The 72,089-nt window shown below is 35.0% G+C and overlaps 1 protein-coding gene across 2 annotated transcripts; it reads left to right on the top strand.

Moving 5' to 3' along the window:
* Positions 1-26,873: 26,873 nt before the first annotated feature.
* On the top strand, positions 26,874-68,995 carry RUBCNL (rubicon like autophagy enhancer). 2 transcript variants are annotated; one of them, XM_051987309.1, is made up of 16 exons: positions 26,874-27,455; positions 33,991-34,096; positions 36,175-36,295; positions 41,885-42,568; positions 48,067-48,149; positions 48,827-49,037; positions 52,322-52,423; positions 54,239-54,299; positions 54,895-55,027; positions 55,524-55,669; positions 57,264-57,328; positions 62,820-63,058; positions 64,423-64,484; positions 66,513-66,666; positions 67,784-67,874; positions 68,400-68,995. In XM_051987309.1, the coding sequence occupies exons 2-16, from the start codon at positions 34,028-34,030 to the stop codon at positions 68,510-68,512; spliced, it is 2,334 nt and encodes a 777-aa protein (XP_051843269.1). In that variant the 5' UTR covers positions 26,874-27,455; positions 33,991-34,027; the 3' UTR covers positions 68,513-68,995. The 2 variants fall into 2 exon arrangements, with proteins under 2 accessions (XP_051843269.1, XP_051843270.1); XM_051987310.1 differs by lacking the exons at positions 33,991-34,096; positions 36,175-36,295.
* The last annotated feature ends 3,094 nt before the right edge of the window (positions 68,996-72,089 follow it).

The following is a 72,089-nucleotide window of genomic DNA, read 5'->3' as shown; positions in this document are numbered from 1 at the left end:
CTCAAAAAAACAAACAAACAAAAATAAATAAACTTTTTAGAATTTCTGAACATAGAAAACAAAGTACCAATCAAAAGAATTCACAAATTGTGTCTAGAAAACCAAAACCAAAATAAGTAAAAAATGAAAAACCTTATTCTGCAAACTTTAAGACATATAGTGGTTCCAATGTCAAGCAATTTATGGAATCCCATAAACCAGGGAAAAGACCTTCACATATGAAAAAAAAAGTAACAAAAGATTATTATGTACCTACCAGAAACCACAGAAGAGAATGGAATATTATATTCTTGAAAGACAAAAGAGCTCAAAATTCAAATAAAATGACATTTTCCTAACCACCAATGAAAAGATGATGAACATTCAGTAAAAGAGAAGCATTTGAAACAATAGAAAGATATGAGCAGATTGTTTGCTTTCCAAACATCCTAGACAAAAAAAAAAACATAGAAAAGTAAACAAATACAATTATAAAGTAAAGCAGAAGTTGCTTTATTATTCCATATCTAGAAATTATTAAAGAGGGGGAAAAAGACAATTCTAACAATAACAAAAACAATAGTAACAACAGAGGACCACTGAAAGATTTTATTTTAAAAGTATAAATTTGAAAATTATACTTAAATAGAAGTGATAGGCCTGAAACCTCTTAGATTAAACCCTACAATATTTCCATGCTTCTCCCTACATATAAACCAATGTTTTATTGTGGAACTAACTGCAAAATGGAAGAGAACATAAACGGAGAGAAAGGAAGTAGATGTTTACCTTAAATTGATGGTAAACCATAAAGGGAAAATAATGCCTATAATCTCTCAAAGATGAGAAGGACTTCCAGAGAATAGGTGAAATAGCATAGGACAGAAACAGAAAGAAAGCAAAGGAAGAAATATTGGTTAAATAGTGGGAGTTTAAAACCATTGAGGAGCACTCACATGGAGGGAAACATATTTGTTACAATGGGAAATGGAGGTCTTAAAATGGGTACAATCTGCAGAGATTACCTCTAAAAGAGCACTGTTCCTCCATGTATAGATAGCATCCTGCCTCAGAAGAATGGAAATTAGAGCTTCCAGAATCAATAGATATCCAGATAGATGAGCAGGCATGAACTCAGAAAGATTTCATGACAAATGAGAAAAAAAATGATCAAGGCAATATCTGAATGATGTTAAACCAGGGAACAATACTCCTGTCCTCTCTGCAGGAATTGATACTTTCAGGAGTGAGAAACAGAAAGAGAGGGAAAGATTTTAATGCAGTAACATAGCAATTATTTAGGAAAGGTACTCAAAATAAGAACTTTAGAAATTTTAATACTATAAGGAATACAGAAACTAAAGAAGGCATAAACAAGAATATAAGGATCATGAATCAAAAAATAAAAGTTTAGAATAGATAAAATGGGAAAAGAAATGAAAGGAATGAGAGAAATTTTTTCAGAAAAATGTGCAAAAATGATTTAAAAAATACAAATTAAAGGAATTGAAAGGAAGGAGAGTTCTTAAGTGAGAGAAAAATGATAACTAGATAAAAAGAAGAAATAAGAATTGATAAATTAAGTTAAATTACCAAACTAGGAAGCTGACAAACAAAAGGAGGTGGTGTTATGCCACAGTTCTCGTTTAGTATCCTGACTCAATTTCCCTAATTGTTCTGCTTCAGTTTATAATTGTCTGTTCACACCTGTGAAACCACCCCTCCCTCTTGATCAGACTATTTGATAAGGATAAAAGAGCTTATGTTTTAGATATCAGAAAGCCTCTTCCCATCCCAAGCTATTGGAATGTCCGATACCATCTTATCAAGATGCCTTTCCCCATCTCTGGGGTTCCTCCCCCCATTAGGTCATCCCATCTCCTATGTCATTCCATCTCCAGAGGCTCATCCCACCCTGTTAGAGTCCTGTCCCCATTCTCAGAATCCAGACTCTGCCCCTGCCTCAGTCTACTCTGAATCTGAGCCATGTGTATATAGGTCATTGAGAATTCATTGTTTGCTAGATTCTTGGAGAGGATAGTCTCATTCAGCTCTGAACCATGGATCCATTTGGTCCCGGTAAATCTCTCCCTTTTAAATAAAATATTAAATATTCTCTAATCTTTATCTTGCCTTAGTTTCTGTGGCATTACAGTGGGGCTTGAGTATGAATAGAAGAGTATCTATGGAAATCTACTTTAAGACAATCTTAAAGTCTTAAAATAGATTAAACAATAATAAGTAAAAAGACAAAATATTGCCTTTAAAGAGAAAGTGGAATAATAGTAACGATAACAAAAAACAAAACCATAATACAGGAAGGGAAAGCACATTATTAGAAATAATTGGAGGAAAATATAAACCAAACTCATAATTTTCAATGTGAATGGATTAAACAATACAATAAAAAGAGTAACAGATTGGATAAGAAGGCAAAACCTCACAGAGATTTTATATAAGAAATATACCCCAAAATAAAGACATGCACAGAATAAAAATGACAGGCCACAACAAAATTTACTGTGCACTTCAGATGAATTTTCTCCCTGATGAAAATATTCCTTTTAATAGCTCTGGTCAAAAATTAATTTATTGTTTGTATCCACAACAGATTTTAGAATCTATCAAGAGTTGAATGACATGATTCAGCAATGTAACACTGTTGATAAAGTAGAAATTATAATAGCAAAAATTTTATGAATGATTTGTAGGAAATATAGATGGCTTACATGATGAGATGAAAATTCTAACTCATGGGTAGAAACCCATGCAAATTAATCTTGTTTTTTCCTTGAAAGTGACCAAGCTGTTTTGGGATTTAATATTTGGGATTTAAAAATTTGGGAATTAACTTGGTTCCAAGTGTAAGGTTCAAAGTATGCTACTCTTGATGTTACTTCCTGGTAGCTTCCAGTCATGTTGATATGGCTTCCTGGATATTCCTGTAGGAATATTAGAACTAGCTCAAATTAACCCTGTAGTAATAATTGCTAGATTTTAATTCTAAGCATTTACACTTTCAAATTCAGCAAGTGCTACAAATCAAGCTTTGAGTTACTGTTTTGCTGATTGTCTTGACTTAAGAAAGTGATGGGAAAATGTTCATAATGCATATTAAGTTTAAAATATCATCTATACATCTGGATTTTTTTTTCCCAGAAAGAATCACTTGCTAAACATTTACCAGCACACCACTCCTAAGAACATAACAAGGCATATCCCCATCAGGGAAGGAGACATTCCAACTTGGTGAAAACCTCAAAACCAGGTAAATCACATGTGTAACCTATATTAAAATATCCGCCTTTTCAATGAAAGGAGAAAAGAGAGAGGAATAAAATTTGAAACTCAAAATTTTAGAAAATGAATGTTAAAATTATTTTTACATATATTTGGAAAAAATAAAATACTTAATTTTTAAAAAGACCTACTTCCATATGGAGATGGGGGTGAGGGTATGGATTACCTATCAAAAATTACCTATCAATTCTACCAAAATATTAATTATCCTTGTTAAATACCCTTTCTGGGCTATGACTAATTATATTATTTATTTTTAAATTACTTAAATCAATTTAATTATTTAATTTATAATTATTATATATTTAATAATTTTATTACTTATTTACTTATTATTTACTAAATGTCAAATGAACTATGAGTATTTTATTTAATTCCAACATCAGAACTGACCTAAAATAATACTAGCTTGTGTCAGATTCTCTAACATAGGGGTAGGGAATTTTTTTTTTTTTCTGCCAACGGCCATTTGGATATTTAGCACATCATTCAAGGACTATACAAATTTATCAATTTATAGAACTCAAGCTTCCTAACAATGGAAGGTTGCTGTACCTAGCTTTCAACTCATCATCACCTGTAGTAGCTTTAGCACATGATTTCTCAGGCCGGATGTTCCTCACCCCTGCTCTAAAAGCATGATTATCAAAATTGTGGATGAAATGAAGTAGAAAGGATAGCTAGCTAATACATTGGATGATAGAATCAAGGTGCAAAAAAAATCAAAGTGCCAAGTCTTTTCCAGCTTTAAATGTCTGATCTTATGATCTTATGAAGATGAAATTATTTAAATACTTCAAAATTAATTCATTTTATTAGTGTACTACATAGATTGTAATTCTTCAGAATTGGTAGATAGTTTTTGAAATTTGCTATCCTCTCTCTCAAAGCTTCTTTGATTTCTTCAAAGACTCAAAATTCAAGTGACTAAAACAAATTAGGACTAAAAGATAGGTGCACAAGAGACCAAATAAAAGGCATTCAAAGGAATTCATTAAAAGTAGCAGTACCTTATCCAGAACAAGAAAAATGGTAGTTTCTAGTTTCTTTGTCTGATAAGAATTGGTTGCTTGTTGTCCTTCATTCTTGAAGACAACAAAATGACATTACTATATTAGAGTTACAGTGTTTCTGGCTGTGGTTGATCCGACCAACATGAGCTCAAACAGCTCTGCCACAGATCTGATACAAATAGTTCCTATAAACTTTTGGAGTGACTTCCCTAATTTTGCACATCTCACATTTCTTTTGGGCTAATTCAATTCTGCTTTGCTCATAGAGCATTTCACCTTCTTTAATAAGGGTGGTCCTATGTCAGTGTTTCCCATGTCATACAATCAGTTCTAAAGTTCTTGAGACCTTGTGTCCTTGTATCACCTTTTCTGACTACCTTGTGAGCTCTTGCCACGTGTGAGTTCTCCATACATTTTGGGATACAATGTGGCCAGCCCCATGGAGCTGTGCTCTCTGCCATAGAGTTGGAATGCTTGGCAGTTTAGTACAAAAAAGGATTTCAATAAAGGATGAACTTACCCTGCCAAGTAATCTTCAGAATTTTCCTAAGACAATTTAAATGGAAGCGATTCTGTTTCCTAGTATTAGTATACTGTCCAGGTTCCACTGGCATGCAACAATGAGGTAAGCACGTGGGTCCAAAAACCTTCAGTTTGGTAGTCAATCTAATAGTTCTCATCTCCCACACTTTCCTTCAGAGCCTCCCAAACACTGAGCTTGCTCTGGCAATGTGTGTGTCAATCTCATTATCAGTGTGGACATCCCAGGAAAGTATAATTGCCAAAGTAAGAGAACTTATCAAAACTTCTCAATTTGCTATTAGTGATGGTTCCAGAATACATCTCTTTAATCATAATCACATTTTAGGAAGTCACAGTGCCAAATTAAAGGGCTATCAGGTGGTGCAGTAGATAGAGCAGCAATTGGAAAAAATCATCTTCCTGAGTTCAAACCTGTGTGATCATGAGCAAGTCATTTAACCCTATTTACCTCAGTTCTTCAATTAGAAAATGCATTAGAGAAGGAAACAGAAAACCCCTCCAGTGTCTTTGGAAAGAAAACCCCAATGAGATCATTCTCTGTGATTGAACATGATTGAACAACAACAACAATGGGAAGACTTGAAACCAGGTTAAAGAAAGATTGATTGAAAGAACTGAGAATGTTTAACTGGGGAAAAGACTTTGGTGAGTGGGACAGGTTATACTTACTATCTAGAATTTGAAAGATTGTCCTATGTAAAAAGAACTGGGCTTGTTTTGTTTAGCCTCAAAGTGAAAAAGATAAAAACCAAAGAGTGAAAGTTTCAGAGGCAGATTTCAGTTCAGGATAAGAAAAAATATCCTAACAATTAAAATACTTCAAAAGTAGAGTGAACTGTCATTGAGAGCAATGAATACTCTGTTATTGGAGGTTTTTAAAATGCATATCAAGGATTGATGTATTATAAAATGTTTTTTGTGGTTGCCCAGTCATTTCAGTCATGTGTGACTTTTCATGACTCTATTTGGGGTTTCCTTGGCAAAGATATTTGAATGATTTGCCATTTGTCCCTCTAGCTCATCTTACAGATGAGGAAACTGAAGCAAATAGAAATTAGAGGATCATAAAGGACCTTAGAGGTCATCTAATCCAGTTGCTTCATTCTATAAATGAATAAACTGAGACTCAGAATGTCACTTGTCCAAGTTCACACATGTAGTCAGAGAAATAAAATCTGAACCAACTACCCTGAAACCAAAGTCAGAGACTTTTCCACTCCAGCATGTTAACAGTATTAAGAAAATAGTCAATGGTTGATCAAAGAGTTTATTATAATCATTTCTGTACTATAAAAGGGAAGACAAGCAGAATTTTAAATAATTCAATGGAGAACCACAAAGTTGACTAAAAGATTAAAACAATTAGATTTTTTCAAGATAAGAAGCCCTATTAATCACTTAGTTCTTTACATTTCAGATTGTAAGTACTCTGCAGGCCAGGACTTTTCTGTTGTGTTCAGTTTTAAATTTCCCCTTTTCCAGGCCAAGTAAAATTTATTATATTCAGCAACTTTTAGTAGTGATTTTGTTGAATTGAATGAAAAGCTTTCAAGCAAAGAAAAGAATTTCTTGCAGATAAGAGTGAGCAGCTGTTACTTGTCTTTACTTAAGTAATGCACAAGGAGAGGAGGAGAAAGTAGCTTTATTTTTCTGCCTTTTCTTTTGATATAAACAAGTTATTGCTGACCATAAAAGTTTTTAACTGTGGCCAAAAAAAGTTGTGAATCTTGCCTGATGAGGCATATATTGGGTGGTCTAAGGGTGACCTTGCCTGAGTTCAAGGGGATATAATTGATGACTTCTCAGAATCTCTTTGAATCATGTGAGTATATGATCATAAAATGCTTGTATTGCATCATTTGCCACCCAAACAAGGAAGTTCAATTTAGGACAACACTGGTGTTTCAATAAATCCTAAACGTGTTGAATACTTTCAAAGTATCCCAAATTAAAAACCATTGAAAAAGTAATGCTCTACAGAATAGCATTTCCCCCCTACCTTCATGTGTTGTGAATAGAGTGCCTTGCCTGGAGTTAGGAAGATCTGAGTTTAAATCCCAGTTCAGATATTGCCTGGCTATATGATCCTAGGCAAGTCACTTATCCCTGTTTGCCTCAGTTACCTCTATTGAAAAATGGGGATAATAACAACAGCATCTATCTTCCAGAGTTGCTATGAGGACTAAATGAGATGACTAAAGCAATTAGCATAGTGACTGAAACATATAAGTTCTATGTTAGCTATTATTATTTTTAATAATACAGTATTTCTATCCATTTATGATATCTCACATCTATATGACAACTATAAATGGAATATATATCTTTTTACATTCCATTAATAGTACTTATAGCATGTGAGTATATATGTACACAAATATACACACATACATATATGTGAGTGTTTCTTTTTGATACCTATGTAGCATAGTATAATGGAAAGATTGTTGGATTTGGAGTTGGAGAACTGGTTCTGTTACTATGGGCAAGTAGCTTAATGTCTCAGAGCTCAAGTATTATCATCTAAATGTTATCAATAGCTAAAATAATCCCTTTTCTGTTCTTGAAAGTGAGGTTGACTCAGTGGGCCATTGCTTCTAACCCTCCTTGTCATTAATGTTGAGGGAGTATAAGGAATCTTAGTGATTAAGGAATATTAAGTAAGTTTCAGCCATGTTTTTTATATAACTTTTTGCTGAGAACATGAGAACCTGCTTGTAGTTATCTAATGGAATTTCAGGAAAATGCATAAAAATAGGTATTTCATCCTTTCTTGTGCATTAATCAATTAATGAGTATTCTTTTTTTATAGCTTTTTATTTACAGAATATATGCATGGGTAATTTTTCAGCATTGACAATTGCAATTTTTTTTCCATTTTTTTGTTCCATTTTTTTCCCTTCTTCACCCTTCCCCCTCCCCCAGATGGCAGGTAGACCAATACATGTTAAATATGTTAAAGTATATGTTAAATACAATATATATATATATATTTGTTCATATAGTTATTTTACTGTACAAGAAGAATTGGACTTTGAAATAGTGTACAATTAACCTGTGAAAGAAATCAAAAATGCAGGGGGACAAAAATAGAGGGATTGGGAATTCTATGTAGTGGTTCACAGTCATCTCCCAGAGTTCTTTTGCTGGGAATAGCTGGTTCAATTCATTACTGCTCTATTGGAACTGATTTGGTTCACCTCGTTGTTGAAGAGGGCCACGTCCCTCAGAATTGATCATCATATAGTATTGTTGTGAAGTATATAATGATCTCCTGGTCCTGCTCATTTCACTCAGCATCAATTCATGTAAGTCTCTCCAGGCCCTTCTGAAATCATCCTACTGGTCATTTCTTACAGAACAATAATAATATTCATAACTGCAATTTATTCAGCCATTCTCCAGTTGATGGGCATCCACTCAGTTTCCAATTTCTGGCCACTACAAAGAGGGCTGCCACAAACATTCTTGCACATACAGGTCCCTTTCCCTTCTTTAAGATCTAATGAGTATCCCTTATTACAACTCTGTGTTTACCCCCAGAAACCTGGCCAGTTCCTTGAGTAAACACAGTCCTCCCAAAATAATGAATAAGTATTCTTCCTTGGTGAGCCTCTTATTATGAAGTATCCTGTACCTTGAAAGGTAGGGAGCTTCTTAGGTATAATTTTAGCTGTTATGTCTATGACTTGCTAGGTGTAAGATAGATAATGGACAGTTTGAAGACTTTGGTGATATATTCTATAGGTTCTACCATTTCCTTATGTAATTTAAGTTAATACAAGGAGTCCAAATTCCTTGAACATAATTCATTTGTAATCTATGTCTGCAATGACCTGATCATGAATTGTGGTCATAAGCTCCTCCATTGTGACCAATGAACACAATTGATTCAGTCATTTGTTCATTGCTTCTTTGTTGACATATTATACATTGAGTTCATGTTGATATAATTCATGGAAAGCCTTTTGTGTCTTAGCTATTTCATATATTCCATCTGGAGCACTTGAAACCATTTTTGGTTATATTCATCAAATCTAATGGAATGCCCTACTGCAACCCTTTCCTTGGAAAAGTGACATTGATGTATTCCAAAAGAAATTCTGTCTATTTAACCCAACTATGATGATGATGATCATTAGTATCAACAAGGCATCTATAAGTTCCAGAGATTTGGTCTAACTGAGCTACAAAGTCTTGGAGCCAAGACTCAACTTTCTTATCAGTTCAGTTGTTGATAAAATGATGATCATTATTGTTGCAGCTCAGACTTTTTCTAGTACAAGGAAGGAGTATGTGGCACATAGATGGAGAAAACTAAAATGACTGATAAATCCATGGATATATCTCCTGAATACCAAAGGAACATTACTAACCTTTCTGGCTATTCTTATCTAGATTACTCATGATTGGTTTATTCAAATGTGTCTTTGCTCCAATTGATCCAGCTTCTTTTGTTTACAAGAATGTGGAGCTCCAACTTTCTGAATTATTTGACTCTAGTCTGTGGTTAGTGGGGAAGGAATTGACCTCTCTTTGAGAAAAGAATACACTATTTGATAAAAATTAGGAAGTAGGAAAACTGGAAAATATTCTAGCAGAAATTGGGTCAATCAATATTTCACACTATTTACCAAGATAAGTTCAAAATGGGTATAAGGCATAGATATAAAGGGAGATATCATAAGGAAATGAAAAGAACATGGAATATATTATCTCAGACTTATAGATTGGTGAACAATTTATGAATTAATAAGAGATAGAGAGCATTGTGTGAAAAAAATGAATTTTTTAATTAAGTTAAAAGGTTTTTAGAAATAAATGTAGCCAATGTAGGCCAGAATAGAAGGAAAATAGAAAATTGGGGGTAGGTAAGGTGGCATTTATAGGCAGTTTTACAGATAAAAGTCTCATATTTCAAATAGAGAACTTTGTCAAATTTATAAGAATATGTGTCTTTCCCCCAATTGGTAAATAATCAAAAAGATATGAACATGCCAATTTTCAATGAAGAAATCAAAACTATATATAGTCTTGTATATTTATGAAAAAAAAAGTTCTAAATCATTATTGATTTAAAATGCAAATTAAGACAAATTATAGATATCTCATATTTATCAGATTGGTTAAAGTGACAGAAGGAGAAAATGAGAAGTGGAGGAGATATGGGAAAATTGGGACATTAATATACTGTAGATGGAGATGTGAACTGATCTAACCCTTTTGAATTGTAGTCTGGAATTATGAGCAAAGAGTTATAAAACTGTATGCCCCATAATCCAGAAATAGCTCTGTTAGTCTTTTCCTCAAGGTGATCAGGGAAAAGTGGAAAGAACCTATATAAAATATTTAAGCAACTTTCTGTGGTGGCAAAGAATTGGAAATTAAAGGGATATTCATCAATTGGGGAATAGCAAAATAAGTTTTTTTAAAAAGGAAAGACTTGAATGAAATGTTGAAAAGTAAAATGAGCAAAATCAAGAGAATACTGTATATAGTAACAGCACTATTTTAAAGGAGTAATTGTTGGCAACTGAGTGATTTTGAGTACTATAATATTCACATCAATTATAAAGGACTTCTGATGAAAGATGTTATTACACCTTCAGAGAAAGAACTGATAAGTAGAAGTATAAATAGTGTGGTTTTTACATATATTTATAAACCTGCATCAAATGGTGACCTCTGGTGCAGAGTAGGGAGGAAAGGAAAGAGACAGTTTGCTACTTAAAATGTAACTCCCCCCCCCAAAAAAAATAAATAAATAAGGGATAACAACTCAGTTCTCAGGAAAACAAAACAAAACAAAACAAAATAAGAACAACAACAAAGTTAACTGGGGGTGGTAAGGAAGTGTCTGGACACATTTACTACTGGTATTTTTTTGTTTGTCAGATCAGTTTGTATTATCAATCAACTAGTTAGAACAGAGTGAGAAATTCTAGAGAAAAAATAGAAAAGTTGATCAATAGAACAGACTTGGTAAATAATAAGGAGAAGCTACTAAACAAAGTAACCTAATGTTTAATAAACTCAAGGATACTAAATACTGTGGTAATGACTTTCTATTCAACAAGAACTGCTAGAAAATAGAAATAAATTTGGCTGAAATTAAGTTGAAGCAAATACCTTTACTATGTGCCATAACAATCTCCAAATAGGCATACAGCTTAAATTATAAAATGGCATGTCTTAAATTATTAGAGAAAAATAGGAGATAGCTTGCAAAAATGCCACATAATAATAAGAAAATTCTTTTTTTGTGTGTGTGTGAGGTAATTGGGGCTAAGTGACTTACCCAGGGTCACACAGCTAGGAAGTGTTAAATGTCTGAAATCTGATTTGAACTCAGGTCCTTCTGACTTCAAGGCTTGTGCTCTATCCACTGCGCCACCTAACTGCCCCTAGTTTTGTTTAGTTCTTAACTAAACAGTGATAATGATAATGAAAGATAAAACTTTCAATTTTAAGTACACAAATTAAAAGATTTTATATAAACAAAATCAAGGAAGAATCACAAGAGAAGTAGTTAATTAGAAAAAATCTTCACAGAAAACATTTCTGATTGAGAATAAGTGGGAAATGAGGCATACATTGTCAGATGTCAATGCATTGATTGATTTTGATGCATTGTATTTGTTACAAGGGAGGATTCTGTTGGAGGTAATTGATGGAATGGTTCTGGCTTCATAATTGGTCCATTTTCTTTTACTGTATGTAATACATACCTTTTAATATTATTTTCCATACATGAACCTTCATGGGTAATAAGCTGCAGCTATCTGTCATCCATTACACAACTTTGCATTGCCTTTTCATCATTTAAAAACAAAACAAAACATAGAAGTTAGTATTTATCAAGATGAAAATACAGTTTCCAAAATACCACCATTCACCTGAAGAAGAAAATTAAAAATATGTTACACCAAAGAGTTTATATTCCAAACTTTGTTTTAATTCAATATCTTTATCTCTTAAGTAGAGCTTTTGGAACCATAAAAGCTTTAACTTGAGCTCTTTCAGGCAAAAATCAAACACCTTTTCTCAAATCTCAAAACCACTGAACTGAAAATTAATGATAATATCTGGGCATCACAAGCAATATCTCAAATATTAGCAAGAAAAGAAAATGTAGCTTATCTTATTTCTTCTGTAAAATAGAATTTGGAAAAAGAGATTTTAGTGTAGTTTGAAATAATTTTGAACATTGGTAAAAAATAATAAATAATATTTTGGTTATAAATAATAATTACAGAGATGGAAAATTAATAATAACAGCTGGAAAAGGAATTTATTAACAAGTAAGACCCTAGCAAGAGTGAGATAGCCAATTTTACAAGACAAATTAAATGTTCATGTGTTTCTCTACTTTAATGTTGTTAATTAGAGTTAAGATTTCATCTACAGAGAGCAGTGGTTAGGGTTTTTGATGATGAAGGAAGATTTTGTTTTTTCATTTAAAAAATTTAGTTCTCAGAACTGAAAATGGAGTCATAGAAAGAGAGCACACAAAGACTGTCATTTCTTCGCTAGTTCTTTTTCATTATAGACCAAATATTTTGGTCATAGAAATTGTCTTTATTATTTTTTCTTTTTTTTCAATTGACATACATTTATTTTTTTTTCTTTTTTCCCCTCATAGGACCAAGAGTTGGAAACTTGTAACAAATATACAAAGCCATGCAAAAACAAATTGCCATATTAGCCATCTGCAAAAATATATGTCTCATTTTGTATCTTAGGTCTATCACTTGTCAGTTCATGGGTAACAGTCTTCACCATTGGATATCTGAGATAATGGTAGGTCATTGCATTGATTAGCATACTTAAGTCTTTCAAAGTTGTTTGCCTTTATATTGCTGTTACTATTCACTTCACTTTGCCATCAATTCACATAAGTCTTTCCAGGTTTTTCTGAAACCATCACTTTTATCATTTCTTTTTCTTTTCTTTTTTCCCGCTGAGGCAATTGGGGTTAAGTGACTTACCCAAGATTACCCAGGTAGGAAATGTTAAATGTCTGAGATCATATTTGAACTCATGCCCTCCTGACTTCAGGGTTGGTTTTCTATCCATAGTACCATCTAGCTGTCCCTCCTTTTGTCATTTCTTAAGGCAAATTAATAATCCATTATATTCATGAACCTTAATTTGTTCAGCCATTCCAAAATTAAGACATTCCTTAAATTCCTAATTCTTTATCATAATAGAAAGAGTTTTTATAAATACATTCATATATATGTATATATATTCATATATATTTACATCTTTTTCCTCTTTCTTTGATCTCTTTGAAGTATAATCCCATTGCTGAAATTGTTGGATTTTCAAAAGGTATGCACACTTTAGTAACTATGAGGCAGAGAATTTTTTCAAGTATTTTCTACTAAATTATAGAGATGTGATATATAGAGCATGCTCACCCAAATGAAATGGTTAATTCTTCAAGTATTGAACTAACATTCTGTTTTTAAATGAGAAGAACTTAGCATTTGGGTAGTATATACATAGTACATAACAAATAAATTATGTTAGATATGACATGCTACATATTACATAATTATGTAATATATAGTGTTATATTCACCAATATTTTCTCAAGTTTTGAAACAATGTGCTATTTGATAATGTTGATAAGTTCTGAAGCTTTTATATCATATATCTTCAAAAGATACATGGTAAATGGGTTCTCGCCATTGATATGCAAGGTCATACAGTATGAGTTATGAAGATTATAGGGTCATAGATTTAGAATTGGAAAGAATCCAAGAACACTCTCTTATACAACCTATTACTTTTTTCAGATAAGGAAAATTTGGCCAAGGGAGGATAAATGTCTTGTCCAAGATTGTATGGTTAGTAAACATCAGAGATTGGATATTCTGGGGTGAGAAAATCATGGGAACAGTTGGATGTTCTAAGGCTAGAAGACCATAGATGTTCAGAGAAGTTTCAGGATGAGACAATGTAGTTTTAAAGTTTGGAAAGTCAGGAGCAAAGATTATGAATGAGGTTATATATACCTTTCAGTGTCTGCTTTTTTGAATTCTTCCTGACCTTAGACCAGGCTTACCTATTTTGTCCTTTGGATTCTGAAGGTCCTGGATTTCCGACGTATATCTTTAGATGTTCTCATCTGTCACTAGTTGCCAGTTGATAATCTATATTTTGACTTGATCTGATTCTTTGCTTTCCTGACACCCATTCCATTGGGTTTATTAACACTAAAAACGAATATCCTTATATAGTCAACAGTAAGCAGAGGACATGTGCCTAGTGATGGCAACCTGTCAAGTGGGAAGGGCCATGACAATCAAGGCTTGTCCCATCCTGCTATTATCCAGACTCAAATCAAATATAAATGAAAAGGAAGCCATAACACCTTGAAGAGTTTATGAAAACAACTGTATTCTATCAACCAGACTCTAATCTGTGGATGGCCAGAGTCAAACAAAGCAGACCAGAAATAGAAGCCAAAGGAATCGAATAGAAATTTAATTTCAAAGTGAGGGAAACAACTTGCAAATGAAGTCTACCTTCCAAAGAATGGAGGCTCACCCACTTACAGCAGTGGTACAGTTTTTAATTGTGAAAACCACAAATGACTAGATCACAACATTGGTATTCTTAGGTCTTAAACATTCTAAGGCCGTGGCTGGACCACAATACAGGCATTCTCAATCTTGAGTGAACAATCTTCAAGTTGTCAGGGTTATTCAACCTCATGATTGTTCAGTGGGACATGGGACCAGAGTTTACTGTGGCTGAGAACAGAAGCAAAGCCCCTGATTCAGTTCACTTGTCAGTAAGAAGTGCGGGGATTATTAACATGTCAGGGGATCTGAATGATCACTTTGACTGCAGCATGTCAGCTAATATCTCAATTTCCAAGTCAGGGTCCCTTGGAAAGTAGGGAAACTCCAACAAATCTAAATAGTCAGTAAATCATTATACACAGATTATATTGATTAATATGAAAATTATAAATCTCTACATAATACAAATAAGATATAGGGATATGAGGCAAAATGGACATAATCTCAGAAAGCAGTGGTATCAAGATGGGACTGGGAAAGACATGGAGAGGGTAGGATTTTAGCCGAGACTAGAAGTTAGATTTGGGCTCAATATATGGGAGAACTTCCTAATCATTAGAGTACAAAGTAACATGAAATGCTTTTTATAGTGGTGAGTTCTTCTTTTTTCTTCTTCCTGTTTGTTCTGTGGCTGTTTGGGAACATAACTATTGTTGGGAACATAGAAGTAGAGATATCACGATTTGGGTGGGAAGTTGTACAAGATAGACGTTTTAAAGTTTTTTTTTTTCCAATTGTAAGATTATTAAAACAAATATGAAAGGACGAAGGAAGGAAGGAAGGGAGGTAGGGAGGGAGGGAGAGAGGGAGGAAGGAAGGAAAGAAGGAAGGAAGGAAGGAAGGAAGGAAGGAAGGAAGGAAGGAAGGAAGGAAGGAAGGAAGGAAGGAAAGAAGAAAGGAAGGAAGGAAGGAAACAAGCATTTATGTGCTTCACAATTAAGATCTGACTTGATTTTCACAATAGCCTTGGGAGGCAGATGCCATTATTATTAGTCCTATTTTACAGCCAAGAAAATTGAGGCAGACAGATTTAAGTGACTTGCCTGAGATTATATGGGTAATGAGGGTTTAAGATGGGATTTGAACTCAACTCTTTTTGATTCCAGGCCCAGCAATTTATGCACTGCACCACTTTGCTACCATAAGAGAGCCTAAACCATGTTTATATATAGCACATCAATAGGCTTTGGTTATAAAATAGAGAGAGGAAAAAAAAAGTCCGGACAAGGTGTTAGAATATCAGCTTTGAGGAAAAAACAAAAAGATTTGTCCTTGGACTGGATTTTTCCTAGGTCTTAATAGCATATATGAGCAATCTGTCATTCTTTGTTCTCTCAATCTCCTTTTCTATTTACACATCCTCTGATAAATTGTATATTACTTCATGTATGTAATTCATCATTTGTAATAGGTTGAAGCTTCTTTATGGCCACCATCTGTTTCCACTGGCCTTTGGATAACTGGCAATACTGATGCTTTGGTGAAGAAAATAATTAACTGAGGGAAGGACCAGAATTGAAGGGTTGGGGTTGGCTACCTGTAAAAAATAGAATTTAATTGAAGCTTAAAAGAAGTCAGGGATGTCAGTAATCAGAGTGAAGAGAAAGAACATTCCAGGCATGGGGAATAGCTAAAGAAAATTCCTGGTGCTTATGTCCAACTAAGAAACCAGTGTCATTGTATTAAAGAGCAGATGGCAGGGAGGAAAGTGTGAGAAGACTGGAAATGTAGGAAAGGACTAGATTATGAAGAACTTTGAATGCCAAACAGCATTTTGTATTTCATCTCTGTGATAATAGGAAGCCAGAATTTTCAGATGAAGAAATTACTATTTCTAACCATATGAAAAGATGCTCCAAATCACTATTGATCAGAGAAATTCAAATTAAGATAACTCTGAGATACCACTACACACCTGTGAGATTGGCTAGGATGACAGGAAAAGATAATGATGAATGTTGGAGGGGATGTGGGGAAACTGGGACACTGATACATTGTTGGTGGAATTGTGAATTAATCCAACCATTCTGGAGAGCAATTTGGAACTATGCTCAAAAAGTTACCAAACTGTGATACCCTTTGATCCAGCAGTGCTACTACTGGGCTTATATCCCAAAGAGATACTAAAGAAGGGAAAGGGACCTGTATGTGCCAAAATGTTTGTGGCAGCCCTGGTTGTAGTGGCTAGAAGCTGGAAAATGAAAGGATGTCCATCAACTGGAGAATGGCTGAATAAACTGTGGTATATGAATGTTATAGAATATTATTGTTCTGTAAGAAATAACCAACAGGATGATTTCAGAGAGGCCTGGAGAGACTAACATGAACAGATGCTAAGTGAAATGACCATAACCAGGAGAAATGAGATGATTCAAACCACTTCCAATTGCTCAATGATGAAGAGAGCCATCTACACCCAGAGAGAGGACTGTGGGAATCGAATGTGGATCGCAACATATCATTCTCACTCTCTCTCTTGTTTGCTTGCATTTTTTTTCTCCTTTCTTGATCTAATTTTTCTTGTGAAACAAGATAATTGTATAAATATGTGTATATATATATTGGATTTAACATGTATTTTAACATGTTTAACATGTATTGCTCTACCTGCCATGTAGGGGAGGGGATGGGGGAAGGAGGAGAAAATTTGGAACAGAGGGTTTTGCAAGGGTCAATGTTGAAAAATTACCCATGCATATGCTTGGTAAATAAAAAGATATAATAAAAAAATGAAAAGATAATAGGAAGTCAGTGAAACTCAGGGAAGGGGAGTGGTGGTGCTAGAGTGTTGTTATGATCCAACCTATTTTTTAGGAAAATGGATTGGAGTAGGGAAAGACTTGAGGCAGGCAGACCCAACAATAGTTTATTGCAATAATCCAGGTATATAGTGATGAGGATCTACATCAAAATGTTGGTGGTGTCAGAGGAAAGAAGTGGACATTGGGAAGATGCTTCAAAGGTAAACTCAACAGACCTGGCAAGACCTTAGATATGGGTGATGAAAGATAGTGAAGAATCCAGGATGACTCCTAGGTTGGGAGACTGGGAGGATGGTATTGCTCTCGATAGTAATAGAGAAGGAATGGGAGAAAGCTAATGAGTTCTCTTTTGGGCATGTTGAGTTTAAGATGTTTACTGATGGCTAGTTAGAGATGTCAGAAAAGTAAGTTAACTACACACTTTATATGGCTATAGAGATCTATTTTTAACCTGCAGGAAAGTAGGAGGGGGAATAGGATACTGGAAGGGAGAAGGTGGTAAAAGAGAGGGCATAGTCAGGGAGACAGTAGTCAGTAGCAAAACAGTTTTGAAGAGGGACAGGGTGAAAAGAGAGAGAATAGAACAAACAAGGGAAATACAGTTAGAAATAGTAATTCTAAAAATAATTCTGAAGCAACTTTTCCTGATAAAGCCTCATTACTCAAACATAAAGGGAACTGAGTCAAATTTATATTATAAAGTCATGCCCCAATTGATAAATGATCAAAAGATAATGAATTATGTCCAAAGAGCTATAAAGCCATGCATATCATTTGACCTAATAATAGGTCATTATTAAGCATGAATCCCAAAAGATATTTAAAAAAAGAAAAAGGACCTATATGTGCAAAAATATTTATAGTAGCTCGCTTCTCAAAGCAAAAAGTTGGAAACTGAGGGGTGTCCATTAATTGAGGAATGGCTGAATAAATTGTAATGGAATATTCTTGTTCTTTGGGAAATGGTGAGCAGGATGCTTTCAGAAAAACTTGGAGAGTCCCCCATGAACTTCAAGCAAAAGTGAAATGTACTGTGTACCAAGTAACAGCAATGTTCTGGGATGATCAGTTGTGAATGACTTTGCTATTCTCAGCAAAACAATGATCCATGACTACTCTGAAGGACTTAAGATGAAAAATTTTATCCATGCCCAGAGAATTGTGTCTGAATACACATTGAAGCACACTCTCACTTTTTAAAACTATTTTTCTTGAGGGTTTGGTGTTTGCTTATTTGCTTTATGGGAAGATCTATGTTTTCTTTCACAACATGATTTTTATAGAAATATTTTGCATAACTTAACATGTGCTTTCTTAAAGGGGGCTTTGGGTATGTATAAGGGACAGAATATAGAACTCAAAGTTTTAAAAATAAATGTAAAAATTGTTTTAAAATGTAACCAGGGAGGCAAAGGTGGAGCCAAGATATCAGAACAAAGGTAGGAACTTTCCCAACCTCTCCCTCAAACTGCTCCAAATTCCTTTAAATAATGATTGAATAAATCTTGGAGTGTCAAAACTCTAAAGATGGAGTAGAACATTTTCTACCCAAAGGCAACTTAGAAGGTCACAGAAAAGATCTATGACACCAAAGTAGATTCAGTGTGCAGCCCCAGCCCCAAATGAGCTCTGAATCAGTGGCAGTGCTGATGGCTTCCAGATTTCTCAGCCCAGAGAAACCACAGAGAAGCTGGAAGAGGTGTAGAATCAGTGTGGGGTCCAGCATGGAATCCTAGCACAAGCCCAGCCAGCCCCAGACCCCAGCTTCAGCGAGGTGGGAATTGAATCAGCAGCAGTACTGGAGGTTTCTGGACCTCTCATCCCGCAGACACCTGGAAAGACTCAGAAGGTCAGTGGAGAAGGTCTCTGGCAATGAAGTGGGATTATGGTGTGCAATCCCAGGGCAGCCCCAGTCATCAGAGCCCCAGCCCTGGCCAGCACAGTAAATTTTACAGTTACAGTCTGGCAAGGAGACACCTAACAGTTCCAGGGCAGAAAAGAGTGTTTGTGGTCAGATTTCTAGAAAGATTTCTGCACAAAACTGCACAAAACCCTGGAAGTTTGGGACAGGGTACCCTCCACCTTGGAAACAGAACCCTACCTTAACAAAAAGTTAAAAGCAGAGTGATAGGCTAGGAAGATGAGCAGAAAACAAACAAAAAAAAAGTTCCTAACCATTGAAGGTTATTATGGTGACAAAGAAAATCAAAACACACACTCAGAAGATGATAATAAAATCAAAGCTCCTTCATCCAAAGCCTCCAAGAAAAATAAGAAATGGACTCAGGTCATCAAAGAGCTCAAAAAGGATTTTGGAAACCAAGTAAAAGAGATAGAAGAAAAATTAGGGAAAGTATTGAGAGAGCTTATGAGAAGAAGAATGCCTTAAAAAGCAAAATTGGTCAGTTGGGAAAAGTGGTACAAAAGTTCATTGAGGAAAATAATTTAAAAATAGAATTGAGCAAATGGAAGCCAATGATTTTATGAGAAATCAAGATATAATAAAACAAAATCAAAAATTAGAAAAAAGTGAAATATTTCATTGGAAAAATAACTAACTTGTAAAATAGATTCAGGAGAAATAATTTTAAATTTTAAAATTAAAAATTAAATTATTGGTCCAACTGAAAGTCATGATCCAAAAGAAGCTGAACATCATCTTTCAGGAAATTATCAAAGAAATCTGTCCTGATTTGAAAGAATCCACTGATCACCTTCTGAAAGATATCCCAAAATAAAAATTCCTAGGAATATTATAGCCAAAATCTGGAATTCTTAGGCCAAGGAGAAAATATTGTAAGCATCCAGAAAGAAACAATTCAAGTATGGTAGAGCCACAGTCAGGATAACACGAGATTTAGCAACTTCTACATTAAAGAATTGAAAGGCTTGGAATACGACATTCCAGAGAGCAGTACAGCTAGAATTGCAACCAAGAATCATGTACCCAACAAAACTGAATATAATTCTTCAGAAGAAAGGTGGTCATTCAGTGAAACAGGATTTTCAAAGCATTTGTGATGAAAAGACCAGAACTGAATGGAAAATTTGATTTTCAAATACAGGACTCTGAGAATCATAAGGAGGTAATGAGGAAAGTGATATCATAAAGACCTTAATAAGGTTTATCTGTTTACATTCCTGCATAGGAGGATGATATTTGTAACTCATTAGAATGTTCTCATTCTGGCAGTTAGATAGAGTATATGTAGACAGAGGGTACTGGTGTAAGTTGAATATAAAGGGATAATATCTTTTTTAAAAAATGATAAAATTAAGGGGTGAGAGAGGAATGTACTGGAAGAAAGGGTAAGGGAGAAATAGAATGGTGCAAATTATCTACCATAAAAAAAGTGGCAAGAAAAAGCTTTTATAATGGAGGGTAAGAGGGGGAAGAATAAGTGAACATTACTCTCATCAGAATTGGCTCAAATAGGAAATAACACATTTTCAATAGGGATATAGAAATCTATCTTACACTACAGGAAAATAGAAGGATAATGAGATATGGGAAGAGGGGATTGATAAAAGAGAGAGTATACTGGGGGAGGAAGTGGTCAGTAGCAAAACACTTTTGAGTAGGGACAGGGTCAGAGGAGAGAGAGAATAAATGGCGGGTGGGGGGGGAGGGAAGTGACAATTAGCAATAGTAATTATAAAAAAAAAAAATTTAGAAGCAAGTTTCCCTGATGTAATGTTATTGTTCTTTGGGGAGTGATGAGCAGGATGCTCTCAGGAAAAAAAAAATCTGGAAAGTCTTCCATGAACAAAGTAAAATATACTTTATTCAAAGTAATAGAAATGTTCTGGGGTGCCCAGGTGTAAATGATTTTGTATTCTCAGTAGTACAATCATCCACACTTACTCTGAAAGATTTATGATGAAAAATCCTATCTATACCCAGAGAAGGAACTGATCCAGTCTGAATATACATCAAAGCATTCTCTATTTATCTCTCTCTCTCTCTCTCTTTTTATTTTTAACTTAATTTTTCAAGGAGAGGTTTTATTTTTATTATGGTAAGAGATCTGTTTTCTTTTACAATTTGACTTTTATGGAGATGTTTTGCATAACTTCACATGTAGTTTCTTAATTGTGGATAGGGATCGAGAGCGAACCTGGAACTCAATAATGTTTTTTTTTTTTCTTCATAGCTTTTTATTTACAAGTTATATTTATGGGTAATTTTACAGCATTGACAATTGCCAAACCTTTTGTTCCAATTTTCCCCCTTCTTCCTCCCACCCTCTCCCCTAGATGGCAGGATGACCAGTAGATGTTAAATATATTAAAGTATAAAGCAGATACACAATAAGTATACATGACCAAACCATTATTTTGCTGTACAAAAAGAATCGGACTCTGAAATATTGTACAATTAGCCTGTGAAGGAAATCCAAAATGCCGGCAGGCAAAAATATAAGGATTGGGAATTCAATGTAATGGTTCTTAGTCATCTCCCAGAGTTCTTTCACTGAGTGTAGCTGATTCAGTTCATTACTGCTCCATTGGAAGTGATCTGGTTCATCTCATTGCTGAAAATGGCCCGGTCCATCAGTATTATAGTATTGTTGCTCAAGTATATAAGGATCTCCTGGCCCTGCTTCTTTCATTCAGCATCAGGAACTCAAAAATCTTAAAAACAAATGTGAAAATAAATTGTTTTGAATGTAACTGGGATTTAAAATTAAATAAATAAATAAAATGGAAAAATGGAACTGGGGAAAAAATTTTTAAAAAAGAAAAAATAGTAAGTTAAATAAATGAGTATTTGTTTCAGGAAGATCAGAGTCACTGCACAGTTTCTTAAAATGTTTCGCTCTTACTCCTCTTTCCATCTGAACCCAGCTTATCCATCTATAATATAATGTCTATATGAGATACTTTTGCTTATAGACCAACCAACTCTATGGGATACCCATACAAGTGCATATCATAACCTGAACAGTAGTAATTTTTCATCCACTTGATTTTCCCTCTATTGATTGTTAAGTCAAAGTGTTTTCAGTAAGCATAGATCTAATTTAGAACACTCTGCAACGTACAGAGAACTTGAGGAATTTTATGCAAAGTGATCTGCAAAGAAGGGAACGTTTTGATAATTCCAAATTTCCAGGAAATCTCTCTTCAATTTGAATAGTCACCCCCCCCCATTACAGTGTCTAACAATATTGTCATTTTTTATATTGTTGAATGTTGTTGCATCTTCTAAAAAATCCAAATGATTTTTAACATTATATATATATATATATATATGTATATATATATACATATATATATATATAAACACTTGGTTGGAGAAAAGCCTCTAAAGCTGGATTCTACTCTACCCTATCAAATACTTAAAAAAAAAAACCCTAGTAGGCAAACAATAAGCAAATTATGCATTTGGTGCACCTTTCAGACAATTAAATAAACAAAAACAAGAAATGTGGGTAGGTAATTATTTGCATTGTTTTGATTGTCCTTTTTTTTTTTTTTCTTAGCAATAAGAATATCTGTTATTTTTTCCAGTCATTCTTCAACTTCCCCTTTCAGATAATTTAAGAATTGATTCCTCAACACTGTTAACTCAAGATCTGTATGTACTTTGGTCCAGCTGTTCTTTTTGTCTTTGTTTTTCTTTAGTGTCCATTTCTACTTCCTCAAAATGTAGTAAATCCACTGTAACTAAGGAGAAAATAGGTTAGTAAAGTAGTGGATTGTGTTTTTTTGTTAGGAGTCAGTATATATTGCCTAACTACTCTAAAATAACTCTTTTGCTAGTTGTACAATCTTAATCTTATTAATTTTATTAATTCACTGATCTTTCTTACCCTCAACATTTTTATATAAGAGAAATCAAGTTTAAATGATCATTATGTTCAGATAATTAGCATGTGAGGAAAATAAATCATAGGATCATAGATTTAAATCTGGAAGAGACCTTGGATGTCATCAAGCCATATTTGTTCATTTCACAAATGAAGAAAATGATTTGCCTGGGGTTCAGTGAGTGTCTGAATTTGGGATTTGAATCCAGATTTTCCTGAACCTAAATCTAATGCTCTGTCAAACATTACTGCTTTTAGAGAGAGGGAATCCTATCCTGTGGTTTGGGGAAATTAGGAGAGAACTGTATGGATATATTACTGCTGATATTTTAGGGTGAGTAGAAAGAATCACATTTTCTCTCCTCTTGCCAACCATTACTGCCTATTCAACAGCATCAAGGCCTAATCAATTACTCTAATCTGCCCACTCTCTAAAATATAATAAAAGTAGAATGAATATTTGGTCAAGACCTACCATGACTTCTGCTTGGAGAAGAAAAAGAGAATCCTGAGAATATTTGCCTGTATCAGATGAAAGACTGCACTTTATCCCAGCATAACTTTTCTTCCAGAACATATTTTATCATAGTTCTTTAAAATACCCACATTTTTTTGTTTTTCATCTCTATGAAATCTGTGTGAAAATAATCCATTCACTTATAGACGACATCTTTGATGAAAATAGAAGACTAGAACTATCAGGCTTTTGGAAAAAGAATAAAAAAGAATATTTTTGGGAAAATGTTCTAAGGCAAAACCACAATTTTAGGCACAATTTTTAAATTTTTTATTTAATTAAAAGAAAGCTATGGAGACTGAATGTGGATCAAAGTATAGTATTTTTACCTTTTTGCTATTATTGAATTTTTTCTTTTTAGTGTTTTTTCCCTTTTGATTTATTTTTCTTGTGCAGCATGAGGACTATGGAAATGTATTAGAAGAGTTGCACATGTTTAACTTATATTGACTGCTTACTATCTTGGAGAGGAGGGTAGGTGAGAGGGAGAGAAAATTTGGAATACAAAGTTTTGCAAAGGTGAATATTGAAAATTATTTTTGCATACATTTAGAAAAATAAAATATTATTAAAAAACAAATATACATAGTACTTAAATAAAAAATTGGCAGGGCATACCTGAGAAGCTGATGTGCCTGACAGCTAAAAAGTTCAGTTGGGGGACAATAACACTGTAAAACAAGCCCTGTGATAAAAGTTGTAGGATCAAATCTTTCTTTACTAGGTGAGTGCCTGTCTCTAGGTCTCCTCAAATTATGCAGTGGCAAAACAAGGGGGTTAAGCTAGATGATTTCTTGAATTCCATGATTCTTTTTTTGACTTTGTCTCTAGGTATATGACTTCTCAGGATTTCAGTTTCTTCCATTGCAAATAGAAGGGATTGGGTAAAATAATCTCTAAAGGTTCCTTTGCCCTCTAGCTCTATGATATTTTGTTAGCATCCAAGACCCACCTTTGTAGTAAAAGATTTGCATTGTGGGTACATTTAATGGATTTTTAGAAAAAATAAGTTTTTGGATTCAGAAGAAAATCTTGTTGGATTTCAGTCTGTTAAGAATACCTGACTAGGTCTTCCATCTACAAACACCAATTACTAGGTTCAATCTTTTTAGCATAGAAAGGATCTACTAGAAGAACAAGTGCTACTTGTCTGACATAAAAAGTGAGCCTTATTAATCTTTATCTTCCCTCTTTTCATGAGTTGACATCTGTCTGATCTTCTCTAGAAACATCCTTAGCAGTACTAGGCAAGACTGATATTATTCCTGTTCTGTGCCTGTTTTTTAAAAAAATTATTGAAATATATCACATGATAAATTTTAGTTTCCTTACAGAAAGAGTCATACCTCAAAGTAGGCATGTAGGAGCTTGTGGGGATGCACAACCGTTTGTACTGAAAGCTTCAAGCTAGCTTCAGATGTTTAGGATTTCAGCTTTGGGTCATGAATAGAAAAGAAAAATTGTTTTCCTAATGAACAATAAATCAGTGACATTATCTCCAAAGGCAATCAGCACTTTTTGAGAATTTCCTTCAAAATTCTGCTTAAAACAAAAATTCCATTATACCCACGAAAAAAGTGAATATTGGAAAAAATGAGCAAAGAGATATATGGTGTTGGGCAGAAGTAGAAACGATGGAATAAATACTGATTTGAAGTCCTAGCGGCAAGCTAAATGGTACAGTGAATGAATGCTGGAAGGACCTCAGTTCAGCTCTAATCTCAGATACTTACTAGCTTGCATAACAAGGGGCAAGATATTTAATTTTTGTTTGCCTCAGTTTCCTCAATTGTAAAATGGGGATAGCAACAGTACCTACTTTATGGGATTGTTTTGAGGATAAATAATGGGATAAATTTTGTAAAGCACTTGGCATATATGAAAATGTTAGCTATTATTATTATTATTATTCATTTTAGAAATGAGAAAAACAAAACTCCCATACAAAATTCAAACATGCATTGACAAACACAATATAACACCTAGAAAGGCAAAAAAAGAAATACATCAGTGATCTAAAAATATAACACCAATAGGACATAGTCTGTTGAGATCTTAAAACGGTGTTATTTGGATGGTTTCTGAATGCAGATGGCACTTTCCATTTCAAGTCTATTGGAATTGCTTTCAATCATCTTATTGTTGAAAAGAGCCAAGTTTATCAGAGCTAATCATCACATAATCTTATTGTTGCTGTGTATAATGTTCACTTGATTTTGCTCAATTCACTTAGCATCAGGTCATGTAAGTCTTTCCAGCCTTTTTCTGAAATCGGCCTGTTTATCATTTCTTATAGAACAAAAATATTCCATTACATTCATATACCATAAGTTATTCAGTCATTCCCCAATTGATGGGCATGCACTCAATTTCCAGTTCCTTGCAACTACAAAAAGGACTGCTACAAACATTTTTATGAATATGTACATTTTTATAGTACTTTGGATATAGTTCCAAATTATTCTCCAGAATGATTGGGTCATTTTATAACTCCACCAACAATGGATTAGTGTTCCAGTTTTCCCACATTACCTCCAACATTTATCATTATCTTTTCCTCACACTTTAGCCAATCTAAGAGGTATAATGTGGTATCACAGAATTGTTTTAATTTTGCATTTCTCTAATCAATAGTGATTTAGAGAATTTTTTTCATATGATTAGAAAAGGCTTTAGTTTCTTTGTCTGAATAATCCTTTGATTATTTGTCAATATCAATTAATCAATTTATCAACTGATTGTCAATGGATGCCCTGCCATTCTAAAGTGCAGCAGAGTAGCTTTGATTACTTATAGGACAGTGAGGCTCGTCCCCTACTTCCCAATCAAATCACCCTTTTCTAGCCCTATCAACATGCAGAACAATTCAGTTTAGGGGTTGTGGTAAATACCCTCTTGATCAGAGAGATATAAGATTGCAGAATTAGAGATATCAGACATCTTTTAGGCAATTCATTTTAGATGATAGAAAATCATTTATCCAGCATTTATTATTAAATGTTTTCTATGTGCCAGTCACTGTAGAGAGAGGTACAAAAAGAGGCAAAAGGAAGCCAGTTTTCTTAAGGAGTGCACACACTTTAAGGGGAGACAATATACAAACTATACACAAGGAAAATTAGAAATAACTTAATAATAATGTAGTGTCTTGCTCATATGTAATAAGTCGGAGGAAAAGGGATACACATTTGTTAAATTTCTACCACATAAAATTTACAAATTATTTACAAATTTTACAAATTTTTACAAATTTACAAATATTAAATTTACAAATGAATTTATAAATATTAAAACTAGTTAGATGTTATTATTCTTATTTTACAGCTGAGGAAGCTGAGGCAGAGGGAGGTTAAATGACTTACCTAGGGTCATAGTTATTAAGGGCATTTTTGAACTCAGATGTTCCCCTAACCATTGAACCACCCTACTCCTAAAACTCAGATTTGAATTTAATTACTTTGCTGCTCAGAGGGTCATAGGCAGACAGGGAGAAGGGTCAAATAAGATAGGAAGGCAAATGAAATTTTGCTGCTTTCATGACATCAATGCTGCTATTCTTCCCCTCTCTATGGCTACACCCTTCCTTCTCTCTTAGCTGGAGCCCGGTATTGAGATGATTTCTCTCCACGTTTACGACCCTGGTATCCTCCTGCTCTTTCCTCTGGGCTTGCTTACTCGCTGCTCACTTCCTTCCCTATTTTTATTATTTTTTTTTGCACACATTGATTTCCCAGCTGCTGACTTTGTCATCCAAGTTCGCCAGTGGGTCATCACTCTGCTCCCAGCTTACTCATTTTCACTTACAGACTCACTTTTTGTGAAATTGGCTCGGGACTGGTCTGGCAGTTGCTCTCCAGAACCTACTCTGATCACAATGGGCTCCCTCTGTGTTTCAACAGACATTTGGAAGTAAGCCATTCTGCACAGAAGTGGTAAGTTATTTGACAATGCTATTGCTTCTTGGCGCCTTTTATATGTCAAAGGTTCTGTTGACCTTGATCTATAACCTTCTCCACTTAAAACAAAACAAAACAAAACTCATGTGGAAATTATAGAAGGTTTTTTATTTTTGTTTGTGTGCTTTTTTTTTTTTTTTTTTTTTTTTTTTTTAGGGATAATGAACCCAAGGTTGACAGGAACAGATCTACCCTTATTAGATCTTCTTTACCTGGTGTACTCGAAATTGTTGCTGTTTTAAAAAAATTTGTAACTATTTCACTGTGTGAACCTGTGTGTTTTATCAATTTAAAAGCATTCTTTTGGGAAAGTGTTCATACATTTTAGATTGCCAAAGAGCCCATGTCCCTTAAACAGTTAAGAATTCTTCAACTCCTGGAAATATAGCAGTATGTTTATAAATATTCTTTCATTTAGTAGCCTGCTGTGAAATTTCTTTTCTATTCAAATAATCCTTATACTGGTCATTAAGAATTTCTCCAGCCTTCTGGTCCCCAGATTTTGGTGGTCAAATCTTTCTGCAAATTGGAGAATGCCAGAGAGGATGAGAATCTGGTCTCTGCCCTTCATTGAGATTTGAAATCTATTTTTGTGAGAGAAAAATATTGGGCTATATTTAATTTAATTAAATTACATAGAAAGAAACTGTTCAGATAGAACTTGGACTAGGAGACCATTAAAGTATTGTTCAACTTGGAGATTTTGTGTATACTGGAAAGAACATGGGAGTCATACAGATAGCAGACTTGGGTTTCAAATCTATATAGCTGAATGTCCCTGGGCCAATCACTTAATAAATGAACCTCAATTTCCTCATCTGTAAAACAGTAATAATAATGTATACCCAGCGTTCTTCAACAGACTGTATTGGAATGCTAAATGAGATTATGTATTCAGTCAATGCACAAGCATTTATTAAGCACTTCACTTAGCCAGCAGCTGTTATTGAGCTCTGAACTAAAGAATATTCTATTGGGTTGGGGTTTGAGATGAACTTCACCTCTTAGTGTTGATCAGCAGCTGTTCAGCAATTTATAATCCTAGAGTTGTCTGAGATAGAGTTTAAATGATTTATCCAGAGTCTGGTGGCCAGTATGTCAAAAACAGAATTTCAATTCAAATTATTCTAACTCATGGACTCTTATGAATTGGTCCACTCTCTCAAAATGTTACCTTCTAATATAAAATACATTGTTTAAATAAGATATATAATGTTAGCTCCTTAAGAGCAGAAAATGTTTTCCTTTTTGTCTCTCTTCTTTGGTGTAGATGTTTATTAAGTGCCTGTTGAATGAAAGAATGATTGAATGAAAAATGACCTAGTATCTGCCATCAAAGGAGTTTACCATTCTAGGAGGGATAGATGAAAAATAGAGGGATGCTCAGAATCATGAGGTAATCCTAGTCTTACAGCTAGAAATGACCTTTAAGGTGTAAAAATATTGAAATTTAAGGGTGAGGAATGAAAACTCAGGAGTGACTTTCTTATGGATATTTATATGAAGTACTTTATAAATCCTAAAAATCTTTTATTTATATTGCTACCAAGATCGATAATCCATGCTATTATTAATGATCTCATTATTATTACATACTTTAAGTACTGTATTTCATAGAGGGAGTCTATGTGATTTTCAGATGTCAGGAAGACTATGGATTCAGAGTGAAGAAGACCTGGAAGGATAGAATGCCAGCCTGAATTTTGCTGTTGAAGTGGAGTCTGTAAATGGTAGAGCAAAAATAAATTTATTCCCAATCAATTATTAAGGGTTACTCTTCTTTCAGTGGATAAAAATGAATTTTAAACGTGTTTTAAAACGCTTTCCTCATAACTTCTACAGCGCTGAAATTATTATATTCATTTTATACATAAAGAAACTAAGGCTCAAAGAATGCTAGGGGATTTGCTTCCTATCACAGAGATATGTAAATGTTAAGAACTGGAATTGGAATTTAGGTCCCTATTATACCGTAGCGTAATAAGGTAGAGGGGCTGTCCCTCACCTGCAGCGCCGCCCTTACCTGGACACGCCAAACTCTACCTGAGCGCGTGGCAACCTGGAGCTCCCCTTATTCTCTGGACCAGGTCGTGGTGGAGTAGGACCCTAGCAGAGGAGCTTCTTTCGCGCGGTAAAAGCTGGCAAAAGTGGGGGACGGGGCTGGGGGGGTGGGGAGAAGCCTTGAGGCTGTTAAGTTTCGCCACTGCTGGGGGAAGGATTGCCGCAGCTCCGTCCTCTCCACTTCCCTCTGCCGCAGCCTTTTACTGCCTGAGTTCTCCTTAGCCCCTCGGACCCGGACTGTAAGCTGCAGTGGCCACGGCTATCAGGTCCGGTCCTCTGCAAGGTAGGGCCGTAGTACTTGTCCAGGGGACAGACAGTCTGGGAGGAGAGGAGAAGAGCTTTTTTAGAGGACGCACCGAGACAGAGATGGTGTTCCCAGAGAAAGAGGGTGGGTGAAGGAAAGGGCGAAGGTAGCCCAGGATAAGCGTCAGAGGCCAGTTATTTAATCTCGGTTGAGAAATAAGCGACAGACACCGTGAGGTCACGGGTTCGTAGAGCTGGAAAAGACCTTAAAGATTATCTGAGCCATTCCTCTCATTTCACTCACCCGAGACTGAGGTCCATCTAGGGCTAGTGGCTTGCCTGAGGTCACGAATATATTGCATATATTGTACTGGCATATTGTACAATACATGAAAGTGATAGAAGCCAGATATCGTGACAAATTATGTGTGGACAGTCCTACCCTGGAATGGTGGATTGGGATGAATTTTTTTTTTCAAGGCAAAGAACATTTCAGCAACAATTATCGAGCATATAACAATGTGTCTAGATCCATTCTAGATTTGTTCTCTTCTCTTCTCTGTATTTCTCTTCTTTCCTCCAAACGCAAACATATATATTTTTTAAATGATGCATCTAAGTAGGGGATGTCCCCCAATACATAAAATAAGGTATTAGTGGGGCAGGTTCTTGGTTATTTCTTTAGCCAGATCTATAACAAATGGTTATGTCTGGGCTGGTTGCACTTCAGGAAAGAAGATCCTGACCAAGGATTGTAGTGAAGCAGCCCAGAAGCATCTCATTTTATTTTGATTTGATTCTCTCTCCCTCTTCTACCCCAGTGTGGCTGGAAGGACAGCTCCCTGTGACAAATCTAACTTTTCTTCTACTTTTAAGAATACTTAACAAAGACTTCTCCTTTCAAAATTGTCTGAGGATTTCTGGATTAGTCAGGGAATTAAATATGTCACCAGAGAGAATGAAGATTAAACCACTGGTTGCTGATTATTTAACTAGTAAGGATTTAATGCCCCTAAAGAAAAAATAAAGCTGTACAGTGTTTTCCAGAACATTTTTTTACCACATTGTTACAGCAGAAACATTCACAAAATTTCAGAGTTGGAAACCACGTTCCCATAGGTAAAGAGTAGACAAATACCTGGTCTGTGAATCTGGATTAAGATATGTTAAAAAACAAAACAAAACAAAGCAAAACAGCAGCAACAACAAAAAAAAAACCTTACTCTCTTCATCTGTTTAATGTTGATGAAAATCTTTCCTCAAATCTCAGATGGGGCAAGAATCTTGTTATCTTGAAGGTGGTATTATAAATAAATAAAGTGTTAATTAGATATGAAGTATTCCTCTCTCTAATCTATTCTCCTTTTCTCCTTTCCAATCAATCTGGTAAGATCAAATACAATCCATTCTAGATAAAAAAAGAATTCAGCTTCTTTTAAAAGCAATTCAGAGAAGAGTACTTGAGCCTTCCATGTTGAACAACCTCTCAGGGTCAGCTGTTTTTGAAATACACAACTGTCATTTTATTTTCTTGGGAATAATTTTCCTTCGTGCATTAACTGTTGATCATTTTTGTAAATTAACAGAAAGTCCAAAGCTATTAGGCTTTAAAGGAATGTTTTGGGTCGAGATACTAGTGCAATTGGGTAGGAGTAAATTAACCCCTATTGCTCAGGTCCAAACCACTGTTTCATTACCCATAATGATAGTGAATTGATATGGTAAGAGTATTCCCCCAAACCCACACATCCCAAGTCAGCATTCTGACCCTATAACACAAATGTGGCACTGCTCATAGTGGCTGTCTGCCCCAAAAGTTTCACATATCCAGCCTTAAGTTAATGAATTCCGTTTTGCATATATTATACTGGCACAAATCTTAGAGTGTTTTTTTTCTGACTTAGAGATTGTATACGTTTGGTTATTTCTGTTTGGTTAATTCCATGTACTCATTGGGGTCGTTCAATATAATTGTGATGAATCCTGATAGATGGAGAGGTATACTTTATTATTGTACCTGTTTTCTTCCTATGACTCTTTAAACACAAAAATATCCATTGGCCTTCCAAAATGGATTACATTACAACCATTAGGGTTAATGGTTGTAAGGGAAGTAACATCAGAAATGGGGCATAGAAGAATGAGAAATTTCCTTTGGATATTTGTTGTGAGAAAGGATGATTGGAAAATAAAATTAAAAACCCCTATCACATTACTTGGGGACAAAATTTTACTACCCATTTGAAGCAATGTTATGCTATAGATATGTAGCAGCTATATGGGTAAGTTCTCTTGGATCTTATGTACTATTTACAACATAAAAATATTTAATTTTAGCATATGTGATGTACTAAATTTCAGAAGGCAAAAATTCTCACTTTATATTTAACAATTTGTGAGTTTACATAGTTTATTTGTAATAATTGTTTTTGATCCTGAAATCATATAAAGGTTTTTTTTAAAAAGGCACTGGGTATAGGATAAAAAGTTCCTGCACTTGCAGATGGAAGATCTGGGTTTGAGAATGAGCTAGGGTGGTTTCTAACCAATTACTAAATTGCTAAGCCTCAGTTTCTTCATCTAAAATGGGGAGAATGGTAATGATGCTTATACTTCTTCCAGAAAAAACATATTGTGAAAGGATAACTAATGGCATATGAGCTAGATCTAGCTTTAACCAACTTGCAAGAATTAGTGGTAAAAATTTTCATTGTATTTATAACTCAGAAATTGGCAGTCACTACAAATCGGGGCCTTTTTTGTTGTTTGATGATTGACAGGGGTCCTCAAAATTGGGCCCGCAGGCCAGATGTGGCAGCTGAAGACGATTATCCCCCTCACCCAGGGCTATGAAGTTTCTTTATTTAAAGGCCCACAAAACAAAGTTTTTGTTTTTACTATAGTCCGACCCTCCAACAGTCTGAGGGACAGTGAACTGGCCCCCTATTTAAAAAGTTTGAGGACCCCTGGACTTTAGATGGAATAATGTATAAATAATGTAGATTAAGTTTGAAAGGGTGTGTGTGTATACATTTTTTTTCTTCTACAGAGCCCAGCTGCTAAACCCTAAGCAGCACATCTATGAATTGCTCTATAGACATTAAGCTTAGCAGGAGTACAATAGAACGCTCAAGGACTAAAGTTATCAGCAGAGTAGACACCAATTGGACTGTAGGCTAATTATAACTGGCATTTATATAGCAATTTGAGTCCACCACCCTGCCTATGATACAGTATTTAGAGGATTGTCCATTTCTCTCCAGAACTTTTATATGTTTCCTGAATATTTCCCCATTTTTATGAAAGATATTCCCTACAATGGACGGGTATCAATCAAGGCATAGGGAAATAAGATCCAGGTTTCCTGAATTGAGGTGTCTTGCTTGAATCCAGGACTTTTATCATTTGAGCTTCTATGTTCATTTGACTGCTGCTTGGGGAGAGTGGGAAGAGATAATTCTCTGGCTGGGTTTGAATCTTACCTCTGACATTTGTTGGATGGCAAGTCATTTAAACATATGTATCCTCATCTGTAAAAAATGTCCACTGCAGAAGTTATTCTTGAAATGAGTTAATATGTGTAGAGCACATAGCAAAACTTATAATACTATGATAAATAGAAGCTATTTTTAAATCTTATAAGTTTTTTAATTAATACCCAACTGTTTTTACAATTGGACTATTTACTATTGCTAACTCTAGTCAATGGAACTGGAAGTATTTTTTGTGTGTGTGATTTGTGTTAATTTGGAATGACATCTTTTAAAAAATGATATTACAGATGGGAAAGAGGGAAAATTGTAAAAATGAACAGAATGAGTTCTGGCAATGAAGTGTTTGACTATTTACTAATGATATGGAAAAGATGATATAACTATGCTTATTTTAAATATAATTGTATTCTTAACTCCACCTTTATTGAGGGATGAAGTTTAAATTTCAGAAAATGATAGTAAGAAAAGTTCAAAATAACGCTGTCTTCCCTCGGAGATTCTTTCCAGTTTATTCTGTAGATTTTTTGTTTGTTCATTATTATTCACATGCTATCTCCCCCCTTTAGACTGTGAGTTCCTCAGAGACTGTTTTGCCTCCTTTACATTCCTAGCATTTAGCAAAATGCCAGGTACATAGTAAGTGCTTAAGAAATGGTGGTTGACTTGACTTGAAAATCACCCACTTGTATCATATTCTTTCTAATTGCTTTTAGGTGGTAAAGAGGGGGAAAAAATCAAGTCTTTTCCAATATGTCTTCTCTTCAGTCATTACCACTAGCAACCTACAGCCAAGTCACAAATCAACTGAGGCCTCCAAGTGTATGTAAAGCATTTTCTTCTTTCTCCTTTCTTCATTTACAAATCATCTCCTAACTCTAACTGGTAGAGAGAATTTTTCCATTTAAAAATTTTTCTGGTTGATAGGAATAGTTCCTTATCTCTTCACCCCCACCCTACTTCAGGAAAGATGATTTGACTAAAGAACTTGTTTGAGTTACACTGTAATTTTTGTCTAGTGTTTTGCCAGGCTTGATTTTATGAAATTCTTGCAGGCAGGCAGAAGTAATGTTTGGATTCAGATGCTTAAAAAGTTGCTTTTTTTCTCTTCTTCCCACCAGTTGTACTTATACTCTAGAAAGAAACACTATTTTAGTAATAGAATAACTTTGCACTATGGACCCTATTCCTACAAAGAGAGTTCATGAGACTTTAGTCCTTAAATATTAACAAATATTTAATTAATTTAGTATGTCTTTCTTCCATGATGCTCAACCAAAAAAAAACCATTTTTGATTAATGTTCTAATATCAAATTACCATTTTCTTAAACATTTTCCTTATTAAAAGTTTTTGCTCCCATTTCCTCCCATCTCTTTATCATTTCCACTAATAAGCTAAGAAGTATAGTAAAAAAAATTGGAAGCATCTTATAGGTTTCTGGCATATTCATCATATTGTTTAGAGGTAAGAGAAAGTAACAAGGGTAGAAAGAGAACTAATATTAGAGGGGCTTGATGTGCTTCTTGTCCTGAAGCGAGGTCTCCTTGCTAAGCCTAGCCCCTCTAAGGTGGTGGTCTTTATTTGTAATCTTTTCTTTGTGACTACATTGAATGAAAAGAACTTCGAACCTATCCTTGAGACATGAGAAAATCCATTCCCTTCTTTCTTTGCAAAGGTGAGGTTCTGGATGCAGAATTGAAATATGACATCAGATAGCATTGATAGGTTAGTTTGCTGAACTGGATTTTTTCCCCATTTCTGTTGAAAGAGGTGGCTCATTGGGTAGGGAAGTGATTATTTTGGAAGTGAAGATGATAGAAAAACAAAAGACATCAATATAGGTTTTTAAAAGAAATATTTTTACATTTGTATCTCATAAATGTAAAAATGCTGCTGAAAATATCCTAGAGCAACTTGTACTAGGTGTAAAAAATAACTCTTAAAGTTTTCAAAACATTTTCCTTACAACCACTATGTGAGGTAGATTGAGATAGATTCAAAATAAAGAGATTATCCTCATTTTTCAGATGAGGAACTTGAATCTCAGAGAGGAACAAAAACACATTGTAGTTGTAGTCCATTGCCAAACTATCAACATACTAGGTGTGAGAGTAAATGGAAAAAACTTCTAATTTCCATTTCTCAAAACTTAAAATGCAACTGTAAAATTTCAGCAAATTTATTATACCAAAAACTGAAAGTCTGTGTCTACCCAGAATATCAATTAATTTCTACTCACATTATCTGTGAGCCAAATTCTTTTACTGGCAATCTGAATGACTTATCTGTATACCCTAAACAGAAATAAAATGAGTATGACTGTCCAACAGGAACCTGTACCTTCAAGCTACAAATTCTTGTTAATGTTCACACCTCTTACACCACTGCTTTCATTTCCTTTTTGGTCAACGAATTCTTTAGGACTGGATCAATAAGTCCTATCCTTATTAATTAATTAATATTAAGATTGATATAGTGAATGAGAGATTTGAATTCCTTGTTTTTCTTTCTGAAATGCTCATTGACAGTTTTTTCCCCCCCTGAGGAAACAAAATATTATTTGAATGAGAATTTACACTTCTGAAATTCGGAGTGCACTGAAACTTTTATTAATTTTTTAGCCTTTGCTCTATTATAACCCTCAGGACTCTCATTACATTACTATGATTTCTTTGGGTGTAATAAAAACAACAAAACAACTCTTGAGTATTTCTTGTGACATAATTCCCTTAATCTTCCTTAGTTTTCCTTCTACCTCTACATAATCCTAAATAATTATATATTCTCTGATTTTTTTTTTGCAAATTTTCTCCCAGTTCTACAGAACTGCAGACTGTGGGCTGTGGTCTCTGCTAGCCAGCCAGCTAGCTAGCTATTTTCAATTTCCTATTCTTTCAGTTGCTAAACAGAGGCAAACTAATGTGTGTGGAATCAGTGAATTCAGGACATATTCCTCCATCTCACACCTCACCAAGGACTAGCTGTCTTACTCCAGTGCCTCAAGTCTCCATTCAGTCAGGTATGAAACTTTCAATTTATTCATCTTCAAATCTGACTTCAGATACTTTCAAGCTATGTAACCTTAGTACAATAGTTTTTACCTGTCTTCTTCTGTTTCCTCAATTGTAAAATGGGCATAATAATAATGCCTACCTCATAGAGTTATTGTAGGAGCAAGTAAAATAATATTCATATCTGAGCATAATGTCTGGCATATAATAGATACTATCTAAGTGTTTATTTTCTTTTTCTTCCCCCTTCCCATGATTATTGCCATGAACCTAAAATATCAGTTTGGCCTATGAATCTTCCTTTGCTAGGAAAGGGCAAACTATTCTCATTGCCCACTTCTCTTTCAAGCAACGCTTCTTAAACTGTAGGTCTTGTAATTGAATGTGGGGGTTGCAAAGTTATGATTTATTATCAGTAAGTGATTTGTAAATCTATTAAATGTTCGAGGTTGCATAAAAATCTCTTAGGTGAAAAGGACTCACAAGTGAAAAAAGCTTTAGAAGATGACATTTATTTCAAGACACTTAACCAGTTTTTGAAATTTGAAATTTACTTGATGGTGATTAGGAAAACATTTTATCAGTGATTTCATCAAATTTGCAATGCTATATGCCGTTCTAATGTCATGTTAATGCAGATAACACCATCTTTTAAAAATTAGAAAGTGCTTGAAGGAATTCTGTATGAAACATTTTTGGTTGTTGAAATAACTTAATAACTTGGATTTTTCCTCATATTTTTTAATCTTAATATATTTCTTAACTTTTAAATCTCCCTCCATATATTTTTTATTAAAAAGGAAACAAAAAACCCCTCTTTAGGTTATTGAAATTATTTCACTCTATTTCAGACATCTCTGCTAGCACATCCTGGACATCTTTACTTCTCCTTCCTTGCCTGTTTTTTTTTTTCTTTTTTGCTTCATCCATTTATTCCATTCTCCCCTTTATTTGGACGTTGTTTCTTGAGGCAGTATGATTTAGGGGAAATAGCACTGTACTTGGAGGTGGTAGAGATTTGTGTTATATCTCTGATACTGTAAGGTAGTGAGAAAGTCACTTAAACTCACCAAATCTTTGTATATTCATCTATAAAACAATAACATCTAACCTTGGTGGGTTATCATTAAGAACTGTATCAATATCAACTATTATAATTAGCTATTATTTTTTGTGTCTTCTCATATGATGTGCCTTAGACCCACCACACATCCCAACAATGGCCATTCTCCATCATCCAAGGAATTATTGAAATCCCCTATCATCTTTCTTGCCTTATTAAACTAAATGGAGCAAGTGAAAACTCTGTCACATCACATCTTTTCCATAAATGAAACTCTAGCAATTTTTCAACTTAAGTACATTTGTCCTTGTATGCATACAAAGTAGACAAAGAATTCTGATTGATTTTTGTATTTGTAATATACCTTATTCAGCTGCCTGATCATTTTCCCTTCATCTATAGAAATGTGATTTTAATTATCCAACTTCTAAATACTTGGGATCTTTGTATTTGAGTATTCTGCACTTCTCTGTATAAACTTGAATCTAAAACTAAGATGATAAAGATAAAAGATTATTTTTTCATGCTATGGTTCTCTGGAAAACATGTAAGGTTTTATTTTTGATGTATAACATCCAAAAGTTCAAATGCTGACCATTTGTTAACACTGACACTTCTGGATCTCTCCTTTATTTTTCATGGTTCCTCTATTTGTCTCTGCTGGCTTTCTTCATCATTCCTCTGACTGTTGAAATAAAGGCCATTTTAGAAGTAAAGTGTCAGTGCCTAGTCATTGTCTAAGCTAGCTAATGTTATTTCCTCCCTAGTGCTTGCATTTTGGGAACAAATAGGGTAATATTTTGTAACTTTATGCAAAATGTACAAAGCTACACTACATGAGTGCTGACTTTGGGGAACAATTTGGAAAGGGAAAGAATCTCATTGGGGAGTTTTAAGATTTTTTCCCAAATGATAGTACTCTGAACCAATTTACTGGATTTAATATATATATATTTTTTTGTTTTAGGTTGTGACTTCTGATACTAATGACTTTGCTATCTTTTCTATTACCTTCGATTCTGTGGTATATCTAGTCGTTGCTGATACCCTGAGAGAGCAAGCTCTATTTCCTTTCATCTCTGATATATCTGGTCATGATATTTTACATCAAGAGTTACTAATTTTATCAGTATATATATATATATTCCCACTAACAGCATTTGAAACCCTTCCTTATCTTAATAGATAAATTTAGCCAGTAGCTTTGGCTAAAAATAGTCCCTGCTGGTCAGCATTTTGGTGTCTTCATTACTGTTTTTGGCCATCAGACAAGTAGATTTGCATTTAAAGAGCTCACCTGCGATTTTATTAATATAAGGAGCTCCCCACAAGGTTTTTGTTGCTGGACAGGGATTTTCAGTCATATCAGATTATTTATGACCCCATTTAGGATTTCCTTAGGAAGGAAAGATATTTGAGGGGGCAATGATGTTTAAATGAATGTTCCCACGCATGAGGACAGGATATGATTTGGTGAAGCAAACTTAAAGTTGAATATGAATGAAATGATTCAACAACAACATAAATAAACATTGTTGATCTTCTACTGGTGCTATTATGTCTTTCAAGATAGACAAATGGGGGGGGGAGCTTCAAGAAAGTCCTTGGAAGCAAATAAGAGAGGTCTGACAGGCAACAAAAACCCAACAATCCACCCAAACAGATTTACAGTGGATTTTACTTATTCCTCTTTGTAGTACTTAAAACTGTTTAGCTCTTCCTAATTCCTTACCAAATTTAATTTTTTTTAAATGACAAAGCAGCGACGTGGTAATGACTTTTAATCATGGGATCGTCAGATTTAGAGCTGAAAGGGACTTTAGAGATCATCTAATATAACTCTCATGTTACAAATATGAAAACTGAGACCCAAAAAGGGTAATTGAAGCCATTTGAAGAAGTAAATGCAGAGTTGTGAAAACAAACCCTGCTATTAGGACATCCTCTTTAAAAGGCTCTGTTAATTGTTACCAGCATCCAGGGTCTTCTGTATGCCTTTGTTTGAGGTCTGAAATAACTGGTTTGACATATTGATCAGAACCACAGAGTGACCATGTCACCACTTCATTCCACTAATAAGAAACATCGCAGTGGTGGGCTACAGGTAAAACATCTCTGATCAGTCTAGGAAGGGCAACCTCAGGTTCTTCATGAGCATGAGTGTGGATGTATGGGTGTGTGGGGGAGGTGTGTATAAGAAGATTGTGGATGGGAGGGTGTGTTACAGCTTATCTAGGTTCTATAATCCTCTGGAGCCTGAATTTATATTAGTCTGCAATAAAGGCTAGGTTTACTTTAAAGCAATCTGACTCAGAGTGGAATTGTCTAGTGCCACAAAGAACTCTTTTCTACAATTCTTGTCCTTATTTCTGTTTGGATCTGCAGATAGGTTATAATTAAAAGCAGGACTCTTGGAACAATTCAATCTGAGTTAATGAAACTTTAATAGAAACATTGGCAATTTTAATTTAGTTATAATCTTAGTTATGGTTATGAAGAAAATTCTCTCTAACCTATATCAGTTTTAATTTAATTAAATGCTGCTGTGCACTGAATGCTGACTCTCTAGTAATGTGACCTCCTATTTTCCTGCTGATAGCCCATATTAGCACTGCTTTAAGAACAGGGATAGAGTGAATTCTGATGAATAAAGGACACAGGTGTGTCCATAGTAATTAGTATGTAATCATCAGCCATTCTCATTAATCTTTTCTTGAAACATCTCCCATCTCAAGATTTTTCTTTCTCAAACCCTGTCCCTTTTTCTGATCCAGATTTTCCCATTAATAAGAACTGATGTGGAATTAAAATGATGGGGACCTTGTTGATGTTCTTATAACAGTAAGGGGGCCTATCAATACAATGAGAACTAAAGATAGGAAGATCAGAGCATCTAGAACCCCTGCAACTTTAGGATTTTACACTTTTTTTATTGGTGGGGGGAGAAGGAAAATGTCTTTAAAATGCTTATCACTTCGAATCACTGACAGAAATGTGAGGAAAACAAAGGCTAGATTTTATCAACAAATAAAATTTTGTTTAAATATTTTTTGTTTAAAAATAGTTATTGCTGAAGAAATACAACTGCTTAAGGACTATTGGGTAACTAAGTGGAGCAATGGAGAGTTCTGAACCTGACATCAGGAAGGCCTATGATTTTTAGCTGTCCAATTTCATTATACTACCTTAAGTTTCTATTTTACTATACAGCCTACACAGCACATTCAAAATAACAATCCACTGATATAGGTGAGGCAGGGATTATTATCTATTTTATAGATCAAGAAATCAAGTTTTAGAGGTGGAGTGGCTTGCCCATGGTCACACAGCCAGTAACTACCAGAGTTGGGATTTAAACCTACATCCCCTAATTCCCATCTAATGTTCTTTTTCACTGCAATAAATTATACTTGTTATATAAACCTAAAAATAATTGTATGTTATAAAGTTTTGAAACAAAATTTGGATATAACAGCAATTTTTGTATCTAGCCAAGCTCTTTAAAATGCTATCCTTCAACATAGTAGTTTCACCTTTTTAGCTGTTTGTTTGCTTGCTTTTTTCTTTCTCATTTTTTCCTTTATGATTGGATTTTCTTGTGCAGCATGAAAAATGTTGAAATAAGTTTAGAAGAATTGCACCTATATAACTTATATTAGATAACTTGTTGTCTAGGGGATGAGATAAGGGAAAGGGAGGGAGAAACATTTGGAACACAAGGTTTTGCAAAGGTAAATTGAAAACTTTCTTTGTATTTTGAAATAAAAAGCTATTATTAATTTTTTTTAAAAAGAGGAAAAAAATAAATGTGATCCTTATTCTCTTATAATTTCAAAATTTGCCAAGAAGTCAATCTTGGCCTGTTTTTCTGATAAGAAAATGGGAAGCACAAGCTTGTGATTTTATCTCAGGTCAAATTTTTTCCAGTAATATAGAGCAAAGGTCTTGGCTTGGGTACAAAGTAAGACTGTGTGTCATGTTTTTATTTTCTTGTGGTACGTATGTAATGATGGTATTTGAAGGGAGTGGGCCATCAAGATTACTGTGAGATAAAGGTAGGGCTAAGGATTTTTTCTCTATATAGGTACACTGGTTTTTAGTTCTAGCCTTTGACCTATCTCTTGCTGCTAAAGCTAAATCTTTTTCAGCAAGCATGTGCTATAGGATTATAGCTAGAAAAAAAATCAATCTAGTTGTCCAGTTCTTTCATTAAAAAAAAAGGGACTCAATGAAATTAAATGACTTGTCCAGGATCTCACAGATAATTAGTGGTAGAGCTGGGACGCTATTATATCCTTTAACTTCAAATTTAGATCTCTTTTCATTACATTATGGAGTATTCAGTCAAGGAATCAATCAACAAATATTTGTAAAGCACCTACTGTGTGCTGGGGATACAGTAACAAATCAAAATGAGTTTCCCTTTTCAGGTAGAAATTCTAGATTTGAAATAGCTGTTTTTAAAAAGCACAATTTAAATGTGTTTGATGTTTACCTGTAATGACCCGGAAAAAACCAATATCTCTTTCAACAGATCATCTCTCCAGGTCAGTAGTAGATGGACATGAAAGGAGAAGGAGGCCCCACCCAAATGGTATGGTAGCCATCAGAGAATTCCTCCTGTCTGTTTTGAACTTGTCCACATCAAAAGCACCCTCAAGGCCTGAAAATATGGTGTCGCAAGCTGCTGGATCGAAGAAGTCTCTTCTGAATTCCTGGAAGGGGAGGAGTGACGGGTCTGAAGACACAGAGGAGGAACTCAGCCAGTGCAACGTTGCTCTCCCTCGCAGCCAAGTCGATATTAGGTCCATGCGGCACAAAGCTGCCTGGATTAATTTACCCCAGTGTGCTGCTGAGGAACAGGTTCAGTTGCTGGATTTGTGCACCCCGGTTCCAGTATGTGAAAGCAACAAGGCCCATTTCACAACCAACCACAGACCCTTTCCTTTGGGATGTTTGCCTACTCCCTCTGATAACTCCCTCACAGAAACCCTATTGCTGGGAGATAGTGTTGCTACAGCAGGCAGCTCCCTCACTTGTTCAGAAGAAATGGATATACACTTGTCTCTATCTTCACCAGAACAGCACGTTATGCTTCCAGAGAGCCTGTCACCAGCAGCCATCATAACAGGGTCTAAAATTCCAGCCCCCTCCCCATTTCCTGTGAACACCGGTGCTTCCCACCGGCCCCTCAAGCCGATGACCCCTACTGAAAAAGGTATTGTTGAGTAATCCCATCTGTTCATGTAAAAGATTTTCCTTAGTGATGTCTAAATCTTGTCTTTGTTGTTCAGTCATTAAGTTGTACCTGACTTTTTATTATCCCTGTGAATCATACTTTACATAGAGTTTTCTTGGCAAAGATAATGGAGTGATTTACCGTTTCCTTCTCCAGATTTGTCCAGGGTCACATAGCTAGTAAATGTCTGAAGCTGGTCTTGAACTCAGGTACCCTGACTCCAAGCCCATTGCTCTACCCATTGGAACCCTCAGTTTTGGCTTGCTGTTTATAATCAATCAATTATTAAGTGCTTCTTGTGTGCTTGCATTGTCTCAGGAACAGGGGATAAAGTTGTCTCAGGTATAACTAAGTTTCATGTTTTTAAGGTACTTACATTCAAGTATAAACAGAATACACACACACACACACACACACACACACAATGATTGCATATTAGTTAAAATGGAGATTTCATAGCAGGAAATAAGGTGGCTGGTTTTTCCTTTTGGCTAAAAAGCAAATTCTTAGCTCATTTAGCAGCTTTGGGGTCTTCATCCCGGGGAAAGTTAGAATCTTTCCTTTTTTTATCTATGACAAAAGCACTGATTTTTTGTGACTAAGGAATATCCTTTCTATTGATTCACTTTTTAAAAATCAAGAGGGTTAGTTAGTTAACAAGCAATTACTATGTGCCAGGCATAGTGCTAAGTGCTGAAAATACAAATACAAGCAACACAATGGTAAGAAAGTAATTTATTGAGCAATAATAGCTGAAATGATAATAGTGGCCTCTGACATCTTTGGACAAGCTATTTCTTGGTGCCCCTAGGCAACTAATACCAGAGTTTTTAAACTATTTTTGTATTATGGATTCCTTTGGCAGTCATAGTAAAGCCTATAGACACCTTCTGAGAATAATGTTTTTAAATGTATAAACGAAATTACATAGGGTTATAAAGGAAACTAATTCTATTGGAATGAGCTTAACAAAATATTAAAAAGTTCCCAGATCTCAGGTTAAGAATCTTATTCTAAGTTTATAAGTTGCAGAGGTACTGATTTTCATTTGCTAATTAGGAGTTTCCTTGCACCAATGAAATTGGAGATTTGAAAAAAAAAAAGAAAGAAAGAAAGAAAAAGGAGAAATACACATAGACACATATACATAGACACTTTTCCAATGTCTACATGATTGGTTTAAAAAAAAGGTTTCAGAAATGATAAATAGATATGGGAGAGCATAATTGTAAAAGAATATTATGAAATTGACCTGAAGAAATCAAGTCAGACATCCATCATAGATAATAGAGATTTTGCTATTTATTTTATGTGAAAATAGTTTTATGGGCTCAAGCAAATGCAAGTAGACAAAGACAGTCATACTATATGAGCCATTTGCTCTTGGGGGAACACGATCTTTTATAGCTCATGAGTGGGGGAAGTAAGGGAAGGAGGTGCTAGGGACTAATAAGGATGTCTATTGAGATATTGAGACTAGCCCAAAGATAGTCTGGGAAAACTGAGTTTCCCATCAAGATTTAAGTACTAACAATGAAAAAGCCAGGATGAGTTCCAGCTTCTTATCATTCTGTGCTTAATAAGATAGTCTGGAAAATTCCCTAAAGGTTGTTGTGACTGTGTTTAAAGATGTTAACTAGACAGTGTGGGAGAATGGCCTGACCATGACTCTTGCTTTAGCAGTTCTTAAGAATAAGCTAGTTGGGGGAGGTAGGTGTTGCAGTGGATAGAGCATCAGCCCTGAAATCAGGAGGATCTGAGTTCAAATCTGGTCTCAGACACTTAACACTTCCTAGCTGTGTGACCCTGGCAAGTCACTTAATCCCAAATGTCTCAGAAAAAAAAAAAAATAAAATAATAATAAGCTAGTTGAGGATTTACTTCAGAAATATCTATCTAGACCAGATGTTTGTATATATTTCACATTCACATTGTTTCATATGTATATATACATACATATATATGTCCCGTGTCTATATGACTTATATGTTTGTGTGCATGTCCGGCTGGTTTTTTAATGCACCTTAAATTTTGTCAACCTTTTTACATTTATTTTCTCATTTGAACCTTTTAACATCTCTGTGAGGTAGGTTACTACAAATATTATTCTCCCCATTTTACAGATGAAAAAATGAGATAAGTTAAGTACCTTGTTCATGGCCATAAAGCTATTAAATGAGAATGGATTCAAAGCTATATCCAGCATTCAGTTCCTTTATGTCATGTTGACTTTTAACCTTTAATTACCTAACAACACTATACTGAGCATTGTAGAGTTATTAAAGGTATATTAGGGGTCCTCAAGTTTTTTAAATAGGGGGCCAGTTCACTCTCCCTCAGACTGTTGGATGCCGGACTATAGTAAAAACAAAAACTTTGTTTTGTGGGCCTTTGGATAATCGTCCTCAGCTGCCACATCTGGCCTGCGGCCGTAGTTTGAGGACCCCTGGAACATATAACCTCTCTTCAAGAATCATAATATCTAGTTAGATTTATTTGTGAAAAAGGAGCAGGATATATTACTGTCAGAAAACTTCTAGACAGTAAAAAATAGATGTGTAACCTTAGTACCCAAGTGTGAAAACTCAATTCATTCCAATTCAATAAGCATTGCTGAAACTACAGGGATAGAAAGGGAAAAATGAAAAATGAAATCTTGTTCTTATGGAGCTCATGAAGTCATTTCCAAAGGGGGAGTTATGTATGTCTTGAGCAGTATTTCTAAGCAATTGATGCCTTATTGGAATAAATGAATAAGTTCTTCCAGTGACTGACTACTTGTGAAAGTTCTTTGATGACTGTAAATTGATGTGCAAAGCTGACAATTGCTTTTATTATTATTATTTTAAAAGTTACAACAGATGATTATACACATTCTTGCATGCTTTTAAAAATATTTTTACTTTGTTTTATGTTATCTTCCTTCTATAACACTCTTTCTGAGAATCATACTATATAACAAAAAAAAAGAGAAAACTCAAGAAAAACAATTAACATACCTCTCAAATTGATAATATAGGTAATGTTTCACACCATTGGTTGCCCCCAGCATCCCTAAAAATAACTAAAGAAGGTGGACTTTTGTATCTTCTCTTTGGGGCCATCTTTCATTGGAATTTTGCAACAGAATTTTTGGTTGTTTTCTGGTTGCTTCTTCTGTTTATATTGTTGTAATTATGATGTATATTGCTTTCTTGATTGTACTTCAGTCTGCATCAGTCCATTTAAGTCATTTGATGCTTCTTTGTATTCATCCTATTTATTATTTCTTCTAGCAGAGTAGTAGTATATTCATATATAATTTGTTTAGCTATTCTCCAGTTGGTGGGCACCTACTTTGCATCCAGTTATTTTTGGTATATATGGGAACTTTCTTTTTTATCACTGATTTCCTTTTTTTTTTAAGTCAATGTTATTATTTTAGATTCTGATCTAAGAACCTTTTCAATTAATTCATTTTTCTTATTTGATTTAAAACAATTCTAAAACCTGAAAGAGGGAAGCAAGAAAATTCCCTTGAATCACAATGAATGAAGTTTATTTGCTATATTTGTGACACGTGGTAGAGTTCTCACACTGGCATATAAAAATATGTATTTGATTTGTAGAAAAGTGGAAGCAGCCAGTTCTGTAGGTATTAGTGGTTGGCTCATGATTAACTGATCCTTATGGCATTTTCTATTAACTCATTTCTCATATGTTTTGTCATTTTCAATATTAAAGAGTAACTTTTAAGTTTGGTGGTCATTAGATGATGATTAATCTCTAACAAGAATGCAAATTTTTCACTGTACAAGGATAAGGAAAGGAAGGGAAAAATCCTCCTCTTTCACAAATAAACCTATCTGTCTCTCACTTTTCCCTCAGCTGAGAAGTTTTTGTCAGGAAGCAAATGTTAGTCATCCCTGTCCAACAAAAGCCTAAGTATCTTTGTTAAAGCTGAATATTAGCCCTTTTCTAGTGTTTTTTGTTTGCGAAGCAATTAGGGCTAAGGGACTTGGAATCACACATTTAGTAAATGCTAAGTGTCTGAAGCAGCATTGGAATTCATGCTATAGATCAGTGATTCTCAAACTTTTATTTTCAGTATCTTTATCCTATTAAAAATTATTGAGGATCTCTCCAAAGAATTTTTTTAATCTGGATTATATTTATAGACATTCACCATATTGGAAATAAAAATTATTTTTTAATTTGTAGACCCTCTAAAAGGGTTTCAGAAATCCCCAGGATTCTCCCAGCAGTCTCTCAAACTACGGCCTGCAGGCCAGATGCAGCAGCTGAGGAGTTTATCCCCCTCACCCAGGGCTATGAAGTTTCTTTATATAAAGGCCCACAAAACAAAGTTTTTGTTTTTACTGTAGCCGGCCCGCCAACAATCTGAGGGACAGTGAACTGGCCCCCTATTTAAAAAGTTTGAGGACCCCTGCGGCTAGACCATACTTTGAGAACCACTGCTATAGATACTTCCTCAGGATAGGGGTGCATAAGGATTTTCTGTTTTCATTTTTGCCTGCTTAGAAATTTGAGGACACTAAATGAATAACTAAATGAACTTTCTACTTCATGTCCCATGGTAGCTGCAGGGACTTCCTTCTTACGTGGGTGATGGTAAGGCAAAGAGACAAAGAATTATGTGTGTCCCCAGCCACTGGAATATTGTACTACTATGCAAAGAGAATCAAATTTCTGTCGAAAAACCATGAGAAGCTACAAAATACCTAACCACTGTTTTCTTACTAATGATGTATGTGTGTTTAATCATTTCTGTGCCTTTGATTATATCTCTTTTGTATCTTTGGAAAGGCAGAGTAATGGACAGAGGGCTTCTTTTGGTCTGTACATAGTGAACTCTGTCCTTACGTACCTGATTCCTATTCTCTTATCTCCTCTTTCCTGGCCTTGGGCCCCAAGTAAATGGTTCTCACATGAAAATCCATAGATCTCTTATTGAAGAGCTTAAAATATTTACTTAACCGCAGCCAGTTTGGGAAATCACATGATAGAAATAAAACAGTGTATTACATTTGTGGCCACTGACATTACTCATAATTTGTAATTTTAGTTCCTAAAGCTTTTAACATCAGAAACAGAGTGCTGTAATCAACAGAATGCACTTTCTCCATGTTTTTCTTGTTTTAGGCCAGGGAGAAGCTATTTGTGGCTCCCTTTACGAGCCACAATTGTGGAATGATTGTATTAAAGCAGCTTTCTAATTGGTAACAGTTTCTAAAAGCATTTTTTTAACCAAGGCTAGCCCTGGAAGAGAATAGAGAAAATATGTTTCCTGCTCTTCTTTGCAGATGTGAGGGACTAGGACTTTAGAATATTGCATATATTCTCACACACATGTGTTTGTTGGTTTTTCCAAACTGCAAATTGCAAAATTGATACCAAATCAAGCTACCTTTAAACAGTATCTTTAAACCACTCCCTGGGAAAAATCTAAACAGGTGTTTCTAACTTTATGTTGGCAGGTACCATCTCAGCCAGCAGAAAAATCCTTCCTCTGAATAGCTTCTCCCCAGAGACATTGATGCTTCCTGCTGATGTAGAAAAGGTGAAAGGAATCTCCATCTTTTGTTAAATGTGGCTCTTTAGATTCCTTTAATCTGCCTCACACTGATTCGCTTTATAATGGATTTAAGTTCTAGAAATACATTTTGGGTCATATGCACCTACTCACCCAGTCCTTAAACATTGTGCTTTTAAACTACATAGTCAATGACTCAGGTGAATAATTGGATGTTTTGAAGATCATTGATTTCAACACTACAGGTACTCTGTCCATTGATGTAGATTATTACTCAACCATGCTTTAATTGAAAGTTTTTATGAATTTCTTTGTCCTTTTGAATTTCCCCCTCTCCCTCTACCCCTCCTTCACAAACTACAAGCTAGACATAATCCACTGGCCGAATCTCTGATGATAAATTTCTCAAAATTTAGATAGGTTAAGACTCAGCCAACAGACAATCCCTTGGTGGTAATGTGCTTAAAGCCTCTGAAGACCTTTGGCTCTGATGTCATAGTCATCGGCAATCTAGGGCTGTCTCTCTGTCAGGATGTGACATTAGAGCAGGACTATAGTAACAGACATTTTTCATCAGCTTAGAGTTATATTCAGTCCTCTCCCCCTAATTAAATGTACCTGGTTGGGATTTTTTTTAAAGGATATCTCTTTTTCAATTAATACGTGCTGTTATGTTGTATTTAAATTCTTATGTTTTTCTGCAGGAGAATGCCCATTTTTGTGTTGCAGATATTATCATATCTGCAATGGAGACAATGAAGTACAACCTTCTGAATCAGCAGCAAGGAGAGAGCCGGAAAGAATTGGAAACAAGCTGTTCTTTCGGAAGTGATCAAGTTGACTTTGAGAGAGGCTTTTATCTACCTGAAAAGCAAAACTCTTCATCTGCTACTTCATCTGACAGTGGCTATGAAGGCAAGTTGGCAGTGTGGGAGCAGTTTATGACTCATTCTTCATGCTATAAAATTTCTCAGAAGAGAAATGTGCTTCTTTTATCATTTATTTTGTTACTTAATACTTTGTCAGCTATTTTTTTGTCTGTGTCAGTGTACTGAAATGATTTTTTTGAAAATTACCAGTAACCCCAGTGATTAGAGGAACTGGGCCTAGAGACAGGAGAACGTGAGCTCAAATATGACCTCAGACACTTCCTAGATTTTTGATCCTGGGCAAGGCACTTAAGCCATACTGCACAGCCCTGCCTCCCTCTTCCCCAAAGTTACCAGTAACTGGAGAAGGAAACAGCAAACCACTCCAATGTATTTGCCAAAAAGAAAAAAAACAACAACAAAAAACAAAATCTAAATGAGGTCATGAAGAGCCAGATACAACAGAAATGACCTAACAATAACGACAACAAAAATCAATGGGAAAGCTAACTTTGGATTTAATCTTAACTGCACTTTCTTCCTCTGTAAAATGGCATCCAGATTTGGTATGAGGATCAAATGAAATAATGCATGTAAAAACATTTCCTAAATTCTGCAGCCCTATACATATGTCAACTATTAATAATAAGGATTATAATACTAACATGTAAACTCAGATTTTGACCCTACCTACATGTCATATAATGTCTCTAAGTTCAATTTCATTATCTGTTTCTGCTAAATGGGGGTATGGTCCCCTCCTATATTACAGAATTGTTGTGTAGAAAATGCTTTGCATATCTTTGTATCAAAACTAGATTATACTTTAATAAGCACTTAGACCAGTTCAGTTATGAGGCTATGGATAACTGCTCATCCCCAGCTGTGCTGAGTACCACCTAACACCAAAGAGTATTTGAATAATTGCCAAGGGTTCTCCTACTTTCAGAGAACTGGTCATCTCTGTCTGTTGTAGGTGGTCAGGCTCCTCTCTCTAATCTCAGAATATATAGATCATTCCACCTTCATGTGGATAACTACTCGGAAAAAATCCTCTCCCTCTTCTCAATTTTTGCTGTGTGCTTCATTGTTTAATCTCACCTTCTAGAACAGTGGTCCTCAAACTTTTGTTCTCAATATTTTTATCCTATTAAAAATGATTGAGGATCTGTCCAAAGAGTTTTTGTTTATGTGGGTTATAATTATAGATATTGATCACATTAAAAATAAAAACCAATTATGAATTTATAAACTCTCTGAAAGGATTTTAGAGATTCCGAGGATGCTCTGGACCAGACTTTGAGAACCACTGTTCTAGAATATATCCTGACACATTATTTAATAGGAATAAACTCCAGATAAACTAAATAGGAAGTCTTAGCCTGTGATACAAATTTACATTAACTTGCTCGTTTCCCTCCTCCTATCAAAATAGAAATTGTTTGGGGGATGAAATCTGTTGTTTCCAGTTAGTAGTTGAGCATACACTCACATTTTTAGAGTATCCAAAGTTAGCTTTTCCTTTGATTTTTGTGATTGTTGTTGTTGTTGATAAGTCATTTCTGTTGTATCTAGCTCTTCATAAACCCGTTTGGGTTTTGTTTGTTTTTAGCAAAAACATTTTGTCACACTTGCCATTTCCTTCTCCAGTTCATTTTACCAATAAGGAAATGGAAGCAAACAGAATTAAGTGGCTTGCCCAGGATCACAAAGCTAGTAAATGTCTGAGGCCAGATTTGAACTCAGGAAGATGAGTCTTCAGGCTTCCAGACTTGGTATTCTATTGTACCACCTAACAGCCTGTTCCAGTAATAATTTGGAAAGTACAGCCTTATTATATAGATGAATGGCTCAGAGCCTTTAGATGACTTGAATATGGTCTCATTACTAATAAATGTCAGGAAGGAATGAAGTCCAGATCTTCCTGCCCTTGAAGTCTATCACTATTAGTAAATCAACAGATATTTAGTCATTATCTACATGTTAAGTGGTACTTAAGCACAAAGAATTAATTTCTATCCAGTTATCTTTTAGCCATCTCCATCAGATTCAACACATCTAAGACCAAATTTATCAGATTCAGTCCCAAACTTTTCTCTCCTCTGACTTCATTATTTTTGTTGATTGTTCAACCATTTAGTCAGTCAAGCTCAACCCCACAATCATCTTTACTTCTTCCCTTTCCTTTTCCCTCTATATTCAAGCACTCATCAAATTTTCTTAATTCTTTTCATCAAATTGATCTCTTACTTTATATTCTGATTATTCTCATCTTGTACTTAGTGATGATTATCCTGCCTGGATTATTCTAAGAGTCTTCCAATTTCTGTTGATCTTTCTTATGAAGAAGTTCATTCTTCATGCCTCTGCCAAATTAGCATTCCTAAAACACCACTTCAATAACTTTTTACCATAGTGTTAATAATTAGCATTTATATAGTGCTTTAAGGTTTGCAGAGCACTTTACAGAAATTATTTCATTTGATCTTCACAACAATCCTGAAAGGTAGGTACTGTTATGTGAAGTGAAAACTGAGATAGACATTTTGTATTTTGCCCCACATCACACACCTGAGGTGTGAGAAGCTGAGGTTACTTTGAGGTTAGTCCAGATCTAATCCTTTATCCAGCTCATGGCTTTTCTATCTTCAGCCCCAAATCTAGGTTTAAAAGTCTGGCATCTCTTACTGCCCCAATCTGGTTTCAGCTTACCCTCTCAGAAGTTCCAGTATTAAAAATTAGATTACTATCTATTTTCCAAACAGGCCTGGATGTTGTCCATCCATGGACTTTTACTCAAACAGTACCCTTCTTCTAAATTATTTTCCATTTTGCTCTCTTGTTCATCTGTTGAAATCTTCCTTGTCCTTGAATGCCTAACTCAGATGCTACTTTCTCTCCCAAGTGTTTCTGATTCCCTTTAACCCCCATAGAAGTATTTTTTAATTTCTTCAGAATTTTAGAGCTCCTCACATTTCTCATAGAGAATGGTGCATATTCTAGCCATGAAAAATACTTATTTCTGTACAAATATTATCTTCCTTGCTACACTATAAGCTCTGTGAATGTCATTGACTGTGTCATATTCTTCCTTTTATCTTTGTGTCTGATTCATCTTTGTGTAGCTACCTATAACATGTTTATTGAATTCATAAGCTTAAGTTAGACCTAACGCCTTAGGTTTTTATTTTTATTTTATTTTTTTAAATCCCACTTAAGTAAAATATAATTTCTTGCCAATTTTTGCTTTGTCAATAGTGTAGCATAGTGTCTGCTCTTTTCTCCTCTCTTCCCCAAAGTTTAAAAAAAATTCTTTTTTTCCCTTTCTAGGTTGTTCTGCATTACAAATAAACCCAGTAGTTGAAACATCTATTTGTCAAAACACCCTGAAGGAGATCTGTGAATGTGACTCTGATGATTTTGTCCTTGTGGGTAAGATCTGAAAATTCATATGGTATGTTTGTGCCTGTGTGTTTTAAAAAGAGGCCAGTGGATTGTTGTCCTAAGTGGCTATGTGACCTTGGGTAAATCAATTTGCTTCGCTTCCTCATTTTTCTCACCTGTAAAATGAATGGGTTAGGTTAGATGATTAGGCCTCTTCTAGCTCTAAAATTTCTTTGATTCTAAGACTTTAATACTTTTTCTTTATAGATATCATTTGTACTTGTAAAAAGGGGCAAGGAAAAGTAGATATTCATTGTAGTCATCAGTGTAAGCAAAATAAACTCATTTTGTTCACTGACACTTTCTTTCAGTGTGTAGTATCACAATAATTTTGTCAACATTTCAATTGTTACCAAAAACTTTCCCTTTTATTAAATTGTTATTGATATGTTCTTTTTATATCACTGACATTTCCTAATATAGTCATTCCCCCAACATCTCCCAGAGAGCTATCCCTTATAACAACATTTTTTTTTAAAAAAGAGGGATCTTCCTCCCCCCAATTTAAGCACATTAATCACCAAATCAAACATGTGGCATATTCCATATCAATAGTCTGCAAAGAAGGGAAGTAGGTGCATTCTCATATCTCTTCTTTGGGGGCAAGCTTGGTTATTATAATTTCTTTCTTCAAAATAGATTTTATTGTTATATTTTGTTTTTATGTCACTTTAATTTCCCTCTTAATTTTCTCTCTTGCCTCTCCCAGAGAACTATCCCTTATAACAAAGTTTTTTTTTTAAGTTGAAATATGAGGAAGAAGAAAAAATTAGTACACCAATCAATACTTAAAAGAAAATCTGAGGTTTGGACAAAGACTATTATAAAGGAGCAGAGTGTGGGGGAAGTGTCTTCTCTATCTCTTCTTTGGGGTGAAGCAAGTTCTTCATTTCACAGCATTCCTTTTCAATTGCTTTGTGTGGTTATTCTTTCCATTTATATTGTTGTAATTGTGTAAATTTTCCCCCTGTTTCTGTTTAACTTCACTTTGTATAAGTTCATGTAAGCTTTCCATATTTCCTATTTTTTTTTATCATTTTCATTATTTCTTACAGCACAGAAATATTCTGTGGTATCCCTGTACCATTATTTGTTTAGCTATGCCTGAAATGATAAGCATCTGCTTGTTTCTAATTCTTTGCTACCACAAAAAGAGCTGCTTTAAAATATTCAGCATACACTGGGCATTCCTTTTTACTACCACCTTTCTTGGACATATATGCCTTAAGTTAGAGTAGTGATTAAGGGCATTTTAATGACTTTTTAAATATAATTCAAACTGTTTTCCAGAATAGTTGGACTGATTTACAATTCCATTCTGTGTATATATATATATATTTATATGTATATTTGCATATATCTATAGTTCTACATGTACATATATGTCTATATCCACATACATATATATTCTAATTTTCTTCTCTGTGCACATATTTATACATATATTCATATATATCTATCCATCCACATATACCATAGATTCAGATATATGTTTATATACATATATACATACAAATACACACACATATATATACATATATATAAATATATATATTTTTTTTCACAGATATTGAAGTGACTACATTTTGTGGAATTGTTTTTAAAATCACTTTCCTGAGAGTTATCTCTACTTTTTGTAAAAAGAGGAATTTAGAGAGACCTGAAGTCCAGAGATGTAGAATATTTTGACTCTTTTAGTTGTATCATTTACCAGTGTTAAATTTGAGGGAATTTGTTTGGGATCCTTTTAATGTGTTCTATGAGTATGTGAGTTTAATGTCTCTTTTCCTTGTCTTCCTAAAGAACTTGAAGACTTTGGCAAAATCACAGAGACTTGTAGATGTTTCCTTGACCAGAATAAAAGGTAACTCCTTTACACATGAGAAATTGGTCATTGGATATTATCAGAGTTTTCCTTGAAAGTCTGACTATTCAGCCTTCAGTAGCATGGGCTAAGTTTAGCTAGGTGGGATAATAGGGATTCTGCCATAGGTGAAATATATCTAATTCAGGGAATGGGGAAATTTATGGTAAATAACAGTCAAGGTCAAGTTAAACCAAAAATCATTCTAGCAAGTTGCCCTGGATTAATGCACTAACTTTTTTCACTTCTGCCTCCTTGACAAATATGGGAGGGATGATAAGGGAACCTGGAGAATTGGGAGGAAGTCAGTATGTCTGGCAGCAGGGCAGGGTTGAGAGGCTCACCAGAGCAGTGTGGTATGGTGAAAGGAGTGATGACTTTCAAATCAGAGGACCCGAATTTAAGTATTGTTTGTCCCTGTCATTTATCTTTTGAATGATTTTGGACACAACCATTTTGGGCCTTAGTTTCCCCATGTGGAAGGAAAATGAGGAGGGATATACTAAGTGATCACTAAGGTCCAACCAGATCTATGATTTGGTGATTATACTTAGCAAATTAACTTAATTTGGAACTTTATTTATCTGACTTTCAGATGCATTGAGGAGCCAGGTTACAACTCGGCTGAACTGATAGCAAAGGACCTGTACCAAGCTTTCTGCAGACGATGTAGGTTGGCAGAGTCTGACTTTCACCTGGCAGGTTCCCCCCAGGCAGATGGGTCAATAGTAAGTATAGGGGCCCAAAATAAATTGACTTTACCTTGAAAGTTTTCTAACATCTTAACTTGAGTGCTTTTTTTTAAACAAAAGTTTACCATGTGAAAAAGACTTTCTCAGGTTATGTCAATTTGTAAGAAAACAAAACATTTAAAAATACCAAGGAAGGAGAATTTCAAGCTGTAATACTTGTGAGAAGGGAAAATTTGAGACACTCAACCACCTGCATTAGAGGGGATACCTTTGCAGGGGACTTTAGATATATTTGAGGTTGTTCACTTTTATTTTTTGTCCAGAGTCTAGCATGTTTCCTAGCACATAATAACCATTTAGTAAATGTTTACTAATGCTACTTTTTTCCAGAGGTAAAATATTTTCATTGGGGAAATATATACTGAATTGTTGCTAATTTATAAAATGTGTCTTCCTTTGTTGCTTATCCTAAATTTTCTCCTAAACTAGAATTTAATTTGATACTCAAGTCTTTGTCTTCTATATTTCTCAGATTGTAAATGAAGACAGTTTTCAAAAACACTTTGAGTCCAGTTTGGATGTAGTTGAGGAGATAAAGTTTAAGTCCAGAATTAAAGGAACTAAAGACTGGACTCCACCTAGATTTGAAATAATATTGACTGTTCATCCACCACAAAAGTAAGTTGAGTTGTTATGTTCATCTCTTAATTGTTCTTCTATTTTCAATCAATATTTAACAAGTTGTAGTTCTTTGGAAACTAATAACTAAAAAGAAACACTGAAGTGTTTAGGGTTTTTTTTGGTTTGTTTTTGTTTTGTAGCTTAAATGACTTGTTGCTGCTCTATTTGTCGTAAGATTTTTGATTTCCAAGTGAACAGAAAAATGAAAGGTTTTTTTCTGTCACACGAGTCTTTATATCAGAGAATTCATATGGAAAAAAATAAAAAAGATAAGATGTTAACCTGACCAGGATTATTTCAATCCTTTCATATCTTACCACAGTTACACTTGTGTTTGTTTCTGGATGTCACATTTTAGGAAAGAAAATAACAAAATGGAGAATATCCAATGAAGGTTATACTAGGATGGTGAAGGAATGGGGAAATAGCATGGGGAAGAAAAGATTTTTAGGGAGAGAAGGAATGTGAATAAGAATTGTGTTTGAGTATTTGAAGAGCTCTCATATGTAGAAAGATAGACATTCTACTTGGACCCAGAAAGTAGAATTAGGAGCATTGGGTAGAAGTTTTAAATAAGCCAATTTGATTTTGGGAAAAACTTCCTAACAATCAGATCTATACAAATATGGCATAAATTTCTTCTGGAAGCAGTGGATTCTCACTCAATTGAGGTCTTTAAGCAAAAATTAGGTGACTACATATTAATTATGTGGGAGAGGGAATCCCTTTTCAAGGTAGTGTTGAACTTTTTCTACTTGCAGCCCCTTTCTGCCTGAGAAATTTTTACATAATCCTGGCTATAAATGTATATAAAATAAGTATACAAGTCAAACATTTACTGATAATAAATCATAATTTTGTGACCCTCACATTAATTTTTGAGGCCCTATATGAGGCCATGAACCCCAATTTAAGAAGCTAGGGACTAGATGGCTTTTTTCCAACTTTGAGATTCTATAAAGAGGCTCAGGATAGTCGCGTCTTCTGTTTTTTCTCTGTCTCTGAAGTAATTCATATGTAGGGCTAAGTGAATTAACTTTATCTACAGAATGAATGACTGTCTCTAGGATCCAAAAGTAAGTCTTCTCTAAGGGAAAGGGAGGGGCATCGGGTGGGGGAAGTGCACTATATTTTTGTGAGGGCCATTTCTGCTAGAAATTAGACATTAGCATTAGATAAGCTTTACCCAGAATTCAGAATGATTCAGTGTTAGACACAGCTCTATAAAGCAAAATGATCTTTCTCTATGAATGTTGGTTAGTTCTGACTATTTGCCCTATTGAAGGTCTTTTTGTAAAATGTTTCATATTCATGTCTTTTGTGTATGTGTGTTTGTGCATGTTGTTGCTAAGATGCCTTGGAATGTAGTCACTGAATGATGAGCTTTATTTTATGCTGCTTTATGCCTTTATTCACTGTGATCTTTTATCTATATCTTGAGAAGTTCCTTAAAGAATATCTATGTAGTTTCACAAGTGAGTTATATGGACTTTTTTCAAAGGCAAAATCATTCCAAAGTATAAAAACAGTCAGTTTTATTCTATCTTTATCCATAATCTTCAAATTTAACTGTTTCTATTTTGTGTCACAGGAGGGATTTTGTGGTCTCTGCCCAAAACTTTTCCTGTGCTGGCTGTGGAACACCAATAGAACAGAGTAAGTCTGACTTAACATAATTGACTAATTAATGAAAAATAAAATAACCTGCAATTGAAATTCTCTTATAATGTTTTCTTTATGTAACAAATACTATTTTCTAAGTGGAAATCTTTTAAAGGAGCTCTTTTTCATTGTTCTCCCCATATCCCCTAAATCTAGTAGACATAGTTCTTAATGAATTATCTACATTTGTCCATCTCCATACCACTAATATATGTAAAAAATAAGCCTGGCAGCATTTTCATGCTAACAAACAGCCCCAGTAAACACATGGGGCTACTAGGTAAGCACAGTGCATAGAGCAGTGGGCCTTGAATCAGGTAGATCTGAATTAAAAAATGACCTCAGATACTTAACTTATGTGATTCAAACCACTTAATCTCTATTTGCCTCAGTTTCCTCTGTAAAATAAAGATAATAATAGCACCTCTCTCCCACAGCTGTTTTGAAGTCCAAATGAGATAATAAATGTAAAGTCCTTAGTACAGTGGCTGGCCCATGATAAGTGCTATATGATACTAAGCTATATTAAGGCGATGACTGCTTTTGTGGTATGTGTAATAGAATAAGCACAAAATGGGTTCCAAGCCCTGTACTACGTGTCTTATTATAGCCTGAATTTCTACCATTTAATTGTTATTACTCTGATATTTAATATCCCTGTATAGACCATAGGATTTTTATTAAGAGATACTTTTAGAGATTATCTATTTCAGCTTCAGGAAAATGAGACCTAGAAAGATAAAGTCATTTCCCAAGCTTCATATAGTAAGCATTAGTACTAAGAGTCAAATCTAGCAGGTTGGGGAATAGCAGGGAGACACAATACCTTATTGTCACTTTAGTTAATTACTTGATCACATTAGTTAACCACTCACTTAGCTAGTCCTGAAGGGATGAGATGTAAACTGCCAAAGTTTTCTTAGAGGTCTGGTTCATTGCTTAGGAAGACAGGTTCCATCCTCAGATAGGGCATGGAAGACCCTGGGGGAATAATGGATGGGGGCAAGGTAATGGTTGGACTTTGAGGAAAATGAAGGGGTCCTAGGAGAAAAAAAATTTGCCTAATCAGTGATTTTGCATGGGTTGTCTTGAACATTAGTTTGGTCTTTAAAAATATTTTACTGATGCTTCCTTTAAAAAAATTGACTGAACCTTCCCAGTGACTAAAACCCACTCCTCTTTCCTCTTTCTCACAATACCTTCCCCTCAAATAGAACCCTTCTTGTCTGTGTGTGTGTGTGTGTGTGTGTGTGTGTATGAAAACAAATTAGTTTGGGGAAGGAATTCACTTGCAGTTGGGGAAACAAAAAAGTCTTCATGTAGGAGGTGGAACTTAACTCGACTCTTGAAGGAAATAAGGGATTCTATGAAGTGGATGGGGGGAGAGATTGAATATCAGGAACTGGGGGACAGCTAATGCAAAGTCAGGAAGACTGGAGGAAGTATCAAGTACAAGAAACAGCAAGAAGGAATTTTAGCTGGATTGTAGAATCCAGGAATGAGACCAATATATGATCATTGGAGAGTAGTTTGAAGCCATGTTTTTTAAAATTTATTATAGCTTTTTATTTACAGAACATATGAATGGGTAATTTTTCAACACTGACTCTTGCAAACACTTCTGTTCCAGCTTTTCCTCTCCTTCCCTCTACCCCCTCCCCTAGATGGTAGGCAGTCTCATATATGTTAAACATGTTAAAGTATATCTTAAATACAATATACATGTACATATTTATACATTTCTCTTGTTGCACAAGAAAAATCGAATTTAGAAAGGTAAAAATAACCTGGGAAGAAAAACAAAAATGCAAGCAGTCCACACTCATTTCCCAGTGTTCTTTCTCTGGGTATAGCTGGTTCTGTTCATCACTACTCAATTGGAACTGAATTGGATCCTTTCATTACTGAAGAGAGTCACTTCCATCAGAATTGATCCTCATATATAATGAGCCTCATGTATAATGGCCTCCTGGTTCTGCTCATTTCACTCAGCATCAGTTCATGTAAGTCTTTCCAAGCCTCTCTGTATTCATCCTGCTGGTCATTTCTTACAGAACAATAATATTCCATAATATTCATATACCACAATTTACTCAGACACTCTCCAATTGATGGGAAGCCATGTTGTTAAGATCTTTAAAAGACAAAACAAAAGAAGTTATTCTTTTTCCTAGAATCAAGGGAAGTTAGATGGCACAGTGGGTAGAGTGCTGAGCCTGAAGTCAAGAAAACTCATTTTGTTGAGTTCAAATCTGGTCTCGGACACTAACTGTATGATCTTGAGCAAGTCTCTTAAACTTGTCTCAGTTTCCTTTTCTGTTAAATGAGCTAGAAAAGGAAGTGGCAAAAGAGTCCAATATCTTTGTCAGGGAAACCCCAAGTGGGGTCATGAAGAATCAGACATAACTCAAATGACTGAACAACAACAAACTAACTTGAATAAGGGAGTGACTTTGTAAGATCTGAAGAAAGACTTGGGCCTTTTTGGCAATGTAGGTTATTTTTTAAGTGATCATCCCCTGCCTCCCCATTGAAAATAGTGAAGCTTGGTACATTGTCCATTCACTAGAGTCATGATTGGCTACCTCATTGATAGGCTTTCTAATGGCTAGCTTGGCTATTGTGACTGTAACCTCATGTCCAATACTTTCACAACATTTCTTCTATACATATTCTTTTCTCATATACCCATGGCCTTTGTATAGATTCTTATTACCCTCCCCCTGGACTACTGAAATAAGTTTTCAATTGGTCTCCATACCTTATGCTCTTCCCAATCCAATCCATCCTTCATATGACTACCAAAATGATTGTCCTAAAGCATAACTCTGACTTATCCCCTTTCCCCAACTTGGTAAATTCTAGTGGCTCTTTATTACCCTCAATATCAAATTAAAAGTTCTTCCCTTTTTCTATTCTTTTCTTTTTTCAGTCTTTTCACTTGTGTCCAACTCTTGGTGATTCGGTTTGAGGAAAATCCAAAAAATATTGGAGGATTTTGCCATTTCCTTCTCCAGCTCATTTTATAAATGAACTGAAGCAAACAGGGTTAAGTGACTTACCCAGAGTCACACAGAGTATCTGAGGCTGTATTTGAAAGATGAGGCTTCCAGATATCAGACCGACACTACTTCACCATCTAGTTACTAAAGATGCTATTATAATGCACATTTTATACATGAGAATATTGAGGCTATTAAAGGTTAAAAGACTTACGTAAAAAACCAAGAGAACATTGTACACAGCAACAACCAAATTATGTGATGCTCAATTCTGATGGATGTGGCTCTTTTCAACAATAAGGTGATTCAGGCCATTTCCAATAGGCTTGTGATGGAGAGTCATCTGCATCCAGAGAGAGAACTATGAGGGCTAACTGTGGATCACAACATAGTATTTTCACCTTTTTTATTGTTGTTTGCTTGCTTTTTTTTCTTTCTCATTTTTTCCTTTTTGATCATATTTTTTTAATACAGCATGACAATTGTGGAAATATGTATAGAAGAATTGCACATGTTTAATATATATTAAATTTTTTGCTATCTAGAGGAGGGAGAAAAAATTAGGCACACAATGTGTTACAAGGCTGAGTGTTGAAAACTATCTTTGTATGTACTTTGAAAATAAAAACTATTATTAAAAAAAGACTTACATAAACTTATCCAACTAAAAAGTTTCTAGGATTTGAATAAAAGGCTTTATAACTTTCAAGTCCAGAACTCTGTTTATCGTGTCATCTAACTGCCTTTCTATTCTAGTAGAAAATAACATTTCTCAAACTGTTCTGTAAAATCATAATATTTTGATGGGAATAATGCTTCTTATTTTTTGGAAGCAATTGGGTTTCAGTGACTTGACCAGGGTAAGTGTCTGAGATCAAATTTGAGCCAACTAGCTGCCTTTGGGAATAATGCCCCTGTGAGGGAATTTTAGTACATTTTTCTCCTTTAAAATAAAAATGTAAACATGCATATCAAAAAATGAGAGGCAATTTTTGTTTTGGAAATGTATAGTTTTCCCTTGTTTTGCCCTAAAATTTTCCTGCCTCTCCTTTAATTCTAAGGCTTTTTTTTTTTTGCCATCTCTCCCTTCCTTATCCACTCTCCCTGTCTCATAATATAGTAGTGAAATAACAGTAGCTAATATATTTATAGAGTACTTTAAGGATTATAAAACATTTTCATTATATTATCTTGTATAAATACATTGTGCAAATGAAGAAATTGAGACTTGGCAGAAGAAATGATTTGCTTATGGCTCCAGAGGTAAGAATGTGAGGCAGGATTTGAACCCTGTTCTTCCTAATTTCAAGTCTAGCCTCTATCCATTGTGCCATCTAGCTCCATAAATTTATGTAGTCTATTATATATTTGAAAATCCTCTCTGGCAAAATTTCTAGTGTATAGAATGTCTGCATTCTAAATCAGACCATTTTCCAAGTGGTGAGCTTCGAGGGAAGGGGAAAAGGGGCTAATAATTTTGACAATTAGCATTTATTTGCTTAAAAAATGAAACAACGGCAAAAGATTGGTAGACTTAGAGTTATCAGAGACTTGAGTTTGAATGGAACCTCTGATACTCCAGCTATGGGCCTATTCATAAGTTATTTCAACTCTTTGAGGTTCCTTTTGCCTCATCTGTAAAATAAAGAGATTTATACTCATAGTACCCACCTCACAAAGCTGTTGTGATTTTTAAGTAAAATAGTACATGTAAAGTACTTTGCCAGCCCTAACGTGCTATATAAACATCAGCTGTTTTTTTGCTTTTTTTAAAATTTTTTTTTTCCTTGCTGAAGGCATGGGTTTCCTGCCTGTGTTAGATCTGCCTTTTCTCAGTATCTTAAATCCAAGTCCAGCATTTCATTTCCCATTATCAGCTGGGATTATAATTTCCCTGAAAGCATTTTTTGCTGACTCTAATTAGTCTTTGGACATTTAGTAACAGTTGACAAAGAATGCAGTTTTAGAGATAATTACAATTTCATGTATGTGACAATAATGGTTTACACATTGCTATTTAATTATAAAGCTGATCTGGTGCAGCGGATAGAGCCTGTCAGGAAGAAGTGAATTCAGATCAAGTCTCAGATACTCATTAGATATATGAACTTGGACAAATCATTTAGTTTGTTTGTCTCAGTATCCTCATCTATATAATGAAGATATTAATAGCACCTATGTTGATGTGAAAATCAAATGAGATAATTTAAAAATGTTTAGCAAAATGCCTTGCAGATAGTGCTGTATAAATGTTAGCTATTGTTACTATTATGATCTCATTTTATCTGATGTGGAGATAATATAAGTAGTCTTCTCTCCATTTTACAGATAAAGAATTGAGGTTTAGGTAAAGGGATTTACTTAGAACCATACAATTTGTAAGTTTCACAAGTAGGACCTGAAACTCTAAACCCAGTGTTTTTTCCTTTATACCATAATATTTCCTTTCTGAGCCTTAGTTTACCTTTATGTGTTTATTTCAGAATACATCAAGAGACTCCGTTATTGTGATTACCTGGGGAAGTATTTCTGTGACTGCTGCCACAATTATGCAGAATCTTACATCCCTGCCCGGATCCTTATGAAATGGGATTTCCGCAAATACCACGTCAGTAAATTTTCTAAGCACCTCCTGGACAGCATATGGCATCAACCTTTGTTCAATTTGTTATACATCAGTCAAAACCTATATTCCAAGGCCAAGGAATTGGATCAAGTCAGGGTAAGTTTTTGGATAAGAAGAGGGGTTGTTGAAAACTGCTGGAATCTCCAGAAAGCAAGGACAGTGGATTTAGGCCTTTGATTTTTTTTTTCTTCTAGGATGTTACTACTGTATTTCTCATTTCCATTCACTTCTCTCTCTTCCTGAAGTTCATTGTCCTAGTCCAGACTTTTGTCAACCCTCCCCTAGGCTGCTACAATAACCTTCTGAGGAGACTCCCTGCTCCCAATCTTTTCAGTATACTGTATAATTATCAAAACAATCTCCTTAAAGTACAGGGCTGACTATGTCATTCTCCACTCAGAACCTTATGTGGTTCCCCACTGGTTTCAGAATAGGATATAAATTCCTTAGCCTGACACTTAAGGTACATGCATTTCCATTGTTAGCTTTGCTTTCTGCATTCTATATTCCAGCTAAGTAGGCAGAATGCCAGGCTTGGAGTCAGGAAGAGAACTGAGTTCAAATTTGGACTGATATTAGCTGTGTAATCCTGGGCAAGTCCCATCTGTCTGGCTCAGTTTCTTTACCTGTAAAATGGGGGGGTTATTGTGAGGTTCAAATGAAATAATAATTTTAAATGTGTCTAGCACATAGTTAAGTACTATATAAATATAAATTATATATACTAAGCTGTTTTTCAAACCCAGTAATCCATTTCCCAGCTTCATACATAGTCTGTCTTCCATGTCTGGAATGAACTATCAGAATCCTTGTCTTTTGTCAAGAGTCAGGGTCCAGTGCCACCTCTTCTATAAAACAATGTAGTCCCTCACTCCCAGACCCCCAACTTCACCCCACCTGTGGCCTTGCTATTTAACTTGTATTTATTTATTTGTTCATAAGTTAAATTTCTCTAGTAAACTGTATGGTCTTTCTGGGGAAGGGACTGTTTGTATTTTTTTTCTCAGTTCCTTGCACATAGTGGATACTTAATAAATGCTTATTGAATTGACGTTATAACTTTTCAGAACTTGCAACTGTAAATATCTAATGTTTATTAGCACTTTGAGGTTTACAAAGTATTTTGTGTATATTAACTCTAGATCTATATGGCAACCCTGGGAGGTTGGGGTTATTCTTCTCTGCATTTAACAGATGAGAAAACTGAGATTGAGATAAATTAAATGACCTGTTTAGGGTCACACAGCTAATAAGTGCCTGAAGTGTGATTTGACTTCAGGAATTGAGCTCTTCTCGTTTATCATCTAGCTGAATATGAAAAAACATGACTGTATTTAAGTGGGCAGGGAAGTGTCAAGATTGACTTTTAAATTGTAGTTCTTTGCTGTCTGTGCTCACAGTCTGTGATTTCCCTCTCACTATCATTTGAGTAATAATGCCTTTGTTGTTTTGGACCTTAGGAAATCCAAGAGAAGCTTGTTCAGATTAAGAAGCTATTAAAGACCTGCAGATTTGCTGAAAGGTACAATTTTGAGTAGAATATCTTCAGGAATGTGAGGTGGGGAGACTTAAAAGCTGGTCCCTGCCCTTTAACTGGTCTTTCATCTCATTCTATTCAACCTATTCATTGATTCATTCTGTTTGTTTTAGTAAAAAAAAAAATAATCATTCTTTCAAAAAACATTGAAATCCCTATCATATGCAAGGCATTGTACAGAGTACAAGGAGTGAGATGGAGTTGAGGATAAAGATAATAGAAAAAGCCTAGAACTTTTTTCCTCAGAGATGTTACAATTTAATAAGGGGAGATAATAATACCAAACAATTTGATAAATGCATGATAGATTTCTCTCTGTCTCTCTCTCTCCTTCCCTCCCTCCCTCCCTCTTTTCCTCTGTCTTTCTTTGTCTCCTGTCTCTGTGTGTCTGTCTCTGTCTCCCTCTCTGTCTGTCTCTCTGTGTCTGTCTGTCTCTGTTTCCTTCTCTCTCTCTCTCTCTCTCTTTCTCTCTCTCTCTCTCTCTCTCTCTCTCTCTCCCCACACACACACACACACTTTGGTATAGTAAGTGCATAAAAGGGAAGGATCTCTTCCCAAGTGTACAGAAAAGATTTCATGGAAGGAGGTGGTTTTTAAATTAAGATTTAATGAGTAAGATTTCAATAGGTAGATATGAAATAAGGATTATTTTAGTCATAAGAAATGGCAAAAATTTGAAGATGGAAAGGTGTAGAATTTCAGGGGACACAGAAGTGAAGGTATATTTGGAGAAGGAGATGGATGAGCATAACACCTACTACTAGTGCTTCACAAATATTATCTCACTTGAACCTCACAACAACACTGTGACCTGCCCAGAATCACACAGTTAGTAAATATCTGAGGTCAAATTTGACCTCAGGACTTCCTGACTCCATACTCAGGGTGCCACCCAGTTACCAGAAGCACAAGGTACATGTAAGGGAAGTGTGTGAGGAAAAGGTAGCTCAGCACTTCTTTTTCACTACTTCTATCAGATTAGGAAAACATGAAAACTGTTGCAGGAAACATTTTTGTCTCGGATGGAGGATTTTTCAGTCTCTTTCCTGAAGTATCTATATCAATGTTTTGTCAAGATTGACTTGATAAAGTATCTTTCCCTTTACCAGACTCTGCTCTGCATTTTGGTTTCCCCTCTTTGGAGGGACACTCTAACCTTATTCACTACTTTCAATTGTTTTCTTTAGCTCTGTTGACTTTTCAACCAAACAAATAATGTGGGTCACCAAAATGAATTTAGGGATTAGTACAGAAGTTTCATTTTGCACTTGGGCCACACATTGTCTTTTCTCTTTGATCTTTTTCTTTGATAACAATATTTGAATTGATATGCTAGAATGATTTCAGTCTTCTTACTATTAGTCCTATGATCAAATTTGATGGTCAATAGTTTTGAGTAAAACTTTTTAAATCTTCCACAATATATTTTTGTGATGCCTGAGTTTTCTTCTGTCTCTAGGTCACTTTGTGCCTTTGTTCGTTCTCTCTCTCTCTCTCTCTCTCTCTCTCTCTCTCTCTTCCTGCCTCTTGACACTGTCTCTGTGTCTTCTCTCTCTCTTATCTCTGTTTCTCTGCCCCTTGTCAGTCTCTTATCTCTATCTCTCTGCCCCTTGTCACTGTCTCTGTGTCTTGGTCTCTGTCTCTCTGCCTCTTGTCACTGTCTCTGTGCCTCGTCTCTGTCTCTCTGCCTCACTGTCTCTGTGTCTTGGTCTCTGTCTCTCTGCCCCTTGTCTCTGTCTGTGTTTTGTCCGTATCTCCGTGTCTTGTCTGTCTCTTTGTATCTTCTCTCTATCTCTTTCTTTGTGTCTCTCTGCCTGTTTCTCTATCTGTACACAGAATCAGTGTACTCAGTAGTTTACTTGGGTCTCTATTTATATTAGGGAATTACAAGGGTGAACTAGAACAGTACAAGATAAACTAGGATTTTTCTCTGTTTCTTATTATTTAGAAAACTAAACCGACTTGTAAAATGACCTACAATTCTATGCTTTATCTCCTTCCCATTCTCTCTAGGGTATTAAAAGATTTTGAGCAGGTGCCAGGACACTTGACAAATGAACTCCACCTGTTCTCTCTGAATGACCTCGTCAAGATCAAAAAGGGACAATTGGCTGCTGTTCTGAGAGTACTTTTGAAAGCTTCCCTTGTTCATGTGGACAGCTGTGAAGTAAGAAAACCCACCTCCACTTACAAATATTTGTATGGTCTGGGGTCAGTACTCAGAGTCCCAGGAAAGCCTGAATTAAGGGCATAAGGTTTTATCTTCCCTCATACAGAAGAGGCAATATGGGATGTGGAGAAAGTAAGAATGTGGAAATGGGGATATAATTCTCCCTATAGAACCTTCTTCAAATGTTGTTGTGAGCTTCAAATGAGATTGTGTATGTAAAAGATTTTTGCAGGTTTTAGGATACAAATCTTAGCTGCTTAGTACCTTTTTTTTTCATCTTTATTTTTTAAATAGAATTCAGATAGAAATAGTCTTGGGACAAGTCCTTATCCTGCTATAGTTATTTTATCCTTCATGTTCTGTTGAATATAAAACAGGTAGATAAAGAATTGCTTTTTGGAAGAGTAAGTAGATAAAAGTTTTGAAAAGTAAGCTCCTTTTCTTTTGGTTTACTGAAAGTACTTTGGGGATAACTCCAATGGTAGACAGACTGGTGGGATAAAATGTGGCTCTTCCTGTTTCTGTATGGTTTTGATTTCATCAGCAATGTCTTTATTTTGAAAGGTTTTCTTTTATTGGAAAATATAGTTTGGAAATTCTGAGTATTTGTTTGATGAAGCTGACTAAAGTTAAATCAACTACAGATAAAAAACATCAAGAAATTCTATAAGTATCTAAATTGAAAAACTTCTCTGTCCAAATAGAGAAATATTCTTGCAAATGAAAAAGTACTTCTTTAATTCCTTAAGCTTCCTTGTTCTTATGAATCATAGATTTAGAGCTAAAAGTTTTAAGAGGTCATTGAGATTGACCTCATCATTTTATAGATAGGAAACAAAAGCAGGTTAAATGAGTTGCCCAATGCTACCTTGGAAAGGAATTGCCAAGGTTCTTTTCATGATATCCCATTGACCATCTTCTTGCAAAAAAGATAGACCTTCTTCTTTTAATTATCAATTTATTTACCACTCACTGGAGGACAGGAAAACAGGTGTTTTTAAAATGGTCTTTTTCAATCCCCCTCATAGTGAGACCAGTGAATAGCTACAAATTTTCTGGATCTCAGATAGCATCAGAAATGAGAATGATAGTTCACTGAGTTCTTCTTTTCCAGCTATGTCAAGGAAAAGGGTACATTTGTGAATTTTGTCAGAGCCCAGCTGTCATCTTCCCATTCCAGATGACGACATGCAAAAGATGTACAGGTATCTTGGAACACATAGCTATTTCTTAAAATGTAAAATAGTGACTTGGGATTTTGCATATTTGTGCTGGGCTGCAGAAGATAAAATATTTGGGTTAAATGTGGGTCAGATCATTTTGGTACACAGTGGACCAATAGAATTTACATGGGTAAACAATAACAGCCCTCTTAAGGACTGAGTTTGACGAAAGGGAAGTAAGTAGTTGGTATTTCATCCAAACTTCTTAATGAACTGGGAGGATGCTGGGAGGAATCTTGGGCCTTTTTCCCTTCATCACTTCATCACTTATTTTGGGTGCTCCTTTGGAATTTTCTTATTGCTCTTTGTCCTCTAATGGAATTTTAGGGGTATGTTTTTATGATCCTCTGGATCTCCCTTTCCTGGACTTTTTGAGAATCATGTTGTTGTTGATTAAGGTGGAAATAGGAAATATATTTCATTGATTTCTGAGATATACTTTTTGGTTTCCTGAAGAACCCAAATGAAATCTCACTTTTAATCTATTGATGACTTTCATGTTTTCAGCTTGCAAAGCTTGTTTTCATAAACAATGCTTCAGATCAGCAGACTGTCCCAAGTGCTTGAGGATCCGAGCTCGAAGGAAGCTTTTGCAGAGTTTGCCCTCTGTGACAACTTGAAATCAAAAATATTGTCTGGATGACTGCAATTCCTCACATATATTAGAGAAGCTGTTGGGCTTTCCTACTACTGGTAATGTTGTTTTAGACATTGTATATTGTGTAAAAGGAAATGAACTTATTGAGCACTGTGTTCTTTTGTATATGTTTAATTTAAAAAATACAGATACTTGGTTTTCCAAGTGGGACTTTGTAACTACTAATAACTTGATTTAAAAAAATGAATGTTAGAGAGAATTTCATATGGGATTGACTTTTTGCTGCTAAAAAGTTTTTTAGAATGTTTTGATACTTCTTAAGTTGTATTTGAAAAATTCTAGTTTTGCTGTTTATACAAAATACAGTTTCAAAATGATTGTCTATTTTTAGAAAGCAGGTTTTAAGTGGTGGGATAAATTGCTGAGTTTCTCTTCCTTAAAAACTTGATTGTGTGAAACTGACTGAATACTGTACTTTCATTAAAATAAATGCAATATCAGAGTCTGTTTTTTGTAATCATCATTGTCGTCGTCGTCGTCGTCATCATCATCATCATCATCTTTGATCATTGCTAGTATTAAGCATAGTCACTAAGACCTGGAATGTACATACAAGTCCTACAACTGAGAAAACTTTTAAGTTTGAATCCCAGTTTTATTACCTGAAACTTTGGACCTCAATTTCCTTTTCCATAAAAATGAAGGGGCTAGATTAGATTATTTCTACTACCTAGCTCATAATCAGTGCACCTTTATTTCATTATTTGGATCAGATTCTTGTGTCCAAAAGTGAAGTGCATATTTTCCCTAATCCAGGCTTTCAGATGTAGTGAATCCTCCACCTGCTTCCTCAATATTCCTGATATCTAGGCCAATTTCATGTCATCCAGCCAATCCTTCAAAGGGCAATGGAAACTTTGGGCATTTGTCTGTAATTCGAAACAGTTACCACAAGATGGCACTCTTTTTATTAGCACAGATCAGCAACCTGGAGTTATTCACTTGTATGGATAGAGAATATAATTAGAAAAGCTGAAAGAAAATAAAGTCTAGTGAATTTGATAATCATCTCGCTCATTTTTCCTATTCTGATGTTTCATCTAAACACTAAACTAGTCTGGGTTATGACATTTGCATAATGTTTTAAATTTAATGGATTATTTAATTTATCACATTTAAATCTCAAAACATAAGTTCTATTTGGGAGGAAGAGTTGGAAATCTGAGCACGGGATTGTATCAATATGGGGAATAACTAATCTTTAAACAATTCTTCTTAAAATTAAGGACTATTTCATTTTTTCCCTTAATAACCTCAATTCTTTCCTCTGATTTTAATATTCAGTCTCAGAAAGTTGCTTGGGGAAACTGAGTAGCGGTGAACTCCAATAGCCACTATAAAGAAGTCTGACTTGAATAGAATTCTATACTATTCTAAGACTAGCTTTCTACTCCTTTTATCATGCTTCTTCTTATCCCATTTTTACAAATGAGGAAATGGAGGTTCAGAAAGGTTACATAACTGGTTCCATGATCACATGACATAGTCAAGTCAAATCAATAAGCATTTATTAAGTGCCTACTATGTGCCAGACACAGTACTAATTTGCTGAGGAAACAAAGGCACTCCCTGCCTAGGATCCTAATCTAGTAGGGGAAGAAGCATGAAAGCAATTGGGTACAAGACAGACATAAACAATAAAATAAAAATAATTCCAGTTGTGAGAAGGCTCTAACATTAAAGAGAAAGGCTTCTTGTAGAAAGGACTTTTAGGTGAGACTAGAAGGAAGCAGAGACACAGAAAAAGGGAAGGAGAATATTGCAGACACATAGGACAGCCACTGAGACTGAACAGTTGGGATATGGAAGACCGTATGGGTATGTGGAAGGGAATAAGGTGTAAGAAGATTGGCATTTGGAAGGAGTCAAGTTATGAAGGGCAGTAAATGCCAAATAGGATTTTATATTTGATCATAGATATAATAGGGAACCACAGGAATTTGTTAAATATCATTAAATGATAGTTATATCTGTGCTATAAGAAGATCAGTTTGACAGTTGAGAGGATAATGGTGAAGAATTGAGATGGAGAGATCAACCAAAAAGCTATTTTAAAGATCTAGGTATGAGATAATAAGAGTCTGCAACTTAGTGATGGGAGAATCAAAGAAGAAGGGACAGATAGGACAAATGTTATGAAAGTAAAATCAATAGGACTTGACTAAGATTAGATATGAAGTAGGGTGTGTATGAGTCACAGGAGTCAAGAATGATGCTGAAGTTTCAAGCTTGGGGGATTGAGAACATGGGCACAGGGAGGCTAGAGGGGTGGACTTTGAGGGGAAAGACAATGAGTTCAGTTTTGGTCATGTTGAATTCATGCAATTTGGGATGTGCAATTTGAAATACCTAATGGTCTATTGGAGATGTGAGACTAGAGCTTAAGAGAGAAGTTAGGCTTGGGTAAATAGAACTGAGAATCCTCTATATAGAGGGGATTAATGGAAACCATGAAAGGTGATGAGATATCAAGGCAAAATAGTATGGAAAACAAAATGTATAGAGAACTGACTCTAATTTATAAGAAATCAAGCCATTCTCCAATTGATAAATGGTCAAAGGATATGAACAGACAATTCTTAGATGAAGAAATTGAAACTATTTTTAGCCATATGAAAAGATGCTCCAAGTCATTATTAATCAGAGAAATGCAAATTAAGACAACTCTGAGATACTACTACACACCTGTCAGATTGGCTAGAATGACAGGAAAAGAGAATGCTGAATGCTGGAGGGAATGTGGGAAAATTGGGACATTGATACATTGTTGGTGGAATTGTGAATACATCCAACCATTCTGGAGAGCAATTTGGAACTATGCTCAAAAAGTTATCAAACTGTGCATACCCTTTGATCCAGCAGTGTTTCTACTGGGCTTATACCCCAAAGAGATCTTAAAGTAGGGAAAGGGACCTGTATATGCACGAATGTTTGTGGCAGCCCTCTTTGTAGTGGCCAGAAACTGGAAATTGAGTGGATGCCCATCAATTGGGGAATGGCTGAATAAATTGTGAATATTATGGAATATTATTGTTCTGTAAGAAATGACCAAAGGACAGAGAGGGTTGGAGAGACTTACATGAACTGAAGCTGAGTGAAATGAGCAGGACCAGGAGATCATTATATACTTCAACAACAATACTATATGATGATCAATTCTGATGGATGTGGCCATCTCCAGCAATGAGATGAACCAAATCAGTTCCAATAGAGCAGTAATGAAGTGAACCAGCTACACTCAGGGAAAGAACTCTGGGAGATGACTAAGAACCATTACATTGAATTCCCAATCCCTATACTTTTGCCTGCCTGCATTTTTTATTTCCTTCACAGGCTAATTGTACAATATTTCAGAGTCTGATTCTTTTTGTACAGCAAAATAATGGTTTGATCATGTATACTTATTGTGTATTTAATTTATACTTTAACATATTTAACATGTATTGGTCAACCTGCCATCTGGGAGAGGAAGAGAACCAGGGACAGAGTCTTAGGGGACACTACATTTAGTGCTGATGAACTGAGTGAAAATTCGGCAA

Source organism: Antechinus flavipes, chromosome 3 (genome assembly GCF_016432865.1).
Source record: "Antechinus flavipes isolate AdamAnt ecotype Samford, QLD, Australia chromosome 3, AdamAnt_v2, whole genome shotgun sequence".
Taxonomy (NCBI): Eukaryota; Metazoa; Chordata; class Mammalia; order Dasyuromorphia; family Dasyuridae; genus Antechinus; species Antechinus flavipes.
Note: the sequence above shows the minus strand (reverse complement) of the source record. Positions and strands in the feature narration are given on the sequence as shown.

Bases quoted from the DNA above. Each gene is read 5' to 3' on its own strand.
- RUBCNL (XM_051987309.1), top strand. From the start codon at position 34,028: ATGTCTTCTCTTCAGTCATTACCACTAGCAACCTACAGCCAAGTCACA. The intron at 48,150-48,826 runs GTGAAAGGAATC...GTTTTTCTGCAG, and splicing joins TTCCTGCTGATGTAGAAAAG to GAGAATGCCCATTTTTGTGT. The intron at 63,059-64,422 runs GTAAGTTTTTGG...TTTGGACCTTAG, and splicing joins AGGAATTGGATCAAGTCAGG to GAAATCCAAGAGAAGCTTGT.